The sequence below is a fragment of the Cupressus sempervirens genome, chromosome 11 (assembly GCF_028749045.1).
Source record: "Cupressus sempervirens isolate cs-2001-9-10 chromosome 11, ASM2874904v1, whole genome shotgun sequence".
Classification (NCBI taxonomy): domain Eukaryota; kingdom Viridiplantae; phylum Streptophyta; class Pinopsida; order Cupressales; family Cupressaceae; genus Cupressus; species Cupressus sempervirens.
In genome coordinates, this window is record NC_143128.1 from 657,658,772 (window position 1) to 657,730,860 (window position 72,089).

A 72,089-nucleotide genomic window follows, 5' to 3' on the forward strand; every position below is an offset into this window, starting at 1 on the left:
CAACCTTCCTCTGCTTGAACTTCCAAGTTAACATAGGAGAAAGATATTCTTACTTCCAATCAACTTGATTCCTACATCCCTTAAGAAACTATGAGTAACTCTTCACAATTTCTAGTAAGACTAGTATTAGTAGACTCTCACATTCATTTGAATAATAAAGTAGATTCTTGTGGGTTAGAGTCAAAAAGGCTAATAGGTTTTTCTAATAAACCAATAGAAATAATCAAGTTCAATCACCATCAATAATCTCTCCACCAAAAACTATAAGTTCATGATTCATAAATAACCCTCAAACATATAAGTATCTCATGGGAAAAAATAGTAGATGAAGAGGTTAATCACAATAAGAATAATACTTCATCAAAAGTAGTAAATGAAATGAGAAATAAAAATATTAATGAGAAAAAGAAAAATGAGGAAAAAATAAAACTACATAAAATTTGACAAATCCTATAGGGTGAGAATGAGAATAGACTATTTGAAGAAAAAAATAAAGTAAGCCTTATTCCTGGAAAAGAAACCTTTATAAAGAAATCCTTTATGAAATCTTATAGAAGTATAAGCTTTCTTAAGGGAATCTGATGACGTTAAATTATTTGAAACTACAAATGAATAAATTGATGATTTATCCCTACAATGAGAATAAATTGATATCCAAATAACCTATTAACTAGGGAAATTAATAATATTAGTAATAGAAAAGAAACTCTAATCACGCTAGAGGAAACATCACACAACATAGATACAAATCATAATCGTGACTCTATAAATAGTAACAAAATTATGGGGGAACTTAGGAAGTAAATAGGTATTAGTAACAAAAAAAGTAATCAAGTTATTAAATGACAATAATAATCTTGATAAGTTATGAATTGCAATTACCATCAACAGTATTGATCAAGCTAAATGTGAAAAGAGAAATAAAAAGTGTAGTAGAAAAACATTAGTAGAATTAAGGTTAGTAGTAGGTTTGAATGTGAATCAAAAGAATATCAAAGATTTACTACATTCAGGGAAGAGGAAGGTCCTTCCCACAGCATCATGAAACTTGTTACATGGAAATTTAGGGGCTTAAATGCCTATTTAAATGTAATTTAACACTATTTGAATCATAAATCATTCTAATTCAAGAAACAAAACTTAATAAACAAGAAGGAAACAAGTTAAGTAAGAAACTAGGAATCTTGAAGTCTAAATTAATAGAATCCACAAGATCCTTAGGAGGTATTGGAATTATTTGAGATCCTAGGAAAGTTGAATTTAATTCTCTAATTTCCAAAATCAATTGCATGGGTGGTAGAATTAAAAGTCTAAAAAATGGTATCCAATTCCTTCTAATAAATATATATAGACCTATACCTACAATAGAAAAGAAAGAACTGTGGAATGAAATAAGTATGTTTTTAGAAGCAAATAATAATAACATATTTCTAAGTGGAGACTTCAACGCTATTCTTAATTTACAAGAAAAATCTAACAGTTCCAAATCCATCACTCGGACTATGACCGATATCGAAGATTGGTTCTACTTAGACATCTAAATTGTTATTTCAACATATAATGGAAACTATATTTGGAATAAAAAAAGAACAAACTTTTGTAACATTATAGAAAGATTACATAAATTTATATTTAGAGGGGACCTTAACTCTTTTAATTCAAATATCTCATCTTCAATCATTACCAGTGCAGGATATGATCACTTCCTAATAAGACTCAAATTGTCAGAACAACTCAAACCAGCTAAAAAACCCTTCAAATGTAAAAAAATGTGGTTTTTAGATGAAAATTTCCAAATAATATAAAATTATGGTGGCATGATGAAAATTTTGAAGGATCTAAAATAATTTTGTTCATATCAAAATTGAAAAGGTTAAAAGGAAAAATACAATAATGAAATAAAAAATACTTCAAAAATATATTTAAAGAAAAAATAGAAAATGAAGAGGATATAAAAAAGCTCAATGAAGAAGTTATTTAGTATGGGATGGATAATGATAAATACATCAGGGAAAAAGAACTACTAGCATAGTAACAAAATATTTTAGCTAAGGAAGAAATAGTTTGGAAACAAAAATAATGGGATACATGCTTATCAAAAGGAGATAGAAACAAATTTTTTTTTCCAAGATATCACTATAAGTAAGAGAAATAGCAATAGAATATTAAAAACTAACAATAATGTAGGAAATATATGAGAAAACCAAGAGCAAATAGCTAATATTTTTATAGAATACTATTCCAATACATTAAACAACTATGATACATTAAATCTCATTGCTAAAAATTTAATGAAAAATTCCACGCCCAAAATTATAACAAAGGAGCATAAAATGTTTTTGAATAAGAAGTTCACCTTTGAAGAAATCAAAGAAGCTCTTTTTAAGATGAAACCTAATAAATCACTAGGCCTAGATGTCTTCCAACCTTTATTTTTTGCAAAGCCCTGGAAGATTCTAGCTAAGGATCTGTCGGGGGCAATCAAAGAAATTAGAAACTCTAGGAACATTTTAACCGAAATTAATAATGCATTCCTTTCATTAATACCTAAAAAGCCATATTATGGAGATCCAAGGGATTTAAAACGTAGCTCTATGTAAAAATATTTATAAGATATAATCTAAAGCATTAGAAAATATACTAAAAAAAGACCTTCCTAGACTAAGTTATGAGGAGAAAACTGGTCTTGTTCCTAATAGATCAATTTTTATGGTAACATAATTATTCAAGAATTAATCCATTTAGTATAGAGAAATAAAGAATCATGTATGCTAATGAAATTGTACATTAAAAAGGCATATGACAAGGTGGATTGGTGCTTTCTTTGCAAAATCATTGAATCTTTTGGCTTCTCTAAGCAATGGATAAACCTAATCTTGAATTGTGTTTCAACACCTAAAATATATTTTCTCATTAATGGAACTCCTAAAGGTTATTTTAAGATATCCAAATAGATTAGACAAGGAGATTTTTTATTATCTAGGTTCATCTTCATAATCATGGTTGAATCATTTGGTAGAGTTATTAAAGAGGCACAATCTACTAGGAAAATTTGGGGAATCACAATAATGAAGGATATCCCTAAAGTATTTAACCAACAATTTGCAAATGATACCATCCTCCCTAAAGAAAGTACAATAGAAGAAGCTATAAACTTTGAATAGATTATCATAACTTATATGAAAGTGTTAGGACAAAGAGTTACCCCTATTAAATCGTAAGTTGTTTTCATTAACACTCCTCCCAAATCGCAAATAAACATTTATAACTTAATGGATTACCAACAAGGCAAGTTTCATTGTTAGTATTTAGTGATTTAACTAGATAAGGTATCTAGATATGATGACACTTGTAACCTTATTAAAGAAAAACTAGATAGAAAGGTTGAAAATTGGAATGGTAAATGGTTAACAAAAGTTAGTAGATCCACTATGATTAAGTTAGTACTATCAGCATTCCCTATGTATCAGTTGTAATGTATGTCACTTCTTGAAGGAGTGAAGAAAAACTAGATAAAAAAAATTATAGACTTTTTTTTTCAAGATACAAATGAAAACAAAAAAATAAGGCTTAATTAAAAGGGACAAAATCTATAGACTCAAAGGAGCAGGATGCTTAAGCATAAAGAATTTGAACTGGAAAAATGAAGCATTGGGAGAAAAGCTAGTTTGGAGAATGTTAAAAGAGCATGATAGTAAACAGGAAAATATCCTATAAAATAAATATATTAGTAATGTAGATCATCCTATTTATCTCATTTTGGCTAAAAAATAATCTAAAGGATCTAGAACATAGAACTTTATGTTACAGTGTCTTCTCATTCTTTCCAAAAATATTCCTTGGGATATTGGCCTAGGTAGAGATGCCTTATTCTAGGAAGACTCTTGGGATGGATTATCGTCACCAGATAGCTTAAATTTACTATATAATATTAAATCACTCTTACTAATATTTGGGGTAGATAAGTTTGTGATTATAAAGAATTCTATCAATACTATCAAAAGACTGGATGGAATTGGAAATCCATTGAGGAAACAAATCTTTCGACCTAGGAAAAATAGATTTATAACTATTTTTTTACAAATAGAATAGCCAACATAAAGATAGACCAAATAAATTAATTTGGAGTCCCTAAAAATGGTAATTATACTATTAAACGAGGATATGAAGTAATTTTACATTCACAACAATGGGATAAAATAGATATCCCTCTCAATCATTGTTGGGATTCTACATGCCTCCCAAAAGTAGTGATTTTTCTCTAGAAAATTATGCAAGATAGAATCCTTAAAGAGAATAAATTCATTAATTAATGGGGCTTTGAAGGACTAACAAGATTTCCACTATGTGAAAATGATTCAAAATCAATAGATCATCTTCTTTTTTTAGTGTCCATATACCAACAAATGTTTGATATGGTTATGCAAGAAACTAAATTGGATAATTGTATTTGCAAATAACCTCAATAATCTTATAAAGAGTTGGCCAACTAAGTGTAAAACTAGAGTACATAGAAATTTTTAGAATTTTTTCATATATAAGAGGATTAACTTAGAGGCAAGGGGTGAATTAGTTACCACTAAAACAATTTCAAGTCCCTTAGGTGTTAATACAAACTTCTCAATAAGTCAAATCCTTGCACTACTCAGTTAGAACTAGATATAGACTATAACTTGGTTAAAAAATAAGTCTTAATAATTAACATGTTTTAACTTTTAGTAACTTATCTGTAAAAAAATAATCATTATTAAAATAACATGAGACACATGAGACACCAAGATTTAACATGAAAACCCAATTTATGAAAATTACGAATGCAACTAGTTACAACTTTTCACTCTTATGAAGTGAGCTATATTAAGAGACAAACTTGTTAAAGGTTAGAAAACACATAGTTAAGTGTGACCCTATTAGAGGATTTGAATCACCCTATTAGGAGTAGCCTTGTTAGAGGTCTTCAAACACTTCAATCTAGAAATGCCACCATGTTAGAGGATTTACAAAATGATTGTTAAGTCAACTCTATTAAGAGATTTCTCCACTATTATAATTATTAGAGAGTAATAATGATTAACCTAATTGATTTAGCCACTAAATTTTTATATTCATATCATTATTTTGGTTTATCCTCTTGATCCTCCCTAATTAGAATATTCTTTGCAGCTCCTTAGATGTTATGTCTTTAATTAGGTATCCTTCTTATTTCGCATCATTTTCATTCTTCCAATTGTGTATTTTAATCCAAAACTTGACCTTGTATATATATGAAACCCAATGTCAAGTCAACTTTTATACCCTTTCAAACAAACATTTAACATCCATTAAGTCAGCTTGTATTAACCATTTGAATAACAAACATAATTTTCTGACAGTCTGCTAACACTAAATTGAGTCACTCGGTTAATTTTGAATTCTTTGGTAACTAATCAGACTCAGTTAATGCTAAATCTCTTCATTGACTAACCTAACTTATTTTACACTAACTTTCTTTGATGACCAACTGAACCTAGTTCCTACTGAGTTTTGCTCTGTTAATACTAGAGTCTTCTATAGTGCCTGACTGAGCTCAGTTAACACTAGTTGTGCTTAGTAAGATTGTAACATTTTTGTAACATTAATGATAATATACAATTGAAAATTTGTGTAAGACAGGAATATTTCCCCTCTAATTTTTCTATGGGAAGTTTGGAAGGAAAGAAATAGAAGAATCTCCACTAATGAAAGTATGGACTCAAGTGCACTTCGTAATAAAATCGAAGCAAGCATTGTAGAAGTTGGTAATAATTATCTTAGACATTCTCAAATATAATAGTGGCCTTTCTCTGAATAGGATGCAGAAATGTCGTAGAATTGGTTTAATCTTATCAGTCCTCCACTAGTCCATGTGAAATCCAAAAAATTAGCTAGAAATACTTGTAAATGGGAACCCCCACCCACTAGTCGGACCAAACTCAATTTTTATGGGGATTAAAGAGGTAAGCTAGGACTTGTGGGTCTTGGTTGCATCATTCATTCTAATAAAAATTGGCTAATCAAGTGGTCAAAACATGTAGGATCAATCGCTAAAAATTTAGCATAACTAGAGGCTCTAATTGAAGGCCTAAATCTTAGTATGAAATTAGGGATCAAAATTTTATTTAGAGAAGGGGATTCATAGATCATTTTAAATGTACTTAGAAAAATAAATACTCCAAATTGGAAATTAAATTCAAAACTTGAATATGTCATTATAGCTCTAGATACATTTGAAGATACTATAATCAAGCATACACACCAATAAGAAAATAAAGAAACAAACACATTAGCTAAGAAAGGAGAAGATGGAGAAGATTTTTTCTTGGAAAATGTTTTGACCATATAAATCTTTAAGATTGACATCAAATTGTCTATAGATCAAACATGGTTATAGAGAATAACATCAAGAAAAAAAATTAAAGAGAGATGAGATCTACCTCATCATTTTATTTAGCATTATATCTTTTTTAACAATATTAATAGATGATGATTAAATACATTAAGGATTGCTGGAATGATTAACTTATATAATATATATTCTTAAAAGGCATCTACAAAGTTAGGACCATTTCTTTCTACCAATTCAATCTTAGAGCATATATATAGAAGCTTTTCTACTTCACCTTTATCTAACTTAAAATCTTCTCTTCTTGTTGAATACTTTACATAAAATCTTACTCATTATTCCTAAGTTAGTAGCTTCTTCATATCATACTAGTTCTTGTAAGAATTTTCCTAAGGGAAAAATCACCCAGGAACTAAGAACTCAAACACAAGCACACAATAGACCAAAGAGAGAGAGAGTATGATCAGAATAATAATGTATTCAATAACTAGTTCAGAGTACACTAGGAGTTCTTGAATATAAAGGCCTTAGGAGAGCTTCTAGAATGCCTTGTAATCAGCACCATGATGTGTCATGCAACTAAGCACATGTCCACCAGATATGGGTTATCCTCCATTAAGCACAGAAGTAAGTGCAGTGATGAGAGGATAAACCTACAAGGGTGTGACACGAAAAATAGTATTGTAGACACCATGTACTTAAATAGAGTTGCGTACTCCTATGTTGTCTACATGAAAACTCAAAAAGGTGTGAAAACTTCTAAGTGTCTAACAAATAAAAATAATAAAATAATGCAAAATAATTAAATAATGCATAAACCTAAGTAAAATTAAGTGTAAAAAGTAAATACTTATTTACACCAACACCCCCCTTAAGTGCAACTTAGGGGAATGCCCTTAAGCTTACAAACTAGGATGAAGATGCAAAATGGGTCCCATCTATTAGGCCATGTTAGGTACCCATGTACATAATGAAGATGCAATCTCCAATAAAGCAGGAAAGAGGGAAAACCTCATGGGAAAAACCCTCTCCCAAAAAGAGAGATAGATAAGGATGAATTGATGGATGGAGTAATCAAGACCCCCCCATTATGACATACATCCAATATATACATAAGAGAATGAGAGAAGGAAGAGAGACAGAATAGGCTCCCCCCCCCCAAAAGAAGAATGCCAACATGTGAAAGCTGCTCCGATGAAGAAGCTGGTCCATGAATATAGAATGGCGCTCCTCGCCTTAGGAAGAAACAAAGGCAAAGGTATAATCCTAAGATGTGTGCTGACCTTGAAACTTGCTCAAATATCCCTGTACGTATGCTAAAGTTCACCCCTTCCAATTGTACTGAAAAGAATGAATGCATATCTAGTAAGGATGTATGTTGAACCTGTTCCACTGAACCATTTGTCTCCTCAATTGACAAAGAGACCTCCACTAATTTTTGTTCATAAGGATCCACAATCATGCCAACCTATGAAGATTGATCATGTAGAGAATGGACATGAGGGTCAGAGTGAGCCCTCGTAACAACTGTAGAAGTATCATCATCAATGAGAAGATGTAAGTCCTCAAGTCTGTCTCCCAAGTCAATTGAAGTGGAAGGTGGAAGACGAGATGTACCATGCTATGTTGGACATTTCACTATGGCAATATAAGCACATGGACTAAACTGATGTGACCTCTCACTGCAACTGTCGATAGAACCCCACGTGTCTGAACCTGTTGAAGCACTATCACTGGTGTCACTATTAGTTTCCACTATGTATGATGTGCAGAGAAGATGTGTGGTACCTTTGACTGCTTCAATGAAGAAAAATCTTCCCTTGAAGAACCCATGTGGTAAGAAGCACCTGAGTCAAGTATCCATTCTGAAGAACTTGTGTTTGCCATAAGTGCTTGACCTTTACCCTTCGAAGAGGTTGGAGTTGAATCCTTGGAAGTACCTAGCACTTGAATCCTGTTCTTCTTGAGTAGATTTTCTAACTCATCGATTCTTTTTGTCTTGCAATGATGCTCGTCGTGATTTGTCTTTTTGTAGTATGCACAAAAGAGTTTTTCCTTCTTTTCATTACTTCCCTTTTTGTTTGAAGAAGAACTGCCTTATTGAGAGGAGGATTGTTGTGTCTCAGATTGTGTTTCCTGCTTCCACTGCTTCTTCTTCTTGTAGCTTTTTCCCCCTTGACTAGATTTTTGACTATCACTAGCCACCAAGGCTTTGGTCTTAGATGACTTGAGAAGTCCAAAATCCACCAAGTGAGACTATTCAACAATCAATATATCTACAAATTCATCAAAGGAAGGCTTCTGGTAAGCAGATCCCATCGTTAACCTATGAGTATTAAAACTCGAAACAAAGTTAGCATACTCAGAAGGTAGCCTCTTTAGGATGTGATGAATCAACCTATAATCCTTAATGAAATTTCCCCAATCTTTTAGAAGTGCCCTATACTCATTCACTTTAATGATATAATCCTGAATTGTGTCATAATTCTTAGGATCCAAGAGAAGTAGATCATCTTCAATCTGAAATCCCTTTTCTTCATCCACTTTAGGATACAATTGTTCAAGTTTATCCCAAGCTTTCTTTAGATTTTGAACAATTTTTAATGTGAAAGAGAAGATCCCCATGTACACAACTCCTAATTACACCTAAAGCTTGTCGATCTTGTCTTTGCCAATCAATGAGTTCTTTAGCATCAGTAGGTTTGGTAATTGTACCATCTACATAAAGACTATATCGTTTTTCCATTAATCTACTCCATGCAATATCTTTCCATGTAGAATAGTTGCGTGAAGTTAGAGGAGGACATTTAAAACCCATGATGCAGAAATGAAAAGAGCACAATAGAGACACAAGAACACAGTACACAACCCCCCCCCCCCCCCTTTTCACTCAATCAAAAGACCCCCCCAAAAGAGATGTTGTTGGCACTTTATAAGTAGCATGTTTACAATGGGCCACTTGTCAAAATGAACAAAGTGGACTTTCTAATTTTGCTTTTACAACTGCCTTATTAGGCTGAAATCTATCACTTAAGCACTGTAGCTTAGTTTTACAACAATTTTGGAAAAAAATCAAAGCTTTACAATGCCGAAAAAAGCCTAATTTTGAAAGTGATAAATTGGTCCACACAACCCTAAAATTTGACTTCAAATCTGGAAAGTAGACAAAAAATATGCACTTTCAAAAAAATAGAACCTAAAAAAGTGACCAGATGTGCCTGTACAGAGCTTCTGAAGTTGCAAAATGCAAGATTATGTAGGTACAGTCGCCAAAAAATGCAATTTTTGCAAAATCTATACACCAAAACTAGAAAAAAAAACACCACTAGAAAATTCAAGAAATTCTACCTAATTTCAAAAAAAATTGCACTTGAATCAAAGTTTGGATGTCCAAGATATGAGCTCGCAAAGTCAGGCTGCCAAACTAAAAAGCAATCTGAAGAGGGGTCTGGAGGAGAAATTGTGAGTCTAAATTTGATGATCAAATGGTCATCACAGTAGTTATAAAATTCCAAGAAATAATGTTTAAATGGCCATCAAAGTTAAGTTGTTGAAATGGTGATGTCAGCAAAAATTATAGTCCCAGATGACGTGTCTACTGACTGGATGAGTCCATACTGTACGGAATGTATGGATCCGTATGCTGACTTGGTAGGTCAACCGTGTTCCACGAGTGACATGGCAGTCACAGTCTATGGCAAGGATCTCCAACTGATGTGGTTGTCACTGCAGAGTGGGCAGTATATGTGTCGTCGTAGTGACGTGGCAGGTTCTTATAAGTCCGCGTGGCCAAGTTTGACCAAGTCACAATCTGTGTGGCCAATTCTGTCGTGCGTAGGTGAGAAAGACTTCGTGAGTGTCAAAACTTTGTAACCCATGTCGGACTATTTGAAACCCTTTGTTAGAGACTCTATGGCAATGTCAAAAATTATCTTCAAACATGCAGTAAACAGATTCTGCAATGCTGAAACCTACGCTTGGGCTAGAAAATGTGTGCCAGAAAACACAGATCACAGCGAGCCTTCACACTGCGCTATCAAAATATTTTAAAAATGTGACCACCAAAAATTTGTGCACAGGTTTAACACTCATCAGAATCTCTGCTATTGCTGGAGGGTACAGTGCACATCATGGGTAGGAACTTCTCAAAACCCTGTCGGATCTTCAAACAGAGTGCACAAAACAAGTCAATCATAGTTGGAAAAATAAATATGTGGGCAGGAGGTTGAACGCTATCATTGTCTCCAAAATTTTGGGATTTAATCCCACATTTACTGGGTGAGAGTCTGTGGACTATTTAAAAAGCAGTCCCTGTAGCGATTAAAATAAATGGCCGCAGGTGAAAACAAAGAACCGCCAAGGATATGCAAGGTACCATCAATCATTGTTGTCACTCAAAATTTTAAAGCCATCGGTGGAGGTTTGGTTGATAGATTTATTGTAGGGTATTGCCCTTGTTAATTAAAAATCCTACAGATTAAAAAACAAACCCTCCAAAAAAGGTAGATCCGGGGTGTCACAGCCTGGGTCTGCTAAAAAAAATTCTCTAAAATTTCACTAATAAACTGATGGAAAATAAATACAGAGAAATGAAAAATTGGAGATCCAAAATTAATTAATTAGATCTGCAAAAAACCATACCCATACCGAAAATCAAGGCCTCTGAGTTTTGATTTGCAAAATTTTTTTTTCCTTACGATTGACTTTAGGCCAAGGTAGCCAAGTTTATAGTCAATTTTGGCCAGTTTAGCATTCTAGACGCAATGGTGAGGTCAGATCTAGTGCTAGACACTCCCAATTTCTATAGCACTCTGAATTTAGGCTAAGGCGATGAAGCAAGCGTGGTCTCGAATGGCTATGTGATGAGAAAGTCTCCAAGTTTCTCTGATACCATGTAAGAATTTGCCTAAGGAAAAAATTCACCCAAGAACTAAGAACTCAAACACAAGCACACAATAGACCAAAGAGAGAGAGAGAGAGAGAGAGAGAGAGAGAGAGAGAGAGAGAGAGAGAGAGAGAGAGAGAGAGAGAGAGAGAGTACGATCAGAATAACAATGTATTCAATAACTGGTTCAAAGCACACTAGGAGTGCCTGAATATAAAGGCCTTAGAAGAGCTTCTAGAATTCCTTGTAATTAGCACCATGATGTGTCATACAACCAAGCACATGTTCACCAGATATGGGTTATCCTCCATTAAGCATGGAAGTAAGTGCGGTGATGAGAGGATAAGCCTACAAGGGTGTGACACAAAAAATAGTGTTGTAGACACCATGTACTTAAAAAGAGTTGTGTACTCTTGTGTTGTCTACATGACAACTCAAAAAGCTGCTCAAACTCCTAAGTGTCTCATAAATAAAAATAATAAAATAATGCAAAATAATTAAATAATGCATAAACCTAAGTAAACTTAAGTGTAAAAAGTAAATACTTATTTACACCAACAGTTCTTTTAAGACTTGGATTATCTCTATTTCATCTTTCATAATTTGGTTATTTTTAGACTTTTTGATGAAGGTGCACTTTGATACCATTAGGTGCTCAAATTTACTCTGCCTCTCCCTCCACCAACTCCCTATCTAAAGATGTCATAGCTAACATGAGAGCAAGGCTTCCTAGGCTATAGTTGAAATACATTTCAATTGGTAATCCTTAAAATTGTTGTTACGTGTAATGTAATGATATCTCATTATTGTTGTACACATTATTACAATTTAAAATATTTAACATTGTGTGTGTGTGTATACATATATATATATATATACATACATACATATATATATATATATATATATATATGTATGTATATATATATGTACATATATATACATATGTACATATATATATGTATATATATACATATGTATATATGTATAGATATATATGTATAGATATATAAGTATATATATATACATATATATTTATATACATATACATATATATATATATATACATATATATATAGACATATATATATAGACATATATATATATATATATATAGACATATATATATATATATATATATATATATATACATATCTATATATATATAATTATATATTATTATGTATCAAAATATTTGTATTGAACTAATTTCATCTTATGTAGATTTATGAATTATTTCTACCAAACTAAAGTTGATAGATGAAAAAGTTTTTGTGATACGTATGTTACCATTGACAATACGTGTGGCTTGTTAGAGCTTTATTAACAACAAAATCCATCAATGATAATATTAATGCTTTTTGCAAAATGTGGAAATATATTATTGTGAGTGGTTTCAGATATCATACCTTATGAAGTACGAGTGTAGTGCGATCAGTTTGGTACAGAGATTAATTATCTCTCATCTGTTGTGTGATCAGATGCTAAAAAAAAGATTCTTCAGTCATCAAGCACAGTTATAATATTATTAACCTTCCTTTCTTTGTCGGATATTTGATACTATGTTCACTCTGATTCCTTTGACTTTATCACTTGATTTATATATATTGTATTCCACCGTGTTCCCCCCTTTTTTGACCTAACCCTAATAATGGGTATTTATATATCTTTTGGTAGTCACGTATGTAAAGTCGTGACTTATACATATGATTCATAGTTTAACTTTATTTGTATAATTTCAATGCTTGCATTATTATATTTATATAGTAAGCATTTTTGTAATCATATATAAGTATCAAAATAATAATAATCAATTGATTAGGGTTTTTCTTTCAAGAATGTGTTTTAATAATCAAATTATATTTATTAAACATAGATAATATTTGTAATAACAAGATTAATATATTGGAAGTTAATATATAATAATATATTTATAATGTGAATGTTTATACGAAACTTGGAGATTATGAATTTAATATTTATTACAACTTGTATGTTATTTTGATTGAAACAATTTAAAGTAGTGCCTTCATAGAAGTAAATTGATTATATCATATTTTTAAATATTTGAACTTAATACATAATATTTGTGATAGAGCAAAACATATTAATCTAGGTTCATTAAAATCCCCCCTTCCTGATTTTGTTGTCCCTAAGCAATGCTGCATGAGAAAGGAATTCTTCTCCCACCCAGGTAGCATCTTCCTTGGGAAGATTTCTCCATTTTACTAAGTATTCTAGAATATTCCTATCCCTTAATCTCCTATCCCGCCTTTCAAGAATAGCCTCAGGCTCTAGAACGAGCTTTCCTTCATTGTCTAGTGGTGGCAAATCAACACAAGTTTGTATATGCTCTTCGAGGACCCTTTCTACTCTGGATACATAGAATACGTTTTGGATTTTACTATTTTTAGGTAGTTCTACTTCATAGGCCACTTCTCCTATCCATCTTAGAATCTGGTATGGTCCATAGAAATGGGGTTTTAGTTTTTCTACTCCATTGATCTTGAGTGAGGATTGTTCATAGGGCTGAAATCTTAGGAACACTAGATCTCCAATTTGGAATGACCTTTCTACTCATTTCTGATCAGCATAAATCTTCTATTAGTTTTGAGCATGGCAAAGATTATCTTTGAGAATTTTCATAATATCAGTGCTTTGTTGAATGAAGTCCTTGGCTCCTGGTATTCTACTTTCTTGAATGATTAGATCCCCAAATGTAGTGGCCTCATATCCATATAATTCCTTAAATGGACTCATCCCAATTGACATGTGATGGGTATTATTATAACAATATTCTCCCAAGTACAACCATTTGACCCATGCATTTCATTGTCCTATCACATAATTTATGAGGTAACCTTCTATCCATTTGTTAACAATTTTGATTTGTCCATCTGTTTGGGGATGATAATTAGTGTTGGGGGTTAGTTCAGTTCTAGCTAACTTAAAGAGTTCTTTCTAGGATAGGCTGAGGAATTTTCTATCCCTATCACTTATGATATTCCTTGGCAACCCATGTAGCCTAAAAACTTCTTTAATGAAAAATTCTGCTATCTGTGGTGCTTTATAATGTATGGATATGGGAAAGAAATGTGCATATTTGGTTAGCCTATCTACCACAACCGGGATGGAGTCTTTTTCTTGCACTTTAGGTAAGCCTGCAATGAAATCCATGGAAATGTTCTCCCATTTTTTTATTTGGAATAGGTAATGGTTGTAATAAACCAGCCAGGTAATTCTATTCAGACTTATTTTTCTGGCATGTTATACATTCTTAGACATACTTTATAATTTCCTTCTTCAAACCTTTCCAAGAGTATCTTTCTCTTACCTTTCTATAAGTTTTGTAGAACCTAGTGTGACCAGATAGAGGGTTGTCATGATATTCCTTCATAATCTTCCTTTTAACTTTGGAATTTGCTACTAGCAATGTTCTTCCTCTGTATAGTATGAGCTCCTCCACAATTTTGATTTTATCATTGGTTATGTTTCCCTCCATGATTTCATTGGTTCTTGGATCTTTAGCATATTCTACAACAATCTCATCTTTCCAATTATCTGTGATACTAGTAATGGTATTCAATTGTCCTTGCCTGGATAAAGCATCGACTACCATGTTAGGGGTTCCATTGACATACTCAATATCAAAATTATAAGCTTGGATTTTACTTATCCATTTCTACTGGCGATCATTAAGATCTTTTTGACTCATGAAGAATCTTAGGCTATGGTGGTCTATATTAATATTGAACCTTCCACATACTAGGTATTGCCTAAATTTTGCCAATGTGTGCATGATAGCTAACATTTCCTTATCATAAATTGGGTAGTGTCTTTCTATGTTGGAAATTTTCCTACTTTTGAAAGCAATAGGGTGTTTATTTTGCATAAGTACAACCCCAATTCCTTCACCAAAAGCATCACATTGTAATTCAAAAGGTTGTGTGAAATTTGGGATAGCTAAGACTGGGCAAGAACTCATTCTTTCTTTTAACTCTTCAAAAGCCTCCTGTGCTACCTCATTCCATCCAAAATTTCCCTTTTTTGTCAAGTCTATTAAAGGAGATGCTAATTTTGAAAAATTCTTCACAAATCGTCTGTAGTAGCTACATAATCCCAAGAACCCTCTAAGTTGGGTTAGAGTTTTGGGTTTTGGCCATTCCCTTATTGCTTTAATCTTTTCCTCATCCATGTTTACACCCTTGGCACTGATTTTGTGACCAAGGTAGAGAATTTCTTCTAATCCAAATTCACACTTTGATGCTTTTGCAAATAGGGATTCAGATTCCAATATACTCAGGACTTCATCAATGTGTTGGAGATGTTCTACCCATGATTTGCTATAGATAAGTAGGTCATCAAAGAAAATAAGAAGGAATTTCCTGAGTTGTTTTCGAAAAATATGATTCATACATGATTCGAAGGTGGCCAGGGCATTAGTTAGGCCAAAGGGTAGAACTAGAAACTCAAAATGCCAGTAATGACATCTAAATGTTGTATTGGGAACATCCTCCTTCCTCATTCTAATTTGATGGTATCCCAAATGTAAATCAATCTTAGAAAATTATACTACTCCATGAAGTTCATCTATGAGTTCATCCACCCTAGGAATGTGATAGCAATTTTTAATGGTTTTCTTATTTAGGGCTCAATAATCTATACACATTCTCATTGTCTCATCCTTCTTTTTCATAAGAACTATTGGTGATGCAAAGGGACTAGAGTTGGTTTGAATGTGTCCCATTGCTAAGAGTTCTTGAAAGGCCTTTTCAATTTCATCCTTATACTTTTGAGGATGTCAGTAAGGGGTGGTGATCACTAGTTTTGCATCCTTTTCCAATTCTATAATGTGTTCAAATCCTCTTTTGGGAGGTAATCTTGGTGGGATTTCTTCAAACACCCTTTGATGTTTCTTAATGATGGGTTCAATGTCAACATGGATGACAGGTTCCTGTGGAGTTGATTTATTTAATACTAAATATTGTGCAATCCATTCTCCTTGATCATGTCGTAGTATTCTTTCTATTCTTTTGCATGAAACCAATTTTTCTAAATCATCAGGTATTCCTTCCAATATTATTTCTTCCCCATTGTGTTCAAAATGTATTTTTAAGTTTGGAAGGTCAAACCTAAAAGATCCCAGAGAAAATATCCATGGACCTCCCAAAATTATATCTGAGTCTAGTGGAACCACATGTAAGTCTTCTCTGGTGATGTGATTTCTTCCCAAAGCAATTTCTTGTTGTGGAATCACCTTTTTGCAATGTACAAATGATCTTGTGGCTTGAATAGTAGTAAAACCTTTGAACTTCTTAGTTTTTAATTTCATTTTGTTAACTAGTCTTTCATTAATGTAGTTATGGACTGATCCACTATCAACCAGTGCAATGACTTTCTGCCCATTAAGGGTGCATCTAATTCTTAAGACCTTATTTTTGGAGGGTTGAGTCATAGTGGCTATCACTTTGTATTCTTCTCCCTCTATTTCTTCTTCATTGCCTTAGTCACATCTTGCCTTTTTGCTCACCCTTTCTTCCTCAACATCTTCTTCCATTCTTTGGATGCAGCATTTCTTTCCACATCTATGTCCGGGTACCCAGTCTATTCCACAATTTCTACAAGTGTTTCTTTTGCAGTTATGGCCTGGCTCCCATGGCTCTTGGCATTTAAAGCATAAATTCTTCTTCTTTAGTTCTTCTCAATCCTTTGTCAGAATGAACTTTTTGTAGGATTTATCTTTTTTGCAATTTTTAATAGTGGCCTTATTCCATCGTTTGTTGTTTGTGTTTGAAATTTTCAATGTTAATGCCATTTGAAAAGCGTCATCTAAGGATGAAGGTTTTAAGGCACTTACTAAACCTTTTAATTAATCTTTTAACCCTTCTATGAACAAGTAGGTAAAGTGATCATCATCTACTCCTATGACTTGGATAGGGATCCTTTGGAATTCTCTAATATAATCCTCTATTGTTCCTTACTGCCTTAATTGAGTTAATTTCTTAAAGTTTTCTTGAGGATGCTTCCTATCAAATCTCTTAATGAGTTTTTGAGAAAATTCTTCATAGGAAGTAATATTTTGGTGTCCTTGGGTGACAAGGCCATGATGCCACCAATCATGTGCTCTACCTTCTAACTGAAGGATTGCAAATTGAAGTGCATCTTCTTCCTTCATTGGACTAAGGGTAAAATAGGTATTCAATTTTTGTAGCCATGTGCATGCCATAAGTTCTTCTGATCCATCAAAATTTGGAATTGTCACTTTATTTACTTTACTTCTAAAATCTTTATTCTGATGTCTTTTTTCTTTTCTATGACTTTCTTTCCTGTTGGCTTCACAGAATTCCTTGAATATTACTAACTCCCTGATTTCTAGTTCAAGATTGGCATAAGCTCTAGTATTTTCAATAGTAGTATTGGTTGTCTGACCTTCTTCTTCCCTTGGAGGGCCTTCTCTTGATAAGAAAGGGGGTTTGGGTAATTGATTTGGTGAAGCTCCATTATTTTCTGAATGGTTTGAGCTTATGTCTCTTCCACCAGAATTATGGTTTTTGAGATTGTTTATGGAATTTCCCATATTTTGCAAGGCTTGAAGAAGTGCTTGATTTGATCTTTCAAATTGTTCTGCTAAGGTTTGGTTTTTCTATTCCATAACATTTCTAATTTCATTAGATAATTGCTCACTCATCTTTGCTCCTCTTTTCATTTACTATATTTTCAGGATAGCAAGATCAGGCTCTGATACCAATTATAATGACCACTTTTTAATTCTTTGACCTGGTAATCAAAATTTAGTATAATTTTAGGAAGTCATTCAAGTTAAACATGCCTTGGATCCTTATCATTATTCAAAGTTGAGGAATTGAGCATTATAACTTAATTAATTTAATTTACTTAGGAAGTTTCACCCTATAATGCCAAGCACTCTTCTCTCTTCTAGTTATGACTATCTAGAAACGGTAGATTGAAAATGTAGAGGGCACATGAAACAAGCTACAAGTGGCTTCTTGGAGGATACCATCAGGTGATTGAATTTACTCCGCCTCTCCCTCCACCAACTCCCTATCTGAAGATGTCATAGCTCAAATGAGAGCAAGGCTTCCTGGGCTATAGGTGAAATACATTTCAATGGTAATCCTTAAGATTGTTGTTAAGTGTAATGTAATGATATCTCATTATTGTTGTACACATTATTACAATTTAAAATATTTAACATTGTGTGTGTGTGTGTGTGTGTGTGTGTGTGTGTGTGTGTGTGTGTGTGTGTGTGTGTGTGTGTGTGTGTGTGTGTGTGTGCGCGTGTGTGTATATATATATTTATATTTATATATATACATATATATATTTATATTTATATACATATATATATATGTATATATATATATATATATATATATATATATATTTATTATTATATATCAAAATTTTGTATTGAACTAATTTCATCTTATGTAGATTTATGAATTATTTCTACCAAACTAAAGTTGATAGATGAAAAAGTTTTTGTGATACGTATGTTACCATTGACAGTACATGTGGCTCATTAGAGCTTTATTAACAACAAAATCCATCAATGATAATATTAATGTGTTTTGCAAAACTTTGAAATATATTATTGTGAGCGGTTTAAGATATCATACCTTATGAAGTATGAGTGCAGTGTGGTTAGTTTGGTACAGAGATTAATTATCTCTCATCTGTTGTGTGATCGGATGCCAGAAAGAAGATTCTTCATCCGTCGAGTGCAATTATAATATTATTAACCTTCCTTTCTTCGCTAGATATTTGATACTATGTTCACTCCAATTCCTCTGACTTTATTGCTTGATTTATATATATTGTATTCCACTGTGTTCCCCCCTTTTTTGAACTAACCCTAATAATGGGTATTTATATATCTTTTGGTAGTCACGTATGTAAAGTCGTGACTTATACATATGATTCATGGTTTAACTTTATTTGTATAATTTCAATGCTTGCATTATTATATTTATATAGTAAGCATTTTTGTAATCATATATAAGTATCAAAATAATAATAATCAGTTGATTAGGGTTTTTCTTTCAAGAATGTGTTTTAATAAAAAAAAAATATTTATTAAACATAGATAGTATTTGTAATAACAAGATTAATATATTAGAAGTTAATATATAATAATATATTTATAATGTGAATTTTTATACGGAACTTGGAGATTATGAATTAAATATTAATTACAACTTGTATGTTATTTTGATTGAAACAATTTAAAGTAGTGCCATCATAAAAGTAAATTAATTATATCATATTTTTAAATATTTGAACTTAATACATAATATTTCTAATAGAGCAAAACATATTAATCTAGGTTCATTACACTCCACTGTGCTTCTACAACTTCTTCCCCATCGCCTCCTTCATAATACTTATTCAAATTTGAACTGTTAAACATTGGTGAAATATTCAATTAAATAGGAAGCTCCACTTCATGGGAATTTCCAAAATCATGCCTTTTCACTATCTTGCATGGTCCAAACTTCTTCATTTTCAGCTTATTATATGTACCCATAAGAAAATGCTCCTTTCTCAAATGAACCATGACTTCATCTCCAATCTGAAATTCCCTATATATCATTTTCACATACATATTGGCCTTGTACTATGTATTCATCTTTATAATGTGCCTCCTCACCTCCTCATGGATGTTCTTCAATTGCTCAACAAATTATTCTGCTTCAGCACTACTTATCTCTTCCTTATCCAACTGCCTCAATTCAAAAGCATTTTTGGGACTATTTCCATATACAATATGGAATGGTGATTTACCAGTACTTCTATTCATAGAATTATTATATGTGAATTCTTCCTATGGTAAAATCAGATCCAAGCCTTTTGGTTTGTCTCCAGCCAAACATCACATCAAATTTCCCAAACTATGATTCACAATTTCTATCTATCCATTAGTCTATGGATGATGTGATGAACTGAACTTCAACTCTATCTTCAATTTCTTCCACAATGTATGCCATAAATACCCAACAAAATTGGTATCTCGATATGAAACTATACTCTTTGGTAGACCATGTAGTCTCGCCACTTCTCTGGAAAATAACTCTACCACATGAACAACATCACTAGACTTCTTATAGATAATGAAATGTAACATCTTTGAAAACCTATCGACCACCACAAGAATAGAATCATGCTCTCATTGAATCCTTGTTAATAAAATAACAAGTCCATGTTGACATCTTCCCATAAGTTCTCTGGTATAAAAAATTACTGATACAACCCTATATTCTGCTTCACTACTTTTTCCATCTGACATACTCTGCAACTTTGTACAAAATTCTTCACATCTTGTTGCAATTGTGGCCAATAATAGTTATTATCAACCAAAGAAATGGTTTTATTTTTACCAGAGTGTTTAGCCAATCCTCCTGTATGCTTCTCCTTGATGAGATTCTCTCTCATTGAACTTCTGTGAATACACAATTGGCTTCCTTTGAATAACATACTATATTGGATTATGAAATCCAACAACTTCATCCTATCAAGAGTAACACGTTCTATACAAGCCTTCCAAACTTCACCAAAATCAAGATCCTTTGTATATAAATTACTAAATTCCTTGAACCCAACCACCTCAATCTGCATGATCTTTGTTAGTAAAAATTTTCTTCTACTAAGAGCATATACAACTCTATTAGACTTCTCACTCCTATTTTTGAAAACAAATGTATAACTCTTCAAAAACTCAACCAACTTCGAATGCCTTTGGTCTAATTTTCCTTGACTATTCAAATATTGTAAAGCTTGATGATTAATATACAAAACAAACTACTTAGGAAGGAGATAGTGTCTCCACTTCTTCAATATATGAACTAAATAATAAAATTACTAATCATAAAGATAATATTTTCTTTTTGCATCATTTAATTTCTCATTGAAATAAGCAATAGGTCCACCTTCTTGACTCAAAATAGCTCCTATTGAAATATCACTAGCACCACAATCTACTTGAAACACCTTGTTAAATTAGGAAGTGCTAAAATAGGTTTCTCTATAACTTTCTATTTCAATAGATTAAAACTCTTATCTGGTCCTATAGTCCACCTAAATTCTTTCCTATACCCTCTCATTATTTCAATTAAGGATCCACAAATACTGCTAAAACCTCTTATGAACTTCCTATTAAAATTAGCTAGTCCATGAAAGATCTTACCTCTGTAGCATTCTTTGGAGTAGGTCATTTAAGGATAGCCTTCACTTTCTCTAGGTCCATTTTCAGACCTTCTATTGAGACTACAAATCCCAGGTACACCAACTCCTTCACAAAGTTGAACTTATTCAAGTTTATTAGCAACTTTTCTTTCCTTAACTTATCAAACAAAATTTTGGATATGCATCAAATTCCCCTCCAATTTCTTACTAAAAATCAAAATATCATCTAGGTAAACAATGACAAACTTACCTAGAAACTCCTTCAGTACCTCATTCATTAGCCTCATAAAAGTGCTCAATGCATTGGTTATCTAAAAAGGCATGACCAACCACTCATATAGTTGTTCCCTTGTCTTTAGGGTAGTCTTCCACTCATCACCTTCTCTGATGCACATCTAATGGTACCCACTCTTCATATCTATCTTTGTGAAATACATTGATCTAGTCAAATAGTCCATAATATCATCCATCCTTGGAAATGGAAATTTTTACTTGATTATGATATTGTTGATAGCATGAGAATCAGTGCACATCCTTCATTCTCCATTATTCTTTAGTGCTAATACTTCTAGTACAACACATGTACTTATACTCTCTTGAAACAACCCCTTCTGCAACACCTCATGAACTTTTGTGTTCAACTCTTCACTTTCTGTAGGTACCATTTTGTGCACTACCTCAAGATTAAAAAATTGGCTCCTAGAATCAAATCCATCCAATCTTCCTCATTGGGGCTAATGCATTAGGTATATTATCTGACACAATATCAAAAAACTCTCCTAACATATCTTCAACTTCTGTAGGTACCTCCGCTACTTCTTCTTTACCATCTTTTGGAATTATAGAAATACACATATGCTCATGGTTCATACCTTGGAGAAACTCCTTTCCACCAATGGAACATATTCTAGTAGCACTACATACCTCTTCTTCTTTCTCCTTCAATGAATTCAACTTATGTTTCACTCCATCCTTTGTCAAAGTGTAGATATTTTCTCACCCATCATGTACAACTTGTCTGTCAAACAATAATGACCTACCTAGCAACATATGACATATGTCCATTGGTATGATATTACAAAGTAACTCATCCTAGTAGCTTCCAATCTTGAAATCCACTGAGCATTTTTCATTGACCATGACCTTGTGGTCATCTTGCACCCAAGCAATATGATATGAATGTAGGTGTTTCTATCTCTTTAGCTTCAACTTTGTGACCATCATTTCTGACACTAGATTTTCAATACTTCCACCATCAATGATCACATCAAAACACTTATTTGCATTTACACCTTGTGTGAAACAAGCTCCTTTTGTGATTAGGCTCATTCCTACCACTTAGCAGAACTCTTCTATTAACTAGGAATTTTCTTCTTTTAGCATCTTCAAAATTTGATCATCAGGCATCTTCATCAACATGCACAACTCTATCTTGGCCTTCTTTTCTTCAATACTTCTTTCCTTGGTGTTGGTAACATTCAAATTCTCTATGCCCTTCTTCTTCACAATGAAAACATTTCCCATGGAAGCCTCTTCTTCTAGATTCTTGTCCTCTACCTCTTCGTCTTTGATCTCTATTGTTTTGATCATGGAAATGATTAGACCTTTGGTTCTGACTACTACTTCTAGCCTCATCTTTATTTTTCTGATCATCATTTCAACCTTGATAAGATTGTCCACTATATCTTCCATCATGACCTCTATCACTATTTTGTTATCAAAAATTTTTCTTAGCTTCTCCTCAACTCTTAGAGAAAATTGGTACCCCTCCTCAATACTAGTCACTCAAACAAGACTCAACTCCTCTTGAATTCTTGGCCTTAACCCATTAAGATAAAGGACCACTTTCTCCATATCATATTTTTTGTGGTTGGCTCTAATGAGAACTTGGTAAAACTCTTTGGTATACTCTTGAAAAAAATTTCCTTCTTTCTTCAACACTTGCATTTTCTTTGATAAATCAAGCTTATATCCATGGGAATGCATTGTTGCTTCATTTTAACTACCATCTGATGCCATTTGGTGATTTTGTCCTTTCCTCTTTTATTTTGATCCAACTGGATTTCTTGCTACCAGATCTTTACATGACCATTCATTTTGGCCTTCACAAACTTGACCCTATTCAGATCTTTAATATTTTTATATTCAAAGTACTCGTTACCTCTGGTTTTACAGCCAAAGACTCAAATTCAAATCTACGGGTCATTCAACGGTTAGCCTAAAAAATTGTTATTTTAATGCCCCAACCCGCCAAAGTTTCTCTTCCGTCAGATTTTAGATGGATCGACGGTTGGCATGATCTCATCATTGGAAGTTGCAAGGGAGATAGTATCAGCGACATCGCGCCCGATTGACACGTGTTTGGTGGGCCCGGCGGAGATGCTCACGTCGGCGGGCGGGTCACGTTGCCGAAAAAATGTTGCGACGGTCGGGTAAAGTTTGGCGGGCCGAAGAAAATAAACAGCGAGAGCTTCAGACAAATATTGGGCCCCATTATGTACCTCATCTGCCCAGTTGGCGGAGCTTGGTGCCACGGCAGCGAATCAAAAGGAACCACGCACAGATAGGGACATGTCATCAGTTGGGCGCTATGGCGCTATGGGAATTTAGCCTCAATTTTCCCATGGCGACATGGCGCCTGGTTTACACGTGGTCACCCTATGAGGCCAAGTCACAAGATTGCCTGGTGGTGTTCCGTTGGGCCAGTAAGGAACCATCGCGTGTAACCAGGCTAGAGTCTCTATCAGTACGGTTGGCACAGTCAAGATTTATGATCTCCATCGTCAAATTTGATTGCATCAACAGATGGCGCCATCTCACTATGGCAAAGATGCGCAGATGTTATCATGGCGACATAGCGCCCATCCGCCACATGGCCATTCTATGGATCAAGTCTTGGGTTCACCAATCAGATGATGCCATGTGTATATGTCAGGACATGACGTACCATGGGCCCAGTAGTTTTTAGAAGGGACAGTGAGTGAAGTACGATGTCACTCTGATCGTCAGATCTGCAAAGATCTACGGTTGGCACAATCTCGTCATCGGAAGCTGCCCGGACTTTAGCATTAGCGACATAGCGCCCGTGCGCCATGTGTCCTGGCGCGGCTGCATTTCATGCTGTTAGAAGCAGTTAGGATGGGATGACCGAAAAACCAATAGGAGGACGCCATGTATTAGCGGGCTCGGTGAATCAATAGAAATAGAGGGTTACGGTAGGTCAAGTTCTGTGACCGTCAGATTAGAAGAGATCAATGGTAGGCGCCATCTCGCCATGGTGAAGCTACAAGATTTTTATCATGGCGACATAGCGCCCATTTACCACGTGTCATTCAGGTGCGGTGCGGATGCTGAGTTGTCACTAGATACGATGGGCCCGGGGTAAAGAAAGCACAGAGCAAGATGAGTCTTCGTGATCGTCGGATGAGAAAAGATCAACGGTAGGTGCCATGTCACCTTAGTGAAGCTGCAAGATTTTTACCATGGAGACATCGTACTCGATTGACACGTGTCCTCGCAGGTCTGGTTTTCGACATGGAGATTAGCTAACGGCCAGCAGTTAGATGGTAGGGTGACGCTGTTAGTTTGATGAAGGTGGTCAACCACGGAAGGACTCTCCAGGTGGCAAAACAAAGGATTACAGTTGGCCCGCGTGGCCTAGTCAGCATATAAGAAATCGGGTTGACTAATAGGCTAGGATGATTCATGAACCAAGATGAGGAGATAATCGACGTATCTTGCAATCTGATCTTCACGATCATTTCTGAGCTACCAGGAATGAATGCAGGACATAAGGACACTCCATCCATCCGGTTGATCCATCTACCGTGTCAGGGAATGTTGTGGCATCGTTTCTATCTTCTCTAGGCTCTTCTCAGAAAGAAATTTTTCTCGGTATGCAGGCCAGGATTTCAATCAGATCCCCAATTGGATTCTCAAGATGGGAAGTTAATGCCAGTAGGTAAGAAGTGAATGTAACGTGGAAATCTTCAGTTATGCCTGATCTATAAAGGCAATTTTGTGACCTATTCTCAGGGTCGATTCTTTCTGATTTTCTCTGCTACTGCTTGCAGACTTGCAGTGTAAAACCCCTTTGTCTCTGAGCCATGTAATAGCCTGTATCATCTCTTTCAGCCATCAGTGTGAATGTGCATCACTTTGCCTCCCATTGGTGTATTGTTGAGATCAATGATCTGCATACTATATCTATCTTTGGCCTATTAGATAATACATAAGTGAAATCTCCTTTTCCTAGTGTCATTCGGTTGGTTTTTTCTGATCTGTATGTGATTATTGATCGATATAAGTCTGGACGTGTATGACTTTTGTAGGTTATTCTGGTTTTGTAGTATATATACTGGTAGGAATGAGCCTGAACACTCTATTTTGGTGCATCACCGCCTTAGATTAGACTAGGTAGATTTGCTTTAACGCTCTCTTTCTCCCTTTCCCTTCTGAGAATAGATAGGTGCGCCCTGACAGTAAGAGGAAGTTAGCCTTCTCCGGAGACTCAACCTCGTAGTTCAAGTCCCACAGCTTGGAGGTTGTTTCCATGTTTCACTAGGTTGTCCTCGCGCATAGGCCTTGGACAAGGGTGCAAACCTAAGTGACAACAGTTTTTGGCACGCCCGGTGGGACCTATATCAGAAGATTTCATGTCTACTGGTGTCAAAAGAAGAAACAATTTTTGAGATTAATGCTGAAGAAGTAGTGCTGGCTTTAGTATTCAAGCCTTCAAGAAGCTGATTCATCAAGTACTTGGCGACTCTAAGCATCAACAAATTTGGTTTCAGGCCAAAGTTGCAGAAATTCATTCCCAGAGCTGAAACAAGGGCGTCTTCTAGAGGTAATTTTCAATATCAAGAACTCTCACTTTCAAGTCCTAGAAGAAGGAGGGCTAGAGCTTCATTATCACCAGTTAGAGGTGGAGTAACAATCAATATACCTGTGAGATCTATCTCTACTCCTCCTACTGTCCGAACTCAGCCTAGATTGCCATCAGCACTCATCAATAGAACACTTGTTTATATGGCACAGCCAAGAGTTCATCCTTATGCCACCTTTAATGGTGGAAGTCCTCTATTGTTAGCCCAAAGACATGATATACCAGTAGCTGCACTAAAAAGCATACCTAATTTTACTGGTGAAACTTCTATTTCCCCCCTAGAGCATATCCAAGAGGTAGCGAATGTCTGCAATATTCATGGTATTACAGAAGATGATGTTGCCGTCAGACTTCTAGCCTCATCTTTAAAAGGAAAAGCATTATAGTGGTATAGAGGCTTAACTCATGGTTCCATAACTAATTGGGATGGACTAGGAGCAAGATTATGCAAACATTTTGAGGATAAGAGTGACCATTTGTCACTATTAGAGCAGCTGACTACAATAAAAAGAGCCCCCCATGAATGTATGACTGATTTTAATTACAGATTCCAAAAGACATGGGATAGAATACCTACTATAGTGAAACCTACCCCTGGTAATGCCTTCTTGCATTACCTTAGAGCTTTTAACAGTGATATTGCCACCACAATCCAAACTATGGGAGGAGATACATTACCTAATGCTTATGAGACAGCCATAAAAGCTGAGAACATTCTAATACAAGGAGGAAAGTTGGCTCCAAGGCCTCCTATGCCTTTCTTTCCTGATGTTCCCAACCACCAACCAGCAATAGCCCCTCTCCCTACAATTTCTACATCGCAAGCCCTTGCTCCAGTTCCCCAAGCTTCCACATCCTCAAACGGAATAGATGAACTCAAGGAAATGCTCCAAGGTCTAGTACTAAATGCAGATAAAAGAGAAAAGACCCTAGATAAAAAATTACAAGAGTAGGGGAGGGAGTTGAAGGACCAAGGGAAGAGACTAGAGGATAGTTTTTCTCTAATACAAAAGATGAGTAACAAGGTGGTGGCCTTAGAAAGACAGCAGGCCCAAGGTGGCAAGCCTCCCCAATTGCAACATCAGGCTCCAAGTGGTGGTAGGCCTCCTAGTCATTGGAATAGCTCTTTTGATCAGAATAGGCAGAATAGTCATGCTTCTGCTTCAAGCTCAAATCAGAACAGAGCTATAGTCCCTCAAAATAACTTGGCCCAAGACCAAGATTTTTGTCCCTCATGTAACTATTCTTATACCTACTGCCTATGTCAAAAAGCAGAATCTTATTTGGCCCTAGTTGTCCAGGAGTCCACAGTAAAGCAATCACACAAAGAAGATCATCCCAAGGAGGCCTCATATGTTCAGAGGCAGGGCGATTGCTCTTTTATGAATCACCAAATTTAGGAACATTGTAATGTAAACCAGGACTTTGTTGCTCATAACACAAGAAGAAAGAAGAGAGCTATGGAACATTCTACTCCTCCTTCTCCTAAGCAGGCCTCAACTTCAAGTGTTATACCTAACACACAAACAGCAAATGAGCAGACAAACACTTCACAACAGCAAAAGCAAGGTCTGAGAAATGAGGATGCAAGTGATCCTTTTGTTGCCCCATCTCAACCTCTTGTAGGTGCAGCCCCCAAAGTTTCTACCAAAATCCCTAGTGCCCCATTAAGTGTGGTAGAGCAAATGAAGAAGACCAATGTAAACATTTCCATGTGGGATGTTTTTGCTACCATACCAATGCAGAGGAAGATGCTGCAGCAAGAATTGGAAAGGATTGAGCCCAAGGATCAGTCATCTACCATGGAGAGTGCCACTAGTTTAGTACAACCAGCAAGAGATGTGGAGGCAAATAAAAAGGTTAGACCTCCTCCATTTTATGTTTCTCAGATTATAGGGGGAAAATTGGTCCATAATTGCATGATAGATTCGGGGGCTAGCAGCTCAGTAATGCCTAGGTGTGTTGTTGATGCTTTAGGGATGAAATATGAGCCCATTGTTAGGGATGTGTTACAACTAGATGGGAGTACTGTCAAAACCGTAGGCATCCTTAGAAGTGTGGAAATGGCCCTACATGCATGCCCTAGTTGTACTGTGATTCAAGACATATCTGTTTCTGAGGTCAAGCCCTATTTTGCCATCTGTCTTTCGAGAGACTTCACTGCTCAAATTGGTGGATTCATATCTGCTGATTGGTCTTACATGTCATTTAAGACCAGATATGGGGCCAATGCTTCAATAAGAGCAGAACCTCAAGCCCTTCATCACACTAAACCCTACACTCCCAACTTCATCAATATGAATTGCCCTATCCTAGAGGTGAATGAAAATAACATAGTAAACGAGCCTGTCACTTCCATAGCAGGGATTCCTGATTTATTTTTGGATGAGTGGGCAAATACATGTCAGTTTGAACCTATGTCGGGAACCCTTGAGATAGGCCTTAGTACATATTGCATAATAGAGAAATAGGTTCAAGTTCCTAACCTTGTTAGGACTAATGACGACATAAATGGAGTATGGAGTATGTACTTTGATGGCTCAAGGAATAGAAATGGATCAGGGGCTGGTGTTATGTTGATCTCTCCTACACAAATAAGATACTACTTCTCTTTTAGGTTCCAATTCAGTTGTACCAATAATGTGGCTGAGTATGAATCCTTGATCCAAGGTCTCCTACTTGCCCAAAAGAGGGGAATTCAAGCCTTGAAAGTATATGGGGACAGCGAGTTGGTAGTGAACCAAGTGAGAAATCAGAATATCACCAAAAATGGCCTGCTCAAGTCTTATAAACATAGAGTCTGGGATTTTCTTGAGGGTTTCAATGCATTTAACATTCAGAGCATTCCTAGGAAAGAAAATAAACATGCTGATAGACTTGCAGTAGTGGGTGCATCTTATGATGTGCCAAGGAATCTTGAGGAAGAAAAGAAACAACAAATAAGGGTAGTGGTGAGGCCTGTTGTTCCTGATAATAATACTCATTGGCAAGTGTTCGAGTCTGATGAGAAAATTGTGAGCTTCTTGCAGAATGAAGCAAAATTTTCAGCGAGAAATCAGCTAAGACTACAAGATCAATATGGTGATCAGATCATTCATCTCAGTTCAAACAAACTGCCCAAGGGTCACATTACCTTGGAGGCCATCTTTAATCCTGATGATCAAACAAAAGGCAAAGGGATGAATCTAGCTACAGAAAAGGATGACCATGCCCCAGTTACCATTACTGATGGAAAATCTCTTAACATGGGGAAGGTATGTTGTAAAGCTAAGCAAGAAGATTTCATTCATCTATGTCAAGAATTTAGTGATGTATTTGCTTGGACATACGATGATTTAAAAGGGTTTGACCCTAGTTTGTTTCAGCATACCATAGATTTAGTTGATAGGGTCAAACCAGTAAGGCAAAAACAGAGGCCAGTGAATCCCAAGATTGAACTTTTAATGAGGAAAGAACTATCCAAACTGATTGAGGCTAACATAATTTTTCCCATCAAACACTCATCATGGGTAGCTAACCTTGTCCCTGTGAGGAAGAAGAATGGAGAAATCAGATTGTGTGTGGACTTTAGGGATCTCAATCAGGCTTACCTTAAAGATCACCATCCTCTCCCTTCTATGGAGAAAATTCTGTCCAAGGTCAGTGGGTCAGGGAGATTCTCTTTTTTTGATGGGTTTTCTGGTTATAACCAAGTGCTGGTTAAAGAGTCTGATAGATACAAGACAGCATTTACTACTAAATGGGGCACCTATGCTTATTGCAAAATGCCATTTGGATTAACAAATGCAGGTGCCACATTCCAAAAGGAAATGGAGGTAGCTTTCAGAAGATTAATTGACAAGTTTGTCTTGGTATACCTTGATGATATAACTATGTATTCCAAGAATGTGGAGGATCATCTTGATCATTTGAGATAGGTATTTCTAAGATGTAGAGAGTTTGGGGTATCTCTCAACCCAGCCAAATGTGTCTTTGCTACAAACCAGGGAAAACTATTGGGACATATTGTATCTAAGGATGGATTGACTGTTGATCCAGAAAGAACAAAAGCAATACTTGCCCTTCCTCTCCCTAAACATAAGAAAGGGCTACAAAGTTTCCTTGGTAGGATAAATTTTGTAAGAAGGTTTATTCCTAATCTTGCCACCATGGTGAAACCCCTTACAGCCATGCTCAAGAAAGATATGGTCTTCTCATGGACCAAGGAGGGGAAGGAGAGTTTTGAAAAGATCAAGGCAGCCATAGCATCGGCCCCTACCCTCATGAACCCAAAATTTGAGAAAGATTTCATCCTCTACACTTTAGGTGGTGAGTCAAGTATCTCCACTGTCTTGACCCAAACAAATGACAAGAATGAGGAGCAGCCCATAGCCTTCTTTAGTGAAGGGCTTAAGGAATATGAAGATAAGTATAGCTTTGTTGAGAAGCAAGCCCTTGCATTCATTAGAGCCTTGAAGAAGTTTAGACACCTCTTATCCCATAATAAGATCCATTTGTTGGTACCCCATGCAAGTGTAAAAGACTTCCTGTTAAACAAAGATGTCAGTGAGAAGAGAGCTGGATGGATCACTAGGGTAATGGAATATGATGTTGACATTCAGATTACCAAATTGGTAAGAGGAAGAGGATTATGTAAAGAAATGTTATTAGATCAGAACTCAGATGAAGAAGTTGCCATGGTGATAGCAGAGCAGCAGGAGGAAAGGTACGCTAATAGTCCAAGGAGCTGGATAAATGACATGAAGAATTTCTTATTAGGGAATGGATACCCTCAGGGATTGGACAGAACTAAAAGAAGACAATATAGACTACAATCCATTCCCTATGTTGTGATTGACGATATCCTATTCAGGAGGGGTTTTAATGGGACCCTGTTGAGATGTGTTGAAGAGGATCAGGTTGAAAGGGTGATTAGAGAACTCCATGATGGCCCTGATGGTGGTCACTTCTCTGCAAGAACAACCTCTATGAAGATCATGAGGGCTAGATATTATTGGCCATCTCTATTCCATGATTGTTACAGGTATGTGAGGAAATGTGAGAAATGTTCTTTTTTCTCAAGAAAACAGAGACTTGCAGCTCTTCCTCTTCATCCTATTCAGGTGGATCAGCCCTTCACTCAGTGGGGGTTGGATTTTATAGGCCCCATTAATCCTCCATCTAGTGCAGGTCATAAATGGATCTTGGCTGCTACTAATTATTTCACTAGGTGGACAGAGGCAGTTGCCTTGAAGGATGCCACAGAGCCATTAGTTTTTGAATTCCTTGATGGAATTGTATCTAGATTTGGTGCTCCTTCTACTATCATCTCAGATAATGCCAAGTCTTTTGTTGGAACCCAAATTTGTGCATGGGCCATGAATCACAATATCTACCTGAGCACATCATCGAACTACTATCCTCAAGGTAATGGTTTGGTTGAATCTTCCAACAAGAATTTGATCAAAATTATGAAGAGGACAATAGAAGACAATCAGACGACCTAGCACAAGAAATTAAGGACTGCTCTATGGGCTGATAGGATAACACCCAAGAGATCTATTGGGAATTCACCTTTTATGCTAGTATATGGTAGGGAAGCTAAACTCCCAATCTCATTGGAGTTCCCATCCTTGGAGTTGGCTCATCAGCTGGAACTGGTTGAAGATGATGCCATGTCGGTAAGAATGGCAGAAGTAATTGAGTTGGAAGAAAAGAGAAACAAAGCCATGAAAACTCTAGAGATTCACCAGCAACAGATGAAGAGGAATTTTGACAAGAAAGCAAGGGCCAGAATCTTCAGAGAGGGAGATTTAGTTCTCAAGTGGGACTCAGACAGAGCAAAACCAGGAAGGCACTCCAAATTTGACCCATTATGGAGTGGCCCTTATCTGATTTCCAGTTGCAAACAGGCCAACACACTCCAACTAAGCAGGCCAAGTGGTGAAATTCTACCCATTCCAGTCAATGGGATCTATCTAAAGCCCTTTTTCTGAAGGGTTGTGAATCCATGTACATAGTTAATCCAGTTGCTTCCTGCTTGTTTCTGTTTTGCAATAAGTGCACAAGCACATGGCTCTCTTTGTGAGTCATTTTTGACTCGTCTCACGCTGCTGAGGAGGTCTTGTTTTTTTGTTTCCAATCATAGAAGCAGAGCTAGAACCTTAAGGGTTTTTAATGTTTTGATTTCCTCTTTAAGGGTTAGGGTTCTTGCAGCTCTCAGCTTTGTGCCTCCTGGTCCTCTTTCCAACTCCATAGCCCAATGGATCATTCTCAGGCACTGGTCATGCATTGAGCAGGCTCATGCCCCCTGTGAGTCGCCAGAAGTGTTACCTCTGGTTTTACCGCCAAAGACTCAAATTCAAATCCGCGGCTCATTCAACGGTTAGCCTAAAAAATTGTTATTTTAATGCCCCAACCCGCCAAAGTTTCTCTTCTGTCATATTTTAGATGGATCGATGGTCGGCACAGTCTCGTCATCGAAAGTTGCACAAGAGATAGTATCAGTGACATCGCGCCCGATTGACATGTGTTTGGTGGGCCCGACGGAGATGCTCACGTCGGTGGGTGGGTCACGTTGCCAAAAAAATGTTGCGACGGTCGGGTAAAGTTTGGCGGGCCGAAGAAAATAAACAGCGAGAGCTTCAAAAAAATATTGGGCCCCATTATGTACCTCATCTGCCCAGTTGGCGAAGCTCGGTACCACGGCAGTGAATCAAAAGGAACCATGCACAGATAGGGACATGTCATTGGTTGGGCGCTATGGCGCTATGGGAATTTAGCCTCGATTTTCCCATGGCGACATGGCACCTGGTCGACACGTGGTCACCCTGTGAGGCCAAGTCGCAAGATTGCCTGGTGGTGTTCCGCTGGGCTAGTAAGGAACCGCCACGTGTAACCAGGCTGGAGTCTCTATCAGTACGGTTGGCACAATCAAGATTTATGATCTCCACCGTCGAATTTGATTGTGTCAACAGATGGCGCCATCTCGCTATGGCAGAGATGTACAGATGTTATCATGGCGACATAGCGCCCATCCACCGCGTGGCCATTCTATGGATCAAGTCTCAGGTTCACCAATTAGATGATGCCATGTGTATATGTCAGGACACGACATACCACAGGCCCAATACTTTTCAGAAGGGACGGTGAGTGAAGTATGATGTCGCTCTGATCGTCAGATCTACAAAGATCTATGGCTGGCACGATCTCGTCATCGGAAGCTGCCCAGACTTTAGCATCAGTGACATAGCGCCCGTGCGCCACGTGTCCTAGCGGGGCTACATTTCATGTCATCAGAAGCAGTTAGGATGGGATGACCAACAAACCAACAGGAGGATGCCACATATTAGCGGGCCCGGCGAATCAATAGAAACAGAGGGTTACGAGAGGTCAAGTTCTATGATCGTCATATTAGAAGAGATCAACGGTAGGCGCCATCTCGCCATGGTGAAGCTGCGAGATTTTTATCATGGTGACATAGCGCCCATTTACCACGTGTCATTCAGGTGCGGTGCGGATGCTGAGTTGTCACTAGATACGATGGGCCTGGGGTAAAGATAGCACAGAGCAAGACGAGTCTTCGTGATCGTCGGATGAGAAAAGATCAACGGTAGGCGCCATGTCACCTTAGTGAAGCTGCAAGATTTTTACCATGGCGACATCGCGCCCGATTGAAACGTGTCCTCGCGGGTTCGGTTTTCGACATGGCGATTAGCTAACGGCCAGCGGTTAGATGGTAGGGTGATGCGGTTAGTTCGATGAAGGTAGTCAATCGCGGAAGGACTCTCCAGGTGGCAAAACAAAGGATTACGGTTGGCCCGCGTGGCCTAGTCGGCATATAAGAAATCGGGTCGACTGATAGGCTAGGATGATTCATGAACCAAGATGCAGAGATGATCGATGTATCCTGCGATCTGATCTTCGCGATCATTTCTGACCTACCAGGAATGAATGCAGGACATAAGGACACTCCATCCATCTGGTCGATCCATCTACCGTGTCGGATAATGTTGTGGTGCCATTTCTATCTTCTCCAGGCTCTTCTCAGAAAGAAATTTTTCTCGGTATGCAGGCCAGGATTTCAATCAGATCCCCGATTGGATTCTCAAGATGGGAAGTTAATGCCAGTAGGTAAGAAGTGAATGTAACGCGGAAATCTTCAGTTATGCCTGATCTATAAAGGCAATTTTGTGACCTGTTCTCAGGGTCGATTCTTTCTGATTTTCTCTGCTACTGCTTGCAGACTTGCAGTGTAAAACCCCTTTGTCTCTGAACCATGTAATAGCCTGTATCATCTCTTTTAGCCATCAGTGTGAATGTGCATCACTTTGCCTCCCATTGGTGTATTGTTGAGATCAATGATCTGCATACTATATCTATCTTTGGCCTATTGAATAATACATAAGTGAAATCTCCTTTTCCTAGTGTCATTCGGTTGGTTTTTTCTGATTTGTATGTGATTATTGATCGATATAAGTCTGGACATGTATGACTTTTGTAGGTTATTCTAGTTTTGTAGTATATATACGGGCAGGAATGAGTCTAAACACTCTGTTTTGGTGCATCACCGCCTTAGATTAGACTAGGTAGATTTGCTTTAACTCTCTCTTTCTCCCTTTCCCTTCTGAGAATAGATAGGTGCGCCCTGACAGTAAGAGGAAGTCGGCCTTCTCCGGAGACTCAACCTCGTAGTTCAAGTCCCACAACTTGGAGGTTGTTTCCATGTCTCACTAGGTTGTCCTCACGCATAGGCCTTGGACAAGGGTGCAAACCTAAGTGACAACAGTACTCTTCCAATTCATTGATCCAATGGATCAATTCCTCTGGGTTGAGATTTCTTGAAAAATGTGGGATCATCAAACTTAGTTCTTTTTTCCAATACTAGAAATGACCTTAAAAAGCTTCACCTCCTCTAGGTTAAAACTTCCTCTACTATGGCTTGGTTTACATTTCCTCCTTCTCTTTGTTCCTCTCTTTCATCATTCCATATGGCAAGATTCATTCCTCTATGCATCTATTCTTAAATTTTTTGTACTTTCCTCTAGAGGTTTCTAAAATCCTCAGGTGTAACACCTTCAACTCTTCCAACATGCTCTCTTTGTGGAGGCACTTTCTCACTTCCAATGAAACCATAGTGAAACTACCTCACAATCAATGATCTATCTACATGCTCAACCTAAACCATAGTTTTGGTACAAATAACCTCACAGTTACCAATCTATCCACACACTCAGGAACTCTAGCTCTGATACCACTGATATTGAAGGTACACTCTAATATCACTAATGGAGCGTATTCTCTAATACCACTTGATGAAGGATTCTACCCTTAATTCCATAAACACATAATAGAAACAAAGAAGCAAAAAAAATTTGTGAGAAGAAAATGTGGGCTTCTTATTATTCACAAATGTAGAATTATAAAATGTGGGCTTCTTATTATTCACAAAGCTATGAACTATCACCCAGAGTTATCCTAGATAATGTTCAAAAATTTCTTAAATAGGAAATTTTATGCCACCTGGGAAGGTTCTAGACACTCAAACTTTATACTTACGGTTGACAAACCCTAACAATACATATAAATTTAGCCAAATACACCTTTGAGATTTATTTCAGATTTTTTAGCTGGCCCAACTTTAGAATACCATAACTCTCAAAATATTTCTTTGATTGGCTATTATAACTAATTATTGAAAACCTCATCTCTTGGCCTACAGGCTCAGATTTGTGCAAGCCACCATCCATTAAGTCAAAAATCCATAGTAAATCCATGAATACTCATGATATGGCACTAAGCCTCAACTAGTAGGTTGATACATCCCAGATGAATATCCACCTCTAAAATGAAGACATTTTGAGCTCATATGACAAACTTACTAAGTAGAAATCCTCCATAGATAGAAACTCTACATTAAGACAAACCATATTGGAACAACTAAAAGGAAATATTTTTGGGTGATGCAAGATTTATCTAACAACCAAGATGCTCCTACATCACTTTTTAAGTTTCATTTGAATGATTCATTCCATACTATCTATCCTTTATATTCCTTGTTTCTTAGTTCTTTCCTCATTGTTTGTAGTACTTTTCTCTCTTCTAAGTTTGAATATGAGAAGATTTTATATGTTTAAAAGTATGAATACCATTGAACATTATAATTTCCCCTCACTCCCTTATTTATTCTTATTTATTTTTTCCTGGAGTTTATTCTGATGTTTTCTTTCCTTTATTTTGCGTCTCTTATTTTCTGCTGCTTACTGAGTGTTATTTTTTTTAGAATCTCAATTATTGATAATGGTTCCTATTTTTTTTCATTTGGAAAGATATTTCCTTAAGAATTTTTTATAATATAATTTTCTTTTAATCTATTATTTCTAATTGATCTTTGATAGTTATAAATTTAAATATATTAATTACCAACTTTGTATCTGATTAGAAAATAATAACTATTTAAATTAGGATTATATATGTTCTAGTCCCCATGTAAATAATCGTTATATTAATTAAATTGGTTATAATTAAGAAACTACACATATTTCAATCCATTTGGTGTTATCATTTCTTTCCTTTTATGGCATTCTCTAGATCTTTCTAGATCTTCCTTAAACCTTTTTAAATAATTAATCTCAACTTTCTTCCTTAAGTAGATTTCCAAGTAGACTACCATCATCTTTATCTACTATGTGTTTGAATATAACTAGAATTGAGTCATAAGTTATCCCATTTCATTCTTCAAAGGTCAGAGCAATGGATTTCAAGGGAGAAATCAAACCTGAAAGATGGAATGTCATGCTTCATAAAGTGATTGATATGATGAGGTGTTCATTAATCAAGGCATTGGGTGAAAGGCACTTCAATTACTAGAGAACTTGGAGAACAAATAGTTCTTTTAGAGGATCCTTTATTTTTTTTCTTCCTAAAGCCAAGACCTTCCATTTGGATATATTAGGCTCCTCTCTAATATATTTGAGGAAACTAGGTTGGGTGGTCTTTACCAAGTTATTTTTAGTATTAATAAGAATCTTGAGATCTATTTCCCTGAAGTTTATATGGAATATCTAGTGAGAAGTCTAATGAATACTGAAACAATTCATAGACCTCCATTATATATTATAAATCCTATCCATTTCAATCAAGTTTGGTCAAAGATCCAGAATCCATATTTTTATTCATCCTTCAATGAAAAGGGATCATCAAAGAAAATAATAAGTTCTAGTTTGACAACTTTCTAAACAAATTTGGTTTTTAAATCTCTCCAATAATTGATATCAATGATCTCAATAGGTTAACTCTTCAACTTCCTAATCTTAATAAATCTAGTAGGAAGAAGAGTAAAAAGACTCTATTGCTTGGAGTAGACAATTTAGATTTTAATGATGTCCAAGAAACTTAATAGTGATCTAATGTAATGCAATGTAGGAGAATCTCCAAAGGAGATGTCCTACCCCCAACAAACAACTACACAGTGAAATATAACAATAACATAGAGATTTAGACCCAGAATAACACCAATTCTCATAATAGAATCATAAGATTTACATCCAATGTGCCCAGTTATAAGGCCTTCCAAGTTATGCCCAAATACAAAGAAATTACAATAATAATTTTGCAACTCAGGTTCCTCCTTCCAAATTCTATATTCTACAAAAAGAATCTGAGAATACTTCCTGTCACCATTCCCAAAAATAAACACATTCTTCACATAATCATGCACTCCCCTGCAATCATATTACCAAAGTACCAAGCAATATGTGACAACATCTTATGTCCATAATATCACATAACACTTGATCTACATATTATCCAATCTAAAAATCAGCTAAATATTTCTCTCACCTCCAAAGCATGTTCATCTTGTAACCAACTAATCTTATAATGACATGAATTCCTTACTCTCTTCATAACCATGTTTTTGAACTATGTCCTCAACAACTAGATTATTAGTACTACCACAATCCATAATCATATTCCAATAATTACCTCTAGAATTAAACAATGATTCTTGAACAAATTCTTCCTTTAACAAGGTTCTAGTGTCTTCTTACTAAGCAACACTTACCAAACCAACAAGTTCTCCTCCTCCTTCTTGGGTTCATTCACTAAATTATCATTCACTACAACACCTCTCCTATTACCAGCCTTCCTGACACTATTAGGACATTCAAAATATATATGACCTTCTTCACCACATTTATAGAATATACCCTTAAATCCACCTTTACCTATTCTATTCCTTTGTTCAACAAGTTTTTGTTTTGTAATGACCCCATCTTTTAGCCTTCACATTCTCCAAAGTCTAAGTGGAGCATAAGAGGAAATTAAATTAATTTCTTAGAAAGTCATTAAATAAATTAAATTAAAAGGTGACTCTATATTTAATTAATTTAATTAATTATTGTATAGGGAGAAGCTTCTAGAGTGTGTATTAATTATTGGAAAGGCAGAAGCCTCTAGTAATTTAATTTTCTAGAAGCACATTTAATTATTGTATTGCAAGGGAGGAGTTTCTAGAGAGTGCATTAATTATTGGAAGAGGGAAGCTTCTAGCACTTGCAATTAATTAATGTTTTAGTTCCTTCTAGAAGGGTGAAGGAAAAGGATAAATAGGGGTGAAAGTCTCATTGTTGACGATGGGATTTTTGCGAATGACATTTGATAAGAGCTTGGATGTGTGAATCACATATCTTCCTTGGCAATAGGGGGCATTCATCCTCTCTTGTAACATTCTAGATGCCATTCCCTTGGGGTTTGGCCTTTGGAATACATTTCTTGTACTTGATTTCATCATTTTGGGAATTAATATAATTTTAGCATTGGTTCCATCTTCAGTTTGCATAGAAATTATATTTCAGCAATTGGTTCAGTTTTTGGGCATTCCAGGGTGCCCATTACAATGGTATCAGATCTTTTTTGCAAAGTCTTTCACCAAGTTATAACTAATAGGTTCCCATTACAATGGTATCAGAGCTCATTACAAGGGCCCATTACAGTGGTATCAAAGCTACATTATAGTGGTATCAGAGCCTAGTTACAATGAACCATTACAGTGGTATCAGAGCTATAAGTCCTACCATCCTATGGAGGTCTTATAGATAGCCAAATAGAGGGAAAAGTGTTTGACAAAATGTATATTAGTCCAGATCAGGATGTGATGTTCAGATGGTTACTGGATACATTAGAGGAAGGGCAATGTATGCAACAAGAACATAATAAGTGATTGGATATGATGCAATAGGAGTAGAATAGGCAAATGGATATGATGTTGCAACTTATGGCTAGAAAGATGGGCATCAACATTGACGATTTGTATGTTTCTCCAGAGTAGAAGGTAGCTGATTCCTTAGGTGGGATCGAGACACGTATAGAGTCAGCCAGCTATGATGTTGGTGATGTGGGCATTTCAGTGGAGTTAGTAGAGACATGCGTGCAAAGTAAGGAGATCACATATGAAGCTTTTTCAGGGGATGGTGATGCAGCAATAGTGGAATTAGGAGAATGCAAGGGAACTATCATATCAGCAACCACTTCTATGTCAGTTGAACCATCCAATGAGGAGTTTAGTAGTAATATGGTTGTAGATGTGTTCTTTGATGACAATACACTTCTTATTGCTAATGAGGTAAGTAATATAGTGACAGAGTCATATTATACTATCAATCAACAAAGTGTTGATGTTCACTTCAGGGATAGTACTATGGATGCAACATTGTCTTATGATAATTTGATGTTTGAGGTTGATGTTGATCACTCACCTAAGTGGAGTTGGGCTCAGTTTTCACCATCTACAAAGATTCAATTTTGTGTTGCCGCAATTGGAAAGAAGAGATTTCATAGATCTTCCATGGAGCTATCTTCTGATGACATTTTGACTTCTACTTCATCAACACAAGTATTGGGTGCTAGGCTGCACGACATTTGGTTGGTCCTGATGATGATGCTTTGTAGTTGGTTTAATGTCCATAGGGATGTCACATACTACTTCAATTGGGATCCAGGTGGAGCTTGGAGTTCATTGTGTTGCTAGATTGCTTGAGGACAAGCAATTTCAAGGAGGGCAGACTGTAATGACTCCATCTTTTAGCCTTCATGTTCTCCAAATTCTAAGTGGAGCATAAGAGAAAATTAAATTGATTTCTTATAAATTCATTAAATAAATTAAATTAAAAGGTGACTTTATATTTAATTAATTTAATTAATTATTTTATAGGGAGAAGCTTCTAGAGTGTGTATTAATTATTGGAAAGGTGGAAGCCTCTAGTAATTTAATTTTCTAGAAGCACATTTAATTATTGTATTGCAAGGGAAGAGTTTCTAGAGATTGCATTAATTATTGGAAGAGGGAAGCTTCTAACACTTGCAATTAATTAATGTTTTAGTTCCTTCTAGAAGGGCAAAGAAAAAGGATAAATAGGCGTGAAAGTCTCATTGTTCACGATGGGATTTTTGTGAATGACATTTGATAAGAGCTTGGATGTGTGAATCACATGTCTTCTTTGACAATAGGGGATGTTCATCCTCTCTTGTAACATTCTAGATGTCATTCCCTTGGGGTTTGGCCTTTGGAATACATGTCTTGTACTTGATTTCATCATTTTGAGAATTAATATAATTTCAGCATCAGTTCCATCTTCAATTTGCATAAAAATTATATTTCAGTAATTGGTTCAGTTTTTGGGCATTCTAGGGTGCCCATTACAGTGGTATTAGAGCTTTCTTGCAAAGTCTTTCACCAAGTTATGACTAGTGGCTGCCCATTACCCATTACAGTGGTATTAGAGCTCATTATAAGGGCCCATTATAGTGGTATCAAAGCTACATTACAATGGTATCAAAGCCTAGTTAAAAGGACCCATTATAGTGGTATCAAAGTTGCCCATTACAGTGGCATCAGATATTTCTTGCAAATTCTTTCACCAAGTTATAACTGGTGGGTGCCCATTATAGTGGTATCAGAGCTCATTACAGTGGTATTAGAGCTACATTATAGTGGTATTAGAGCCTAGTTACAAGGACCCATTATAATGGTATCAAAGCTGCCCATTATAGTGGTATCAAAGCTACATTACAGTGGTATCAAAGCTACACTATAGTGGTATCAGAGCCTAGTTACAAGGACCCATTATAGTGGTATTAGAGCTGCCCATTACAGTGGTTTATAATGGGCACCTATCGATTATAACTTCGTGAAACACTTTGCAAGTAAGCTCTGATACCACTAAATAGGTAGCCTGGAATGCCAAAAAATTGAACCAATTGATGAAATATAATTTTTATGCAAACTAAAGATGGAACTGATGCTAACATTATATTAATTCTCAAAATGAAGAAATCAAGTACAAGCAATGTATTCCAAAGGCCAAACCCCAAGGGAATGACATCTAGAATGTTACAAGAGAGGATGAATGTCCCCTATTGCCAAGAAAGATATGTGATTTATACATCCAAGCTCATATCAAATGTCATTCACAAAAATCTAATGCTCAACAAAGAGACTTTCACCCCTATTCATCCTTTTCCTTCACCCTTCTAGAAGGAACTAAAATATTAATTAATTGCAAGTGCTAGAAGCTTCCCCCTTCCAATAATTAATGCACTCTCTAAAAACTCTTCCCTTGCAATACAATAATTAAATTTGCTTCTAGAAAATTAGATTACTAGAGGCTTCCGCCTTTCCAATAATTAATACACTCTAGAAGCTTCTCTCGGTAATACAATAATTAATTAAATTAATTAAATATAAAATCACCTTTTAATTTAACTTATTTAATGACTTTATAAGAAATTAATTTAATTTCCTCTTATGCTCCACTTATACTTTGAAGAATGTGAAGGCTAAACGATGGGGTCATTACAGTCTGCCCTCCTTGAAATTGCTTGTCCTCAAGAAATCTAGAAACACAATGAACTCCAACCTCCACTTGGATCCCAACTGAAGTAGTATGTGACATCCCTATGGAAATTAAACCAACTGCAAACTAGCATCATCAGGACCAACCACATGTTGTGCAGCCTAGCACCCAATACTTGTGCTAATGAAGTAGAAGTCAAAATGTCACTAGAAGATGGCTCCATAGAAGATCTATGAAATCTCTTCTTTCCAATCACTGCAACTCAAAATTGAATCTTTATAGATGGTGAAAACTAAGCCCAACTCCACTTAGGTGAATGATCAACATCAACCTCAAACATCAGATTGTTGTAAGACAATGTTGCATCCATAGTACTATCCTCGCAGTGAACATCAACACTTTGTTGATCGATAGTATAATATGATTTTGTCACTATATTACTCACCTCATTAGCAATAACAAGTGTACTATCATCAAAGCACACATATACAACCATATTACTACTAAACTCCTCATTGGATGGTTCAACTGACATAGAAGTGGTTGTTGATATGACAATTCCCTTGCATTCTCCTAATTCCACTATTGCTACATCACCATCCCCTAATAAAGTTTTATATGTGGTCTCCTGACTTTCCACGCATGTCTCTACTGACTCTATTGAAATGCCCACATCACCAACATCATAGCTGGCTAGCTCTATATGTGTCTTGATCCCACCTAAGGAATCAACTACCTTCTGCTCTAGAGCAACATACAAATCATTAATGTTGATGCCCATCTTTCGAGCCATAACTTGCAACATCATATCCATTTTCTTATTCTGCTCCTATTGCATCATATAAATTTGTCTATTTTTCTCCTATTGCATCTTTTACCCCTCCTCTAATGTACCCAGTAATCTAAATATTACATTTTCTTGATATGGACTAATATACATTTTGTCAAGCACTTTTCCCTCTATTCGGCTATCTGTAAGACCTCCACAGGATGGTAGGACTTATAGTTCTGATACCATTGTAATGGGCAACTACTAGTTATAACTTTGTGAAACACTTTGCAAGTAAGCTTTGATACCACTAAATGGGCAACTCTGATACCACTGTAATGGGCACCCTAGAATGCCCAAAAACTGAACCAACTACCGAAAAAGATTTTTTAATGCAAACTGAAGATGGAATTGAAATTATATTAAATTCTCCAAATGATGAAATCAAGTACAAGAAATGTATTCCAAAGGCCAAACCCCAAGGGAACGACATCTAGAATGTTACAAGAGAGGATGAATGTCACCTATTGCCAAAAAAGATATGTGATTCACACATCCAAGCTCTTATCAAATGTCATTCACAAAAATTTGATGCTCAACAATGAGACTTTCACCCCTATTTATCCTTTTCCTTCACCCTTCTAGAAGGAACTAAAAAATTAATTAATTGCAAGTGCTAGAAGCTTCGCCTTTCTAATAATTAATACACTCTAGAAGCTTCTACCTTGTAATAAAATAATTAATTTAATTAATTAAATATAAATTCATCTTTTAATTTAATTTATTTAATGACTTTATAAGAAATTAATTTAATTGCCTCTTATGCTCCACTTAGACTTTGGAGAACGTGAAGGCTAAAAGATGGGGTCATTATAGGTTTATCCTCAACAATATGTTTATCCTTCTCAGAGTGTTCCTTCTTTTCCTTAACTTTGGAATTACCTTGATATCTTATCTTTAACTTTTCTTCTTCCCTCAGAGCATACTGATAAGAATCCTCAACTAAATCAATCTTCAACCTACCAATCTCATCTTGAATATTAAATCTTAGAACATTAAAATATCTAGCCACCTTTTCCTTAGAAATTTCTCTATGTCTAGACCAAATAGTCAACTTCTAAAACTCCTTGGTATAATATTTCATAGTCATGTCCTTTTGTTTCATATTTTGCAACCTCTTAAAAAAATTTATTTCATAATTAGAAGGAATCAACTTTTCCTTCAGTTTAGTCACCATCATTCTCTACCTAGTGATCTTCATTTCACCTTACTCTTCTTTATCTCTTTGAAATTATTTCAACCATAAAGAAACATTTCCTTTCAACTTAGTTTGTGTCAACCTCACTCTGAGTAGATATCCAATATACTCTAATTAAAAGTAGTCTTCTAACTCATCAATCTAATTAATCAAGCCTTCAAGATTCAAAGTACCTAAGAAATTAGAAACATCCATCTTATGCTTCAACTTCAACTGAGCTCCATTTCTATCTTCCATAAGTCTCTCCATTTGATTAGCTCTTTTTCACTACTAGATCTAGAAACCTCAAAGTCTTTAGCAGCTTCCTCATAACCATCTTCGACACCCACATTCCTCAGTACACCAACTATAGCTCATATGATCTCAATGACCATATATTTCTTCATCAATTTCATCTCAAATCTAAAATTAGATCTAACTTTCTCTAAAATTCTTCTCTCCATAGAATCATAGAGATCATCAATCATCCTATGGTCCAATCTTTTTGAAGGCATATTCCAAGATCTTAGCAAATCCAAAGCAATAATTCCACAAGATCAACCAGCTCCAACCTTTTGCTCTGATACCACTTTTTGTAGAACAAGGTAGGAGAATCCCCAAAGGAGATGTCCTAGCCCCTAGAAAACAACCACACAGTAGAATATAACAATAACACAAAGATTTAAATCCAAAATAATACCAATTCTCATTATGACTCATAAGATTTACATCCAAAATGCATGGTTATAAGGTAACTGGGTTATGACCAAATACAAAGCAATTACAATAATAGTTTTGTAAGACCTCATAAGATCCAAACACTAGCTAGTCTAGATCTAAAATCTAGTAGAAAGCCCCAAGAAGAATCTAAACTTGTTCTCACAAGCCACCAATAAACCTTCTTATGTTCCCAAGCCCACAATTAGCTACTAGCTCTGCTAAACTTTGTTATTCTCAGCTACTCCTTGCCAAACTCCGTGCTGGATGAATCTTAAATCCTCCCTCAAGGAATCACAAGACCCTCTACTTATACTAAACCAAGCCACAAGTCATCCTATTAAGTTACATTAAATAAATCCTCAAGCTACAGGTCCATTTGGCAACAAACATTAAATATATGAAATTACTAATTACTTAGGACAAACCCCAAGTTTGCAATTCATGACTAACTCATAAAGCCAAATAAGAGTATGCACCCTTAGTTATAGGTCCATGTGTCATCCAATGATCCAAATCCAAATGCATGGACACTAATTCCCTTAGATTGATGCTCAAGAATACAATCTCCAAGTCTGTCCAAGAAATAGGAACACGTTACCTACAGTCACCAAAATGGCTCTAAATCCAACATGATTACCCCAAAATTTATGCACGCTTAGGAAAAGTTTCCCCAATGTACCTCGAATACATCCCCAACTGGGAGAATCATAGGTCCAAAAATATGAGCCCAATTCTCTTATGTATAGAATTTCTAGCTTCCCAAGATGCTCTTGCATCATGATCTATGGTTAGCATTTGTCTCTTTTTTTTCTCTTGTAAATTATCTACTTAGGTATAATTTATGTTTCTCCTTGTAAGTGTGCTAATTTTTATTATATTTTCTTTAGGTTTCTTGTTTCTTTCCTCTTCATAGCTCTCTACTCTCCCAATGTATATTAGATAGGAGTGTTAGGTCTATCCTATGTCTCTGCCTTTCGTATTATAGTTTGTTTTATATATTTATATAAAAACTATAAGGAATTAGTAAATAATATTTTAATAATAGTTATTTTTTTAATCTCTAAATTGATCTTGTTCAAGGAGTTCTAGTCAAATTAGTAATTTATATGATCTATTCTCTCAATTAAAAGCTTAATCATATAGCCATTATAGTTCTCTTCTCTTAAACTTCATGTTAAAATATATGGAGTATTAATAAATTTAAGGAAAAATTAGAATTTAATGATTTACAAGTATAATATGGATATGTGTAGGATCATGGTCAACCAAACTATGGCCTTAAGTGGTAGTGAAAAACTAGCAAATTAGGGTTATGTCAACTTGACACACAATTTTAAAGTGGTTTTGGACTTTATATCAAAAAGTTGTAAGAAAATAATCTGTAGGAAATTGAATGTAGTTTCTAAACTACTAGGCCTTATCTCGAGAAAAAAAATATTTGATTGGTCAAAAGTTTGGATTTTAATGCAGTACTACAAAAATTTTAGAGTAAAAATAAAAAGTAGGTGTATGTCTAACTACCTTAATCAAAATCAAATTATAATATTTTTTAATATAATTATACATATAAAAATTAAACTGATGCCTAGATGTGATGCATATTTTTGGGTATTTTTATTCCAAAAAAAAATTAAATATGAATTTTCTACTAAAACTTTTTCAGAAAAAAAAAACTCCTATGTCTGACCACCTTAACTAATTGAAAACTTTACCAAAAAAAAAAAAAATTCTTATACTAGGTGAAGCATAGAATGTGACACAACTTTTGGATTTAAAAAATGTTATACCATTTGAAAGTTATAGTTATTGTTCAATAAGTATGTCAATCAACATTTTACAATCATCTTCATTAAAAATTAACTAATAAATACTTATTGAACTTAGAATTTGACATGAATTATATCGATGGAATCTCGAGAGTGTTATAAAAAAACTCTTTTTGTTTCATTCAATTTTGATGATAATAACATTGTTAGATGGCTACTTGAAGTCTGAGTGTCAGTGAAACCCTTCTCAAACATGTTTTTTGAGTTGACCAAATAGGCTTGGTAAATACCGAGCCTAATTGGATACCTGAAGTCAAATCGGGTATCCAATCATTGCAAATTTTCAATTGGCAATTTTGGAGGGAAATTTGAGAGGAAAGTTTTAGAGGAAATTTTATTTTTGGGAAGTGTGGGCATTAATATTATTATTACATATGATTATGATTATTATTATTATTAAATATTATTATTATATATGATTACAAATACTATTATATATAGTAATATGTATGATAGTTATTATTAAATATAATATACTTCTAAATATAATTATTATTAACTAAATATAATATAGTAATATATATGATAAATATTATTATTAAATATATATAGTAATATTATATTATTATTATATATAATAATATATATGGTTATTATTTTTAAATATATAATCTAGTAATATATATGATTTTTTTTTAGATTATGGTAATATATATGATTATTATTGTTATATAATCTAATAATATATTATTATTAAATATAATATTGTCATGAAATGCATCGAAAGGGGTCATAGACTCTTGACGCATTTCATGACATCATATGTCCCTAGGGCCCCTAATGACCCCTTTCAACACATTCCCAATGGATATTGTCATGAAATGCATTGACAGGGGTCATAAGTTAACCTATGACACCTCTTGATGCATTAGAACCAAACAAATGGGCCCTAGGGACATATGTTGTCATGAAATGCATCGAGAGGGGTCATAAGTTAACCTATAACCCCTCTTAACGCATTGGAACCAACATACATTGTCATGAAATGCATCAATAGCGGTAATAGGTTAACCTATGACCCTTCTTGACACATTAGAACCAAAGAAATGCATCCCTAGGGGCACTTAGGGCCCCTAGGAAAATATGTTGTCATGAAATGAGTCAATAGGGGTCATAGGTTTGACCAACTAAATACATCTCTAGGGGTCCTAAGGCCACTATAAAAATAAGTTGTCATGAAATGAATTGATAGGGGTCATAGGCTAACCTATGACCCCTCTCAATGCACTGGAACCAAACATATGCATCCCTAGGGACCCTAGGGTGCCTAGGGACATAAGTTCTCATGAAATGTGTCGATCTCTCAATGCATTAGAACCAACCAAATGCATCCCTAAGGGTCCTAGGGCCCCTAGAGACATATGTTGTCATGAAATGCATCGAAAGGGGTCATAGGTTAACCTATGACACCTCTCGATGCATTGGAACCAACCAAATGTGTCTCTAGGGGTCTTAGGACCCCTAGGGACATATGTTGTCATGAAATGCATCAACCTATGACCCCTCCTAATGCATTGGAACCAAATGCCTCCCTAGGGTTCCTAGGACCCCTAGGGACATACATTGTCATGAAATGCATCGAGAAGGGTCACAGGATAACTATGACCCCTCTCGACATATTGGAACCAACCAAATGCATCTGTAAGAGTCCTAGGGACCATAGGGACATACATTGTCATGAAATACATTGATAGGGGTCATAAGTTAACCTATAATCCCTCTCGATGCATTAGAACCCACCAAATACATCCTTAGGAGTCCTCGGGCCCCTAGGGACATACGTTGTCATGAAATATGTTGATAGGGGTCATAGGTTAAGCTATGACACCTCTTGATGCATTGAAACCAACCAAATGTGTCCCTAGGAGTCCTACGGCCCCTAGGAACATACGTTGTCATGAAATGCATTGATAGGGGTCATAAGTTAACCTATGACCCCTCTCGACACATTGGAGCCAACCAAATGCATCCCTAGGGATCCTAGGGCCCCTAGGGACATATTTTATCATGAAATATGTTGATAGGGGTCATAGGTTAACCTATGACCCCTCTCAACACACTAGAACAAATCAAATGCATCCCTGGGGGCCCAAGGACCCCTAGGGACACATGTTGCCATGAAATGTGTCAATAGGGCTCATAGGCTAACCTATGACCCCTCTCAATGCATTGAGACCAACAAAATGCACCCCTAGGGATGTTAGGGTCCCTAAGGACATATGTTGTCATGAAATGCATCGAAATGGTAATAGGTTAACCTATGACCACTCTTAATGCATTTGACCCAACCTAGTGTGTCTCTAGGGGTCCTAGGGACCTTAGGGACATATGTTGTCATGAAATGCATCGATAGGGGTGATAGGTTAACCTATGAATCCTCTTAATGCATTGGAACCAACCAAATGCATCCCTAGGGGACCCCTAGTGACATATGTTGTCATGAATTGCATCGATAGGAGTCACAAGTTAACCTATCACCCCTCTCGATGCATTGGAACCAAATAAATGCATATGGACATAGGTTAACCTATTACTCCTATTGATACATTGCAACCAACCAAATGCATCACTAGGGGCCCCTAGGAACATATGTTGTCATGAAATGTGTCGATAGGGGTCATAGGTTAACCTATAACCCCTCTTGATGCATTGAAACCAATTAAATGCATCACTAGGTGTCCTAGGTCCCCTAAGGACATATGTTGTCATGAAATAAGTTGAGAGACCCCACTCGATTCATTAGAACCAACCAAATGCCTCCCAAGGGGTCCTAGGACCCCTAGGGACATAGGTTGTCATAAAATGCATCGATAGCGGTCATAGGTTAACCTATGACCCCTCTCGACACATTGCAACCAACCAAATCTATCCCTAGGAGTCCTAGGGCCCCTAGGGACATATGTTGTCATGAAATGGGTTGAGAGGGGTCATAGGTTAACCTATGACCCCTCTTAGCACATTGAAACCAACCAAATACATCCCTAGGGGCCTAGGACCCCTAGGGACATATGTTGTCATGAAATGTGTTGATAGGGATCATAAGTTATCCTATGACCCCCCTTGACACATTAGAACCAACCAAATGCATCCCTAAGGGCCTAGGACCCGTAAGGACATACATTGTCATGAAATGCATTGATAGGGGTAATAGGTTAACCTATGACCCCTCTCGATGCATTGGAACAAACCAAATGCATCCCTAGGGGCCCTAGGACCCGTAGGGACATACATTGCCATGAAATGCATCAATAGGGGTCATAAGTTATAGGGGCCTTAGGGTCCTAAGGAAATATGTTGTCATGAAATATGTCGAGAGGGGAGATATGTCGAGAGGGGTCATAGGTTAATCTATGACCCCTCCTGATGCATTTGAACTAGCCAAATGCATCCTTAGGGGTTCTAGGGCCCCTAGGGACATATGTTGTCATGAAATGGGTTGATAGGGGTCATAGGTTAACCTGTGACCCCTCTCAATGCATTGGAACCAACCAAATGTGTCCCTAGGGGCCTAGGACCCCTAGGGATATATGTTGCCATGAAATGTGTCGATAGGGATCATAGATTAGCCTATGACACCTCTTGACACATTGGAACCAACCAAATATATCCCTAGGGGCCCAGGACCCCTAAGGACATACATTTTCGTGAAATAAATTGTCATGAAATGCATCGATAGGGGTCATAGGTTAACCTATGACCCCTCTCGACACATTTGAATCAACCAAATGTGTCCCTAGGGGCCCTAGGACCCATAGGGAAATACATTGCCATGAAATGTGGCAATAGGGGTCATAGGTTAACTTGTGACCCCTCTCAATGCATTGGAACCAACCAAATGTGTCCCTAGGGGCCCTTGGGCCCCTAAGAACATACATTGTCATGAAATGCATCAATAGGGGTCATAGGTCCCTTTCGGTACATTGGAACCAACCAAATGTGTCCCTAGGGGTCCTAGGGCCCCTAGTGACATATGTTGTTATAGAATGCATCAAGAGGGGTAATAGGTTAACCGATGACCCCTCTCGATACATTGGAACCAACCAAATGCATTTGTAGGGGTCCTAAATCCCCTAGGGACATACATTATCCTGAAATATGTTGATAGGGGTCATAGGTTAAACTATGACCCCTCTTGACACATTGAAACCAACCAAATGCATCCCTAGGGGCCCTAGGACCCTTAGGGATACACTTCATAGTATGTGACAATAGGGGTCATAGGTTAACCTATGACCCCTCTCAATGCATTGGAACTAACTGTATATGAGCAATGTTAGTATGCTAATAGAAACCAAATTTAAATAAAGCTTCTACAAACTAAACAAAAATCATAAACTTCAAGATAGACTAAGATGAACTCTCAATTGAGAATATGAGCCATTAATGGGCTCTCTCAATGAGAAGCTCTCTTGTTGAGTGGCTTTGTCTAAATAGATAGGATGTATGCTCAATATGCTTCCAAAGGCTTCAATGGATGATTGTGGATTTTTAGTGTGGATAGATGGCTTTAGTATGAATTTGGCTCCCAAAATAGCATTATAACTTTACTTCATGGATTGTGTTAAAATGGCTTGGGAGAGGATTCCTTAAATAGGCAAAGGGCTTGAGGGATCAAGGGCTAGGATGCAAGGATGGGAAAAAGCTTATGGAGGGCTTAGATTGCATGAGAGGAGAGCACATGGATTGTGCTTCCTTATAGCCAATCAAAGACTGACACATGTCACATGGTGAGAGGATGGAGGAAAGGGGAAGGATGAGTCAACAAAGGAGGCTCAAGGGATAAAATCTTCATAAAGACCCTCATAATGGCTTGTAAGAGCAATAAAAGGGCTTGGAAGAGTCATTTATGGCCTAGTGGACTTCATAAAGTTTTATGGTTGAGATATTTTGAGGGTGATGAGAGCAATTTCGACTTGGACTTGATTAGGAGGGTTTTAAGCTTGCTTAGGCTTGTGCAAATGATTAGAGGATGGATTAGGATGGTTTAGGATTAGCTTAGGGATAGGCAAGTGGATGGCATTTAATGAGGGTGGGTGAAGGAGGAGATATTTGTTAACTTTTGGCTTGGGTTAGTAAGTCTTAACCCATTTTTAGGGAATGTGACAAGGTTAGGAGGGGAATAGGATTAGGTTTAAAGACATCTTCTAGAAGAGTCTAGACTTTGGATGAGGATAAAGACTTTCTAGAATAGTCTAGAATTTCCTAGGATGAGGATGAAGACTTTCTAGAAGAGTCTAGAACTTCTTAGGATGAGGATAAATTGGATTTTTAGGAAATAAATAAAGTTTTATTTATTTCAAGGGTTTGGGTTGAGGAGATATTTATTAAAACTTTTTTAATAAACATGAGGATTAATATTTAATCTTAATTAAATATTTTGAGTTGGGATTAGGGGTAGCAAATGATGGGATTAGCCTTTAATCGAAATTAAAGAAGGATTAGAAGATTTTGGAAGAGGTTATTGGTCTTAAGGAAATTGGCCAACTTTTGGGAAAAAAATAAATAAATTATTTATTTTGGGATTTTTGGTCAATTTATTAATTAAATAATTAATAAATAAGGAAATAATCTTTAAATAAGATTAAACATTTTTGGGAGGGATTATTTAATTAAATATTTTTAATTAAGATAAAGGGATTTAATGGCATAAAAATAAATTAATTAATTAAATAAATAATTAATTAATAAATGATGATGTCATCAGGACTTTTTCAGAAAATAAAAATACTTTATTTTCTAAAGGATTTTTGGTCAATTTATTAATTAAATAATTAATAAATAAGGAAATAATGTTTAAATAAGATTTAAACATTTTTGGGAGGGATTCCTTAATTAAATATTTTTAATTAAGATAAAGGGATTTAATGGCATAAAAATTAATTAATTAATAAATGATGATGTCATCAGGACTTTTTCAAAAAATAAAAATACTTTATTTTCTAAAGGATTTTTAGGTGTCTACACCAACCAAATGCATCCCTAGGGGCCTTGGGCCCCTAGGGACATATGTTGTCATGAAATACATTGATAGGGGTCATAGGTTAACCTATGACCCCTCTTGACACATTCGAACCAACCAAATATGTTGTCATGAAATCTGTCGATAGGGTTCATAGGTTAACCTATGACCCCTCTTGATGCATTTCATGACAACATATATCCCTAGGGGTCCTATCAATGCATTTCATGACAATGTATGTCCCTAGGGCCCCTAGGGATGCATTTGGTTGGTTACAATGCATCGAGAGGGGTCATAGGTTAACCAACCAAATTTGTCATGAGAGGTCCTAGGGCCCCTAGGGACATACAATGTCATGAAATGTGATGAAAGGGGTCATAGGTTAACCTATGACTCCTCTCAATGCATTGTAACCAACTGAATGCATTCCTAGGAGTCCTAGGGCCCCTAGGGACATACGTTGTCATGAAATGCATTGATAGGCATCATAGGTTAACCTATGACCTCTCTTGATACATTAGAACCAACCAAATATGTCCCTAGGTCCCTAGGACCCCTAGGGACACACATTGTCATGAAATGCATCGATAGGGGTCATAAGTTAACCTATGACCCCTCTTCATGCACTAGAACCAATCAAATGCATCCCTAGGGGTCCTAAGGCCCCTACAAACATATGTTGTCATCAAATGCATCAAGAGGGGTATAGGTTAACCTATGACCCCTCTCAATGCATTGGAACCAACCAAATTCAACCCTAGGGGTCCTACGGCCCCTAGAGACATACATTGTAAAGAGATGCATTGATACCTATGACCCCTCTTGACGCATTGGAACCAACCAAATGCGTCCCTAGGGGTCCTATAGCTCCTAGGGACATATGTTGTCATGAATTGTGTTGATAGGAGTCATAGGTTAACCTATGACCCCTCTCAATGCATTGGAACCAACCAAATGCATCCCTAGGGGCCCTAGGACACACATTGTCATGAAATGCATAGATAGGGGTCAGAGGATAACCTATGACCCTTGTCAACACATTGGAACCAACCAAATACATCCCTAGGGCTCTTAGGGCCCCTAGGGAAATATGTTATCATGAAATGCATCAAGAGGAGTCATAGGTTAACCTATGAGCCCTCTTGATGCATGGGCTCATCACCAATACCCACACTCTATACAATAAAGAATGTAATTAAATTTCATTATCACAAATATTTTACAAGAATGAATCAATATTTAATCAAATAGAAATCACCTAATTACCTTTCCTTTGTCAATGGATCCTGGCTCATCCCCTACTCTTTGTCCCCCAACGACATGTGGTACCTGTAAGATAAAAGAAAGATTAGAAACCATAGATGCTACAATATCAAATAGAAAAAATAATGAGAACACAACATAATATACCGTAGATGTCTCAAGGCCAAATGAAATAGTCAAGAGTGTGACATCATCAACCTGTCTCAGCTCCTCCTCAGTCATCAACTAAACATGAATGAAGATCACATACATCTATAAGTCAGTATGGCTTAAAAATTAAAATTATTCTATTATAAAGATTAACTTTGAATCACATTTGTCATAAAAAATAAAATTATACACATACTAACACAGAAGGAGTCCATGCCTCTGCATGCCCCTACTCTCTCACATCAGGGTCTGTAGCCTCTACACGTGCATCTGGTGCATCCTTGTCAAATACAAACTGATACTAAGAATGATTACCTATGGGACCTATACAAATATTCTTCCACATTATCCAAGTATGGCGCACACAAACATGTGATGAGCTTACAGATGACAAACTCGCACTAGCATCATCAACATGGGGAGGCAACACTGACCTAGCCTAGGATATCAATAGGCTACTCAATCTATGGATGGCTCTAATAGTATGAGAGCTAGCCTCTACAATGATATTAGGATGTTGCACTCAAGGAGGGGTGGAGACATCAGTACAGGGGAAAAAAGTGCCATCTTTCTTCTACTGGGAAGAGGGTCTATACTGAGGAGCTTCTAATCCTACACCTATGTTGGGCTTCATGCTCCAATAGTTCACCATGAGGCCCAACACAAATTTTGCATACAATTTTCTAAGGAAATAAAATGACACCTCTAAATTGCTATGTGGAGGGATGTCAAAAACCATCCACCAATGATCCAAAAAGTTCACACGTATGGTGTCATTTGTGCACCATTTAATAGATAGTTTGGACTTTTTGTGGTCAACTGGTAAAATAGTTTTTGGGTTTGTAAAAAGGGCAACCAAATCATTTTTATTTATATTAAGGGTTGCAACCTCATCATAGTCCAACCCATCATCAAACATCTCATGCATTTCGTCATGCCAACGAAGAGCGGCATTTTGTTCCTTGGTAAGTGTTTCAGTGTTATCCACTATGGTGTTTAACATGGATAACATAGGAGCCAATGAGGGTACATTATTATATGTTGTTCGCAAAGCCCTCAATTCGGTGAGATTTTTAAATATCAAATCCTCAATTTGAGGAAGGTTTGAGGGGGTAAAGGATCATTTGGTGGACGATTTTGAGGGGGCACTAGATTGTTTGGTGGGGGATTACGAGGAATAGTATTCCTTGCCTCAATATCATTATTTTGGTTAGCCATACCTACTAATTTACAAAACATAATTTATATTTAAGAAAACCTAAATTTTAACAATTTCTATCAAAAAACCTAAATTTTAACAAATTGAATTAAAACTAACAAATTTATAATAAAATTTAATAAATTTATAATAAAATTGATTGAAAATATTTTAAAAAAAACCTAAAGTCACTTACCTTATCCCATATCTATTTTACAATCGGATATATGAGCTAAAAACATGCAAACACTATTGAAACAAAAACCCTTGGGTTTTGTTTTTTTTAAATAACATCATAGTTATCGAGTATCTGATATATTATCGGATATCCAATTTTATATCAGATATTTGATATTATCGGATATCCAATTTTATATTGGATATTCGATATTATCAAATATCCAATTTTGTATTGAATATTCGATAATATCAGGTATCTGATATCAAATCGGATACTCGATAAGGCTTGGGGCCTACTTTTTTAGCTTTGGTATCAAGATGGGTGGAAAAAAGTTAGAGCAGATTTTGAAATGCCCTAAAACATTTTCAAACTCTATTTTTTTCACATCGCCACTTTTTGGCACACCATGATCCTACATATACTCATATAGCTTTAAATAATTTTATTAGTTAGTAAATTTAAATAGTTAATAATTACTATTCCAAATACTAATCTTCCACTAAAGGATCAATTTTAGGACATATTTATAATTTTCTAGATCTATTAAAAACATCAGATCAAGATGCTAATATATCAAGAATACTAAAGATAAAAAGATGCAAGGCATGGGAATTTTCTTTCTTTGAAAGAATTTTTTTAATTGCCTCAGAGTTTATATGCTTTCAATAATTAATCATTTCATCATTATACTTAGATAAAAGATTTGATATGAAAATTACTATTCTATATATTTTATTTAACCAATCTCATTTATATAGATCACAAACAAGGAGAAGAAATCCACTTCAATTTAATTGATATTCTAGGATATGGTGAATCAATAATTATAAAATCTAATTGTTGTAAAAAAAAAATTTGTTGTCTCCTTTATTTAGATATCACTATTAGCTCTTAGGCTTCCTTTGATTGTAACTTATAAATTTTAAATCACTTCATATCAATATAATACTTAGTAGCATATGTACACAGTGTAAATGCATACTCATGAAACTTTAATGTAGAATGTAGATAGACTGACAACGAGTTATACTAAACCTAAGATATCATCATCAGAATGTAATCTCTACGAGTGTCTTATGTTTCCCTAACTGCAACTGCTAAGACAATTCTCAAACTAGCATCTCAATGATAGTTCTAGAATGGGAGTATGCTAAAGATGCAGATCTACAAGGATGCATACAAGATCTAGGACTAAAAATGCAAATTATATGCTATTGAAATGGAAATGAAACAAGCTAACATGTAATAAATGATGCTAAATGACATAAAAACAATGCTAAAATGCTATGAACTTTCCAAAATGATAATGCTAAAATGATGAAACAAAATGTGTCTATAGTGCAGATGCCTAAAACTTGGGTCCTTTGGCTCTTGGATTTCCCTCCTATTTATAGGATTTTGGAAGGGGTTGGGGTAAGAATCAGGATTTCCACCTTTGATTGATGGGTGAAAGTGAAACTAAAAATATCTCATAACAGATCGGGAGGAAGAGTCCAACAAACTTAGTTTTGAGGATAATTGAGGATATTTCTAATTCTTTTAAAATGAATAATGGAGATTTTTTGTTTTGTAAGGATAATTGATTTAATAAATGTTTATTTATTTTCAGCACTTTGTCTTTTTCTTCCTCTCTTTTTGAATTTCATTTTATGAATTTGAATTTTTTTTCTCCTCTTTTAAAATTGATTTAGGTCTTGTCGATTTGATAGCTAATAATGACCTGATGTGATTTTTGATTTGAAAAGTTTGTTATGTTTCTTCTAATTTTCTCTTCAATTTGCACTAATTGATTGGAATTGCATGATTTAGGTCTTTGCCAATTTTTGAGTGTCTACAAATGCCCCTCTTTGAGTTAATATGCGAAGCATATTATTTCAAAGACTATCTTGATTTTCTAATTTTAGGTCAATTTCCAATGATTGGATGTTTGTTTAGTGATATTTTGATATTTCATCATAGTCATGGTGTTTGTCTATTGATGGTTTGATGTTTGATCATTGATGATTTGATTGTGGTGTTGATTTGGTGTTGGGATATTTTTGCTTGGATACCCTAGTTTTGGTAGACTTGATGTTTGAAGTTTTTGGCTAGAGTAGGACGTTTCTTTATTTTTCAAAAAAATTTGATGCCCCAATTTGAATGCCCTGGTTTGATATGGATATACTACCCCCTTAGAAATGGAATTGGAAAAAAAATTATGGAAGTGCAAAAATTAAGAAGGTTCCAATTTTATTTTTGAAAGTAGGATAGTTGATGCATAAAGGTGATCAGGTTGGATGGATACAATGCTCATTTGGGAAAGTGAGCAAACAGATTCTATGGGTGGGTAAATAGGGTGAAAAGTGGTATAAATGCCCCTTAGAAGGGTTGAATAGATCAAAAGACCTTTTATCCTTGTCATTTTCACACTCGCATTTTGTATTTGGTGATTTGGAGCTCTAATTCAGCAAGGATGGTGGTCTCCTTACGAGAGCACAGATTCAAGAGGGGTCATTGGTATAAGTGTCTAGTAGACTACAGTGCCCCAGTAAGTCATCAAGAGCCTCGATTTTGAAGATTTTTCATTTGTACCTTTTTTTTAGATTTTTACATGATTTTTCATGAGAAATACAGTAGTTTTATCCTTTTAGCGCATTCACCTTTTCTTTTAGTGCATTTGAATTCATTTAGCACATTCGAGTAATATTTTAGCACATATGTAGGGAAAATTAGCACATATACAACCCTAGGTATTTGGAAAATTAACGCATATAGTGAACTGGTAGTGCATATAGGTGCTTTGGTAGTGCATTTGAACACTTTATTGCATATGATTGTTATTATAGCAGATATGTAGAGTTTCTTAGCACTTTTTTTTATAATAGTACATTTGTAATTCAAAATGATACATATGTGTATTGTAATAGCGCTCAGCCATATTATAGTGCATTCAAGGTATGAAATAGAACTTCTAAATGTCGTAATAGTGCATAGGTCTGTTTTAGTACATATGATGGATCTTACAACATGTTTGTCCTAGGAAATAGCACAAGTGAACTTTGAAGGGTGAAGATAGATTAGAAAGCCTAAATTGAGTGAAAGATAACGCAAGAGGCTAGATGCTAGCTTTGGTGGTCAGGGATTTTTCATAATGAGGGAACCCTACATATCAGGTATTCACAAAGTGATGTTGTAGGATTAGTCTTAGATAGGTAAAGAGTGATGCCCCAGCTCAGGATACAGAGTAGGCAAAATAAACTAGTTTGACTTAGGATAGGGAGGGATGAGTAACAGGTCCAAGATAAAACTAGTAGCTAAGTAGGTAGATATAGATGGTAGACTAATGTGTGATGATCACTTGGGATGAAAACTGATGTTATTGTTTGTTTGATAAAAAATAAGTTAGTGGGAAAAAGCTCATGGTACGAGGATTATATTCATAGTCATTAAAGGTAGTGGATCAATTATTGTGTGTAGACTATCAGGTGATAGATAGATGTGGTTTCACATATTTTTTATAGATGCCCTAGTTCCGAGTGAACTAGGGACTATCAATAATTGTGGCTGAGCAATGGCACTTGGACCACAACAACTTTCATTTGCCGATGGGGGAAATGATAGTGACTCTCGAGGATGTATACAGGATATTTCAGATCCTAACAGTAGGGGATTTGGTTTATTATGATCAGACTATAGATGTCATCACTTTCAGAGATGTGTTTCGAGATAACATCGTTGGGGATGATAGTGTATCCTGGTTCTAGATGCTATAGTATAAGCCACTACTAGCAATGTTGGTGGGATTGATAGGAGGGTTTTTGTTGCCAAATTGACAAGGGTGGGGATGTCTAGTTGGATGGGATTGATTGATATAGGATATGATTGATCAGCCATAGAGATTTGCATGGGGTAGTTGCATTTTGGCCCATTTATATAATGATTTACACTAGGTTGTGTATTATGATGCATCATCATTATCAGCAGGGGTGATTTTGTTATAGCTATGGACATAGGAGCATTTTCCCATTACTCATCAATGTGTGTGTGACAAAAGCCTCAGGGTATGCCCTTCATGTATACTTATTTTGGTGTGATCATGCAGCCCCATTTGGGCAAGACAGAGTGTTGGTGATAGATTTTGGATGATATTGATGAGGTAGTGTGGAGACCATACTAGTCAGAGTCATGGGTGGAGGATGATGATGAGATGGTATACTTCTTTAGTCCAAGGTATTTGTTGGGCTAGATACTAGCAGTGATAGAGTGGTTTTGTTTCAAGTGGGTGGTGGGATAGTTCAATCAGTGGTAGGGCATGCCACAGGGGATAGCACATTACACTCAGGTGTACATAGAGAGAGTAGTATAGGGGGTGACCTTGGAGTATGAGGCTTGTTTGGAGGCCTTTTGTAGTTGATATACATGCTATAGCCATGGGCCTTGAGACATGGGGTGGCAGACATAGGGATGGAGGGGGATTATGCATGGTGGTTTCGGGAGCATCCCTTCCCTAGATACATAGATCTAATCGAGCCTACTGCATAGATGGATGAGCCATCAAGTGAGGGAGAGGATGATGATGAGGGTGGTCTAGGGAGAGGTAGAGAGAGATGATAGGCTAGAGCTAGGGTAAGGGCTATGGTCAGAGGATGAGGGAGGCGAGGCCAAGTAATCATGGTACTACCACAGAGGGGAGTGGCACAAGGCCTAGTGCAGGGACTGATGGGTGTAGGGAGGGTTGGAGGGATCTGAGGCCATGGTGGGGCAAGAGTGAGAGGAGGATTGGTTGGTGGTGTGAGTGTTGGTCAGTGGGATAGAGGGGCAGAGCAAGCCAGAGTGGAGCAGGTGAGGACAAGATTACCAGATGATGTGTAGTTTGTCTAGTGCCAGAGACCATGGGTATAGGCACTGGGTAGGGATAATTGGGATGTAGAATGGTAGGGGCTACAAAAAGGGTTACCAAAGGCATAGCCATAGGTACAATAGCCAGTACCACCAGATGCACAGTTGCCACCAGAGAGGTCAGGGGGTGCTACAGATTTGGAGACTCAGATGAGTTCCATAGAGGCTCGGATGGGTGAGGTGTTGAGTACCCTACAAAAATTTATAGATATGATGACACTAGGGCCACCACCACCACCACCTCCACCAAGGACATATGAGGCATCTATGAGTCAGGCCATTGTGATCAAGTAGGTGACAGACATGTCGTAAATGTGACAGGTTGCACCTATGACAGATGTGATAGAGCAGGTGCCCCGAGAGGTGACGAGTGACCCTAGTGAGCAAGGACCATCAGATCAGGTACCCACACATGGATGAGTGTATGGTTATGTATTGGGGACTTACTCCTCATTATGTATAATTATTCCTTTGATGTTCATTTAATATTTATATTGATGTACTTTTGGATGCTCATATGGATAGATGTGTTGTGATTTATCGATGTTCATGTTATGTGATCCTTTGGATGTTCTTGTTGGTGTAGTCTATCTTATATTCATGTGGATTTTGGCCTTTGGATGTATTTTTTGATTGTTGCTTTTGCTTTATGAGATATCTAAGCTTATTGATGTTCAAATGTATGCACTTGTTATATCATGGACTTATGTATGCATGTGATGGTTTGATTTGATGATTATGGTAGTAGTGGATGCAGATGTGTATATATACGTGAATGATTGATGTAGAATGAAAAAATGGATAATGACTGAAATGAATGACATGGTGATAATGATGTAATGAAAGGGTAATGTGATAATATGAGTGTAATGACATAAAATGAAATATAGTAAAATGAAATTTTAATGAAATGAGACGTAATGGAATGTAAAAAAATGGAATGTAATGAAATGGCATTGGGTGTAATGCAATAAAGTGATCGTAATGTAATGTAATGAAATGAATCATGAAAAATGAAGTGTAATGGGATGAATGTTGTGGTAATGTAATGAAATGAAATGAAATGAAATAGGTAATGAAATTGAATAAAATGAAATAGGTAATGAAATGGAATAAAATGAAATAGGTAAGGAATGAAATGATATCTAATGACATGAAATGAAATGAAATGGGTAATGAAATGTCTAATGCAAGAAATGATATGTGATGAAATGATAGGTAATGAAATGATCAAGACTAATGTAATGACATGAAATGGAATTGGTAAGTGAATGAGAAATGTGATGAAATGGCAAGGAAATGAAAATAATACAATGTAATGAGAGGAAATATGATATTTGATATGATAAAATAGGATTGTATGGAATGGAATAAAAATGAATGTAATGTAATGATATGTAATGAAATGAAATTTTTCATGATGGGATGCAAGGTAATGTAATAATATGAAAATGAAATGAATGCGTAAAAGAAAATAAAAAATGTAAATGAATGAATGTGTGGCAAAGTGTCATGGAATGGAACATGATGAAATGAGAACTAAAAAAAAAGTAAAAATGTGAAGATGGAAGAAAATGATATGATATGACAAACAAAAAATGGGATAAAAGGTAACGTGACCAATGAACATGAATGAAAGTCAAAAATGAAAGGAAATGAAATTGACTTAGATTCAAAAGTGATGAGATGGGATGTCAAATTTTGAGATTCAAAAGCCACAAAATGAAAGAGATGAAATGCATAAAACAAAGGTAATGTGATGATGAACACGAAATGCAAGTCACAAATGGAGGAAAATAGGGGAAGCAAAATAGAATGAAATGAACTATGATATGGAATGAAATGAAATGGAAGGGAATGGGATGTGATATAGTGAATAATGATAGATAAAAAGGAAATGAAGTGGGACATGATGAGATGAGATTTTTTGAGATTCTAAAGCCATGTAATGTAGTAGATGATGGCTTGTGATGAGGAATGCAATTTGATGCAAGGCAATAGTGACTAAAATTTCTTGAGATTCAAAAGCCACATAATGCCATAAGTAGAATGAAAATATAATATGATGATGTGAAACAATGAAGTGTGATGCATGGTGGTGATATGGTGAGGAGACAAAGTCCATGATAGTTGAGTGCTAAAAGCTAATCTAGATGTTGCTATCATTGCCTATTATTAGATAACTAGTTGTGATTTTGGTGAATGATGTTGTGAAGGTCATCTAGTGTAATCCTAACTTATGTGCCAGCCATTTGTTTTCAAGGAACCCAAGATGAAAATTCAAACTAGATGAATGCAACTAACTATCACTTTTTAAAGAGATGCAAACTAATTGTCATCATAGCCCATGTGATAAAAAGTGGCTAAGTATAACCACCACTAGCTCATCTATAGTGAGATGAATACTATGTCACACTAAGAAGTACTAGCAAAGACAAACAATGTACATGAAAATATGACAACTACTGGAAAATAGAAGCTATAACTGTAGAAGAATAAAAACAAGCACACAAATAGTCACATGTTAGATAAAAGACCTCAACTAAGATAGTGCACAAAATTGGTCGAGGTACACATGGCTCTCCAAATGAGATGAGGCACTTACAAGTGGACACCAATAAAGCGTGAAACCAAAGGATCACTAGAGTAAAATTGTGAAAACCTAATAAAAATATCATGACTTCATCCTGGTACCTCTAGTCAAGCACATCATTGAGATACTAAAAGAACATGATAGAGATACTAAAAGCACATGATAGCATAGAAAACCATTATTTGTGAACCAGGCATGCTTCCAGTTGTGCATAATAGTGTCAAGTTTTTTTAGTTCTACCAGGAAGCTACTATTGTACCAGGCAGATAAGAAAGCATGGGATGTGTTGGCACTGATTTAGCAGTGGATTCTATCGAGCAGTGTGTCTCAAGTGAGTGATGGTTATAAGTAAGTGGATAACATGGCAATGGAACAAGGTGGGGTGAAGAGTAGAATGCAATTATTGGATATATTAAGAAGTTGTAGGAATCATGCAAGTGAAGGTATGTCAAGCACACTAGATTAGTCATAGTAGGAGGGTGATGCTAGCTAGGGAACATGGATGAGGCAAGGGCGAAGAGCAAAGTGCATTTGGCGAAACTCCAAGGAGCTGGTGGATCATTCAAAACTTCAAGTGTTAATTTTGGAGCTAGGTGAAGCAAGTTAGGTGGGACAAGGGTCAACGCAACTCAAAGGGGTGGGGATTAGGGTAGAAGAAACACCCTTGTCAGCGTTAATAATGTTATCAAGGACTGCAGTGCAATTAACATTGCAAGTGATATTGGATGACGAGCGAATGACACAGTTGGAGAATAGTTTGCTTGGGACAATGAAGAGTATGTTAGGAGAAGAGGAGGAAGTGAGGGAGATAAAATATCCTAAAAATTCCATGGGAGAAGCTTCAAAGGATGCAAGACACATTAGAGGGGGTGAGGTGATGAGCGAGATGCATTGGTTGATTAATCTCGGGACACTAGGACAAGGGACAACAAAAGGGGGAATGAGCGGTGTAAATGTGGATGAACCATGACTAGAGGTGGGAGATGGAGAGAAATCGTCATGGGATGCAGAGGAATTACAAAGAATTTTAGCCATAAAGAGAGTCCAAGTAGTGAATTTAGAATAGGAGGTTGTAATTTTTTTGGGATTAATGGAGAAGCCATGGGAAGATGGGGTGCAAACAAAGGCAAGATGGTTGCAAGTGGTGGTGGAGGCAGAGCAGGTATGAGCATAATCATTGGAAATGAAACTATGTGTGGAACATGTACGAGTGGATGGAAGTGATGTGGGGATGCAGGTTGAATCGTCACACGCATAGCAGTTGCAAGAATCAATAAAGATGGCACAAGTGGGTTTAGAGAGCACTCAGAATGAACTGGTGTTACTGCAATAATAGTCTGAGTCATTTAGGGAGGCGATTGTAAAAGAAAACTCCCTGGCGCTGAAGTTGTAGAAGTAGTTATCATTAAGTGAGGGGAAGGTGAGACAATTGCAACAGTGTTTGGGCGAGGCAAAAGTGAATGTGGAGTGTTGGTGAATGGTGATTGATCAAATGCAACAAGAGTGGGATGTGGCCCAACAAGCGATCACTGCACTGGAGGTAAACAAGTTGGTGGAGAATGTGTTTGTGGAAATGCACCAGATGATGAAGGTACACTAGGAAGTCACTTATTGGATGGGACATTATTATCAAACATTCTTGAATGAGGACAAGCAAGAGACATAGTTCATAGATAAGGAATTTACACAGCTACTGAATGTGCAATTACACGGTGGGAGGTTTCCAATTCCTATGGATGTGGTGTGGGTATGTAGAGGGTTGACACTAGGGGCTTCTTCTTCTAGAGCTAGGCCAAAAGAGACACCATTGATTGGACACCCTATTTTGCCACCTCCCCTAGGGAGGCTAGAATAATTAATCTGCTAGACATTGTTTAAATGTAATATTGTCATTGCTATCATAGGAGAATAAAATGTTTGTGCTTTTTTTTGTGGCAATCAAAGGGACAATAGATGTTGATTGTAATGCATTGTCATGTCTGTTTTTCATATTTTCAAAATATATTTAGATGTTTTGCATTTTGTGGAATATGTACATGTTTTTTTAATTTTTGATAGGTATTTGAATGTTTTTGTGTTTTGTGACAAATATTGGAATGATTTTAATCTCTATAAAAGTGGGAACAATATGATCTGTAGAGTAAGGATAACCATTACAAGTAGGCAAGAACATCTGTGTGGGCTTGTAATGGAGGAGGAATATAGATTTATGTAATATATAGGGAGTTACAATGTGTAAGGCATAATTTTGGGCATATTAATAGCCATTGCAGATGATTATAAGGTCAATGTTGAGATATTCCTCTGGGTATGTTTTGAGATGGGCATTCTTAAGGCCTAAAAAAAAGTATTTGGGGCCCAAAAAGGACACTTAAGCCTCAAGAAGGTGAAATATGGCCTTGAAAAAGGTAGTTTGAGCCAAAAAAGGACATGTTGGGGGCCCAAAAAGGACACTTGGGCCTTGAAAAAGGTGCTTGAGGGGCCTAAAAAAGGTGCTTGGGCCTAAAAAGGAACTAAAGAGGTTTGAGAAGGACACTGGGGCCTTGAAAAAGGTGCTTGAGTGGCCTTTAAAAGGCACTTGGGCTTAAAAAGGCACCAGAGGGGTCCGAAAAGGACAATAGGGCCTTGAAAAAGGTGCTTGAGGGGCCTCAAAAAGGCACTTGGGTGTAAAAAGGCACTAGAGACTTGAGTCCAAAAAGGACACTAGGCCTTGAAAAAGGCACTTGAGGGGCCTGAAAAAGGTGCTTGAGCCTAAAATGGCGCTGGAGGGGTTCGAAAAGGACACTATGGGCTCGAAAAAGGTGCTTGAGGGGCTTGAAAAAGGTGCTTGGGCCTAAAAAGGCATTGGAGGGGTCTAAGAAGGACACTGGGGCCTTGAAAAATGTGCTTGAGGGGGAGCCAAGTTCTCATGCTTACACTTACTTATTTTGTGTCCCTAGTTGAGTGAGGATGATAGAGTCTGATGGATATCTAGGCTTTCAAGATAGCATTGATATATTTGTTGAAGGGGACTAGACTAATCATGGCCACTACAACATAAATAAGACTAATGATCTATTGGAAATTGTTGCTCGTGATAAGAGGAAGGAAAAGGGGGCACCTCTTGCACAATCCGTGTTGCACCAAATTTTCCAAAATCTAGCAAAATGTTTCAGGACATTACTACGCTACTTCTTGATATTAGTGAGGTATGTTGGATTAAAATATTTTATGTCCTATCATATAGCCTAATTGAGCTAAAGTGAGGCAAGAATTGATAGGAATTTTGGGGTGTTGTTAATTATTTGAGCTTTCATGGCTATGTTCAGTAATTATGACCCCCTTTTGAATGCATTGGGAAAAATTTGAATTTTTTTGATAATTTTAGAGAGTTTTAAAAAAAAAATTAAAAAACTTAAATAATTTTTGGCAAGTTTTGGATTTTTTTAGTAATTTTAGGCAATTTTTGATTTTTTTTGGTAATTTTAGGCAATTTTTGTTTTTTTTTGGTAATTTTAGATGATTTCAAAATTTTTGGGAGTGGAATGTGGATGTGAGTGAGATTTGTTGGAATACGAGGGGTAACTAGGGCCATGCGAAGTACTTAAAGAGGCAAGGAGACCAAAATGGGCCAAAAGGCAGGAACATGGGCATGGATGGCTACATTTGGGATGTGGGGTGGTGGGGGGGTAATGAAAGGAGCTGGGACATAAAATGGGTCGAATGAGGTCTAAAATAAACATCGGTGATCGTTGGTCAAGGCGAATAGCTAAGATGTGCATTGATTTTCTTGCAATTCATGTCTATGGTATTGCAATACATAATCAGACTCCTCGTTTTGTTGAATTTGTTGTGTTCACCTTTGTTGCTATCATACTGGCTATCTCTGCAATTGTGAACTACATTTGATGCCAAAAAACCATGGAACTATGACCCAAAAGTGTTCCTTAATTGGGTATGTGTGAAATTAACTTGATTCTGTAGGACACTAGTACAAAAATAGCAACATGTGACTAAAAAACCTACTAAAATTTGTATATATGTGACTAAACTTAGTCACGTGATTAATAGTAGTCATGATTAATAGTAGTTAATATCTAGTCATTTATAATGCTACTAAATTTACTACTAAACAATTTAAGTCACTTATTTGATCACTAATTTTGATAATTGATTTAGTCACATAATTAGTAGTACATTTAATCACATATTTAGTCGTATATTTGATATTTGACTTAGTGACATATTTAGCGGTATATTTAGTACCATATTTAGTAGTATATTTTATTACATATTTAATAGAATATTTAGTTAAAATTTTAGTAGTATATTTAATAGCTTATTTTTTAGTATATTTGGTCATAATAGGGCATGATGGAATTGAACCACCATCCTCCTGCTTATGAAGCAAGTGCTCTTCCATTGAGCTAGCACCTTTTAAATATAATCACGTACAATGTGGAATCATATTACTATAAGATACATTGCAAAAATAAATAAATTTCCCTAAGTGGTATGAAGAAAAAGATCACTTATTATAATACCCCAACATTTTCATAGTTCCATTCCAATGTGTCAAGATGACTCTTTTGAATGAATTTAGTTAAAATATAAAGCTACCCATGATAGTAGCTAGTGTGTCTCAAAACTAGTATATTGAAGTATAGAATTTATCACTTACATGAGTTAAAGGAACATTGCCTATTGTGAGGACAACTTTAAAAAATGCAAAAAATGTTGAGTTTTGTATACAATAGAATTAACATAATAATGACCAAAATATGGATAAGAATAGGTGGTATTTCTCTAAAAGTCCATCCTAAGGCAAAGACATTTTCCTTTAGTTTCATAAACCTCAAATGACTCTAATTCTTATTTTGGTTCTAATTATGATGGAATTCCCCCAACGCATTGAGCTATGTGTATGTTAAATGAAAGGTTTCAAGTGAGCTTAATCTCTATGTGGATCACAATTTTTGTTTCAAAAAATATTACTTCTCTAATTCAGACACCTCTTCAATGCATGCGAGGCATTGAAGGTAGTGAGATATTCAATCAAGAATTTGGGTACCACTCCTTTACCTAGAAAGTATAATCGAAAACATTCACCATATCAAGAAAAAATCCATGTGATGATTGTGTATTATCAATTACATTTGTGGTATCTTGCATCACTATCAATTAAGATCACTGACAAGGAAAAAAACATAAACTCTATTGCATGTGTTTCCAATCATAAGTAGGGATTTGAGAACATACACAAGGAACTCTTACTTTTTGGCCATGTTACAAGGAAAATTCTAAATTGTAATCAACAAGGACCCAAATTTTGTACTTTTATCTAGGCATGAAATCTCATTACAAAGTTATTGATGTGTTGAGAGGTCAAAAGATGAAAATGCTAAGTACTAGATTATGGTTTAATAAACCTTTCAATGTATTCAACATGCCATAGGGATACTAGTATTAACCATTGTATCACTTTAATTTGCAATACTTTAATTTTAGATAGGCAATAACCATCTTTCCTTGTCACCAACCACAAAATCCACTGTTTACAACTTTCAGTGTAGATTTAATCTAGAGGAAGCACCTTGTATGATCTTAACTATGGGATTAAACTAAGGGATGACACTCAAATGTGTACTGAAATATTTCTTTTCCTAAGGGAGAAGATAGCATAATAATATATTTAAATATTATTTTTTAGACTTGCAAAAATATCTCCAAAGTGGCAAGAATATTATTCTACAACTCAATGATTATTTTCCATTCATGGGTTTGTCAACATCTTGTGTTTGGATAAGGAAAACTATTATCTTCTTATGAGAGGTATTAGTGATTGCACAAGCCATAAGAGATATAATCATTTCGATATAATATATCAAGTAGCAAATGGTAAAGAGAATGGTTGTAGCCACAGGGAAAGCTTAGGTTGATTATGACTATCTTATCAAGCTGCTCTTAATTGGTGATAGTAGGATCAAAACAGGGAAGTATTGTGATTAGGGATCATTAGATTTAATTATTGTATCCTAAAAAATCTTGTTAGATTGTGCTTGCATGGGTATATCTTGTAACTGATGTCTCATTATTGTTTTCTTCTACATGCGAGAGGTGTTTCATGTAGCTATTCTTTTGATGTAGTGACAACAATTGTCAGTTTTTTATCATGGGCTTTTGATGAGTGAGGTCCTAGCTGCATGGTTTTGATGCATTGGATAAAGTTGAAAAGGAAGACCTGTCAAAAGTTGATAAGACTAATAATGACATTGAAGAAAATCAAAGAGCTAAGCTTTTCTTCATTGAATATTGATTTGATTAGTGTATGTTATTTTATAACTATCTCACCAGCATAGAGGAAAAATATTTTATGATTAATTTCTCATATAGATCATAATGTTTTTGAAATAGTATGTTGATTTTCCTCTCTTGGTTGCTGGATACAACAAGATGTATTAAGATGAGAGGGTTGCTTTGCATCTAGAGGGAAATGTTTTAGCTTAAGAGGGAGATTTATTTTGTTTTTTTTCTAATGATCAAAATGGTCCTCAATTAATCTTTATGATAAATCCATTTAATCTCTCTTCATTGCAGGATGCAACAAGAAAGGCAATAGGTTTCTTTGGGAGATATTAGCTTTATAGGGAGATACTAGCTTTAGAGGGAGGTTTCATAATTAAGAGGAAATGCTTATGGAATTCATTTCATTATTATATGTGCTTATGATGCTTATGGTATTTGTAAATTTGACTTAAATAGAACTAAGTCTTATTTTGTTATGTCTATTTTTTACTCTTGTGTATATAAATGAGATTATAAGATCAGCTATGATAACTCTTTCACTATGTGATAGCGAACATCATGTTGAGAGAGTCCATGATGTCATCATGTTGAGAGATTCTGTGCTGGGAGTTGGATGTCATGTTGAGAGATTCCATGATAGTTCATGAGATCATGATTAAAGGCTTAGCTATGAATCTTACAAATCCATCATGTTGAGTGATTCCATGATTGTGATTAATTGTTATAGGTTTTCATGTTGAGAGATTCCATGAAAGTTCATGAGATCATGATTAAAGGCGTAGCTATGAATCTTACAAATCTATCATGTTGAATGATTCCATGACTGTGATTAATTGTTACAAGGTTTTCATGTTGAGAGATTCCATGACTCTGATTAATTGTTACAGGTTTTCATGTTGAGAGATTCCATGAATGTGATTAATTGTTACAAGTTGTCATGTTGAGTGATTCCATGACTTTGATTAATTATTATAGGTTTTCATGTTGAGTGATTCCATGAATGTGATTAATTGTTACAATGTTTCATGTTGAGTGATTTCATGAATGTGATTGATTGTTATAGGTTTTTATGAATCTTGTAGGATATACGAGATGACATTTCATCATTAACATTTTGGTTGCAGTTAAAGATCTCTCTCTGGCTAAGAGGGAATGCTGAAGATGGTAGCTGTGATAACTTCTAGATCTTTATCTCTAGAAATATGAATGTTATTACCGTTATTGTTACGTTTAGTTGAAAAGGACACTTATGTTTAAATTGTAATATTAAATGTAATGACATGTGTCATTCACATGCATTGAGGCATGAATATTCAAAGAGTTATTATTAATTATAGCAGTTATAGTGTGAAGAGTCTCTCCTATTGCTATATATTTGCATCTACCAAAGGATAGTGTACACTTGAACATTTCATTATCAATAAAGATATATTTGTGTTGTGTGATTGCGTTTTTCCCTTCATTCTCAAAGGGCTTTCCCAGGACAATTTTGGTATTCTTTGTTTCAATTTTCTCTCTTACTTATTGATGGTTATCTTCATGGATTTCTAGGCTCTTGTTTTAACATTAGGTGATATCTAAACCAGTTCATACTTAGACATCTTCCCTCACTGAGAGGGAGTGTTAAGATATGGTAGTGTTGGTCAAAATTATTATTTTTTCCATCAGAAAAATCATCTTTGCATTTAATCAAAATTGTTCATGTCGTGCTAAGTCTAGAATCTGATCAAGTCTCTTGAACAGAGCAATATTATTTGTTAAATTGATCTAGCAGTGATCATGTTTATGATCTTTTCCTAATTAGATAAGTGACCATTTGTTATATATATTGACATCTAATTAAGATTGGGGCAATTGAATATTTATTTGATTAAACAATAAACACCCGATTAGGATCGGGCCTCTTTGATATAACAAATCATTGTTTCTCTTCACCCTAAATAGACATTTCCACCCATACTATGACCTTTAGAAGGTGTCTATATATGATAAGATAAGATAATATAATAATATTAATGTCCAACAAAAAACCAAAGAGGTTTATGAGACTGAGCATATAAATAGAAGAGCTGGCAGCACTAGGATCACCAAATGGTGACTGAAAAAAAAACAACAAAACAAGACACAAGACCAAACACCAGGCAAGGACTAAGAATCCTTCCTAGGTACAAAGTAATCAGTCATAGAAGGATATAACCATGGACAATACAACATGATAGATCATCGTCGAGATCCGCTAGAGGAGTGTTGCTGTTTGGAAAGACCAGTGCAATGTCTGACCAATCTAGAAGGAGTAATGTTGGAAGGCCTTTTCATGCCTCATGACTGAGATAAGGGGGAGAAAAAGGTGGTGATAAGCTAATCTAAGGTGTGGTTCTGAGATTTGGCTGATTGAAGGGTATCCTCACGAAGCTAGGTGGCCTCCCCAAGATAAAAAGCAAGACACCGTTGATCCTCATAGCTAAAGAACTCAGAGAGAGAGAGAGAGAGAGAGAGAGAGAGAGAGAGAGAGAGAGAGAGAGAAACAATTACTAAAAAGACAATAGTATCTCGACCTAATCTCATAGGAGATAGGGCAAAAAAATAAGAAATGAGTCTCTATCTCAACCTTAGCCAATGTACACAATCTACAAACACTATCCTCTTTGTCCAAATGGTGATTAGTCTGGACCCAAAGATGATGAGAACCAACTATGAATGAGACCAAGGAGAATCAAAGAGCGTGACACCAATGTCGATAGAGATACATAGGATGCATAATAATACCATTCTAAATCTGAAGAAAATGCTTTACATAAAATGCCATCTTAGGGCGTAATCCACCAGGAGGATTACACCAAGTAGTGATAATATACTACCTGTA